At 33.5% G+C, this 72,089-nt stretch overlaps 3 protein-coding genes across 5 annotated transcripts; 2 read left to right on the forward strand and 1 right to left on the reverse strand.

The window, feature by feature from the left end:
• Nucleotides 1-16,211: 16,211 nt before the first annotated feature.
• On the forward strand, nucleotides 16,212-27,166 carry LOC145607839 (LL-diaminopimelate aminotransferase, chloroplastic-like). Of its 3 annotated transcripts, none has more exons than XM_081663432.1 (11): nucleotides 16,212-16,347; nucleotides 16,619-16,779; nucleotides 16,864-16,931; nucleotides 17,051-17,167; nucleotides 17,297-17,359; nucleotides 19,796-19,900; nucleotides 20,543-20,593; nucleotides 22,405-22,725; nucleotides 24,646-24,852; nucleotides 25,884-26,173; nucleotides 26,586-27,166. In XM_081663432.1, exons 2-11 carry the CDS (start codon nucleotides 16,644-16,646, stop codon nucleotides 26,611-26,613), a joined length of 1,386 nt encoding a protein of 461 aa, XP_081519558.1. In that variant the 5' UTR covers nucleotides 16,212-16,347; nucleotides 16,619-16,643; the 3' UTR covers nucleotides 26,614-27,166. The 3 variants fall into 3 exon arrangements, with proteins under 3 accessions (XP_081519558.1, XP_081519559.1, XP_081519560.1); XM_081663433.1 differs by having other exon boundaries at nucleotides 26,603-27,166; XM_081663434.1 differs by having other exon boundaries at nucleotides 26,679-27,165.
• A 14,159-nt stretch (nucleotides 27,167-41,325) lies between these two features.
• LOC145606836 (NEDD8-conjugating enzyme Ubc12-like) lies at nucleotides 41,326-44,668 on the reverse strand. Its single transcript, XM_081662679.1, has 6 exons — nucleotides 44,453-44,668; nucleotides 43,797-43,910; nucleotides 42,926-43,034; nucleotides 42,036-42,114; nucleotides 41,805-41,921; nucleotides 41,326-41,716 (listed from the first exon to the last, which is right to left on the reverse strand). Exons 2-6 carry the CDS (start codon nucleotides 43,903-43,905, stop codon nucleotides 41,576-41,578), a joined length of 555 nt encoding a protein of 184 aa, XP_081518805.1. The 5' UTR covers nucleotides 43,906-43,910; nucleotides 44,453-44,668; the 3' UTR covers nucleotides 41,326-41,575.
• Nucleotides 44,669-61,094: 16,426 nt separating this feature from the next.
• LOC145609625 (uncharacterized) lies at nucleotides 61,095-62,882 on the forward strand. The gene is made up of 4 exons (XM_081665071.1): nucleotides 61,095-61,620; nucleotides 62,068-62,159; nucleotides 62,262-62,403; nucleotides 62,613-62,882. Exons 1-3 carry the CDS (start codon nucleotides 61,374-61,376, stop codon nucleotides 62,316-62,318), a joined length of 396 nt encoding a protein of 131 aa, XP_081521197.1. The 5' UTR covers nucleotides 61,095-61,373; the 3' UTR covers nucleotides 62,319-62,403; nucleotides 62,613-62,882.
• Nucleotides 62,883-72,089: the final 9,207 nt, after the last annotated feature.

Genomic DNA, 72,089 nt, shown 5'->3' on the forward strand with positions numbered 1-72,089 from the left:
CCACCAAATCATTTTGGTCCCAAATGACCATTTGAAATAATAGTTTAGCGCGATGCAAGAATGGGCGCGACTCCACTCTCACAAAGTTAGTCTAGGATCCCATCTAACTTTCATTATAAAATAAAATGTAAATACCAAAAGAAAAGAGGACATGTTGATCAAAAAAGCCTCGCAAAGCCACGGGCTACCACCGTATACCCCAACCCATAATTGTCAATACTCTAGAAGTGCACGCTTTCCAGAGTTTTATTGCTCATCCATGTTTCACTTTACGTGATTACAATTTTAATTAATAGCCGACTCATTCAAGAATACCATACATAACAATCATACATCAATTCACTTTTAATCTTATTTAGGACAATGGTGATCACATCACAAGTTGACCTTTAATTCCATTAAACTTCCGAATTATTCAAAATTGTTGAACATAGTCAACCCACCTAGCCATTTCGGCTTAATAATCCACCTTTACTTAACATACTAACAAGTCATGATTGAGTAATAAATAAATAAATAAATAAATAACCTTGTGGAATAATTAATAAATTCATTCCACTTAAACCATTCAATTCCAACCCTTAAATAATCCAAACATGGTTAATAAACCAATCCAATAAAAATATGTTTGTATCGACATTCCATACAAACAATTAATCCAATATAATTCAACATGTTTGCATCCATAATTCCATACAAACATAATCAATTCACCAAAACATGTCTCATAAACATAAGCACATGAATTAAATCAATGTGTAACCAAACAATTTCCATCCAAGTGTTCTCTAATGATGAAACTAAGTTCATTCCTTTTGGTACCTAAACATGATACTACTTGCAAAGAAGTAGACATGTACGTACCTCGTATAAACAATCCTTTGTGCCACTTATAATCACTTAAAATTCTCCTAGGGAATAATCACTTCCTAGAAAACAACCAACAATTAATATTACTAACACAAGTAATTTCCAACAATATAATATGATGAACAGCCTCTTAAAACTTCAATAAAAACATATATTTATGCTTAATTAACTTTAAATATAATTAATTTTATTAATCAAACTCAAGGATAAAATTTTAAGCATAAAAAAACTACGTTAAAAATCAAAAACTGCCCGAATTTGGTCACAAGAGAGTGGTGCTCACTACCAACGGTAGTGAGTGTTTCTTAAAACATTGTTTCCACATGGAAAACACTACCTTTTTGTCGAAATCGGATGAGTTCAGAACTTGATCGGGATTAAAACGGGATTAATATTAATGAACCGAAATGTAAACATTAAAACACAAATTTACATGTTCAAAATAATCTAAAATTAAGTTAAACTGATTAGTTATATAATCACCAAAATTTCAAAACATCATTACTATAAAAGCCCTAAATCAATTGTTCATAAAAACCCTAAAATCATGATTTTCAATAATTAAAAACCCTAGGTTATAAAATTTACAAAATCTGAAAATTATAACATTTATAAAATCTGAAATTATAAAGTTTAATCATCAAAATACAATTTGATACTAATTAAATTAATTTCAAACAATAAAATCAAAACCCATAATCAATAATTATAATTACACAAATTAATAAAACAAAGGAGAAAGAAAATAAGACTAACCTTTTGTGTGGGAAAATTTTTGGGGATGTATGGGGTATTTATAGGAGAGAGGGTAGTAGGTTAAGTAGGGATATTGGGCCTCATAAAATTAATGGGTCAATTAAGAAAGTAAATTGGGTTTGGTTTGTTTGTTGGACATAAATTATAGAAGGAAGGTTCATAAAAAGTTCTTTGTAATAAAATCGTTTATCAACCCCAAAAATAATTTGAAACTTTTGAAATTAAATCCGAAAAAAATACAAATAAATATTATGAATAAAATTTAATTTCATTAATAATATATTTAAAAATACGGGGGATTACAATAGATGTATCCACCGCCTTGGGCTTACTGGCAGCAGCAGCAGGGACCTTGGGCACTTCCTCCCAGCCCATATCCTTCTGCAGATTTGGGCCTATAGGGAATATTTCAAGCATTATGATATCCTTCAAGCATTGCACACAAGCCTACCGGGAGGGTTGGAGCAAATGGACAGGATTCCGCGAGTTCGTGATGAAATCGAACTCGACTCCATGGTTTGGTGGATTCACAAACTTTACACGTACCCAAATCTGAACTTTGCACATGATAGTGGGATATTCCATTGGGCAGGTGAAGCAGGAACCCCCAGAGGGTTATTTCCACATGTAGAACACATATGGGTTCAGAAAAGTGAGAAAATGACTCGATCAATAAGCAAAATCAAGCCAACAATGCTAGAACTGGTCAAAGCAAGAAGGCAGACCCCTGGCTCGGTATTGGAAGAACTTGGCGCCAGACTACAGGGACTGTCGCCGCAAAAAAGCTCCTGTCGCCAAGCGACAGAACTGTCGCCAGGCGACAGAAACTTTTTATGGGCGACAAGCCCTGTTTTCAAGACGCTAGTTCCTACATGCCTTGGCAAGTTTCTGTGTTCTTCGAATTTTCCAGATTTCGCATCATCTTTTCGATTCTAGTCATGAAAGATATTTCTCAAATTTCCTACGTGTAAAATTCCTATGGATTGACTCATGGGGTGCTCCCATGAGGACCTTTTAATGCATATGACAATAATGTTAATCAAATCGCGCACATGAGATACTTAGAATTTTTCGAGTCTCATCCGCTCATTCTAAATAATTGCCAAAATTAAATAAATTTCAGGAATATAAATAGAAATCCTCCCCAGTGGAGTCGCCAAAAACAGTAGGGAATATTTCAAGCATTATGATAACCCCAAACTTGAACCCCACTGTGATCATACACTTAAGTACGGTGGCGTACCAAACGGAAAGATAAAGAGCAAAAAGAGTCGCCAACAAGTTTTAGGAACTTGTAAACCCAAAAGACAATCCAAAAGGACCATCAACTACTCCATAAGGTCTTGAACCAAACAGGGTCCGGGGATGAGGGTACGAATCCAATCTACAAAAAAAAGGACCCGCCCTATAAAATAGGCCTCTACTTTGTTCTGCTCGTATTCATGTGCGCTTTTCGAATAACATACAAACATTATATTAAACCTAACCTGTTTATCTATGTTGGTTGAATATTAATGCACAAATAAAACTATTATTGGCAATCACTTGAGTTAAAATCACATTAGCCTAAACCAAATTAATAATTATCTTATTAAGCGTGATTCCAAGTACAAATTCCCTTTAAACCTGCATAAAAGGCGTGATCAAGCAATAACAATAAAATATATCAAGCAACATAAGCATAATAATGATAATAGCATGATAAGGCATAATAAAGCTTAAATATAATAGCAAGATCCTAGGCATGATACTAACAAGGTTAATAACAAACCCTAGCATGTCACTAAACAATAAAGATCAAAGCTTTAAACCTAACATGGTACTAACATGATATTAGAAAGCATAAAGGCATCCTAAACATGATACTAGAAAGCATAAAATAACATCCTAACATGATACTAGGAATATTAAACAATAATAAACATGCTTTCTACATTGAAAGAGAGTAATAAGATTACATACTTTGAAGCCTCGTACCTCTTTCTAATAACAAAATACACAAGTTAGTAAACTTCAATGAAAATCAATAAAGAATAATTAAAGAATTAAAAAATTAAATTAAAATCAAGTTAAATAAAGTTTTGACTAGTTTTGGACCAAACCCTCAGAAATTATCAACCTTTCACGTCTAGGGCGAAGGCAACTTCGAACTTGGCTAAGTGTTTCAAGATCTTGTGAATGCGGAATATTGTTTGTAAAAGCTAGTTTTGAAAGAGAGAGAAAGAAAAGAATATAGTAATTCTTGAGAGGGAATAGAGAGAATTGAGAAAGAGTTGATGATTGTCAATGGTTGTGAATGATTTTTGAAAACAGGGATTCGGACGCTATTTATAATGAAAATAATCCGGAAAAACATAGAATTTGATAAGGAATAAAACTACACGCTGTCGCCAGGAATTAACTCTGTCGCGCGGCGACAGACTTGTCGTTTGGCGACAGCCTGTATTAGCGCATTTTTCTTCACGCGGAATCCGATCTTTAATCAACTTGATCTACGGAATCCGTACAGAAGATAAAATATATATTTTTAAGATAACAAAACAATATTTTATTCCAAATAAAAGTCTATTAAAAAATAATTAATTATTAAATCTAATAATATTAGAATTAAAAAGAACTTTCTAGAAACTTCCAGAAAACTATAATTAATCCTAATGATTTTAGGAACAATAATTAATATTGGGCCCTCCTCTAGATCATTGGGCCGTATTAACCAGGCCCAGTTTAGTATTTTGGCCATAACTTCCTCAATATTCATCGGAATTGATCTTATAATATATCGTTGGAAAGGTCTCTTCGAGCCTCATCCATCTACACTATTATTGGACCTTAATTATGGACCAAACTAAACTGGTTTGGCTATTTTCAAATAAATAAAGTCATTTTCAAAAACAGAGAGAAAAGAATTTAATTAAAACTAAACCGCAACACTTGACTTCCAAACCACTTTCACCTAATTCGATAATAACACAACGTGAAAGGCATTCATCACTGGGTTTGGTTTTGGGGAGACACAAATGGGTGTCTACAGGGCCCTTCTCCTTCGGCAGCAAGGCCACAGCAGCAGCAAGGCAATTAAGCCGATGTTCTTGGGCCAAGGCCACCTCAAGCTTATTAAATGCCGGATCCATCCTCCTCGGGTTACATGCCTACCAACATCGATCAGGCGATGCACACTATGAGTTTGACTGACCTGAACTACTACAGGGATACCAGTGCTTCTTCTCACATGACATACTCTCAATGTAATCTGTCATCCTATTTTCCTTTGAGTAATGGTCATAATAATTCAATTATTGTTGGTGATGGTAGCAAAATTCCTATATATGGTTATGGTAACAAATCCTTAAATCGAAACACACTCCAACTCAAAAATGTTCTTCATGTTCCCAAATTAGTCAAAAATCTTATCTTTGTTAGTAAATTCACTATTGACAATAATGTTCCCATTGAGTTTGATCCTTTTGGGTTTTTTGTGAAGGACTTGCGGATGGGGAGCAAGCTAGTGAGATGTAATAGCAGTGGCAATCTTTATTCCTTCTTCACTGATTGTCAAGTCCTTTCAAACTCCACTATGTCAGCTTTTGCAATCATTTCTCCTAGTGTGTGGCATTCCCGTCTAGGTCATCTGGTAAATGCGGTTCTTAGTTCATCACGTAGTAATAATTTCATTCAATGTAATAACGCTAAACATGTATGTCATTCTTACCCATTGGGTAAATTAATAAAATCGCCTTTTTATGATTCTATGTCTCATACTACTATGCCTTTTAATATAATACATAGTGATTTGTGGACCTCTCCAGTTTTAGTTCTCTTGGCCATAAATACTATGTCCTCTTTCTTGATGATTACACGAATTTTTTGTGGACTTTTTGTTTGCACATACAGTCATAATCAATCTGAGAGAGAAATAAATCATTTCAATGTGACAATGTTACCGAATTTAAAAATGCTCCATTTGAAAATTTTAGTCACCAACATGGGAGGGTTTTCCGCCTTTCTTATTTTTCACACTTCTCCTCAAAATGGCAAGGCGGAAAGAGAAATCAAAACGATCAATAATATTGTTCGTACTCTTCTTTGTCATGCATCCATGCCACCATCTTTTTGGCATCATGCTCTCGAAATGGCCACTTACCTTCACAATATCTTGCCAACGAAGCTCCTTGGTTAAAATTCTCCGACACAAGTCTTGTATCAAAAACTGAAAGGAATGGTGCAGTGTCCTTCGGACAAGTGTATTATTCTGATAGTGGGTTCAGAATTATTAGAAAGCTAATATATTCAGTAAGGTCAAGTGATCGGAATGCCTGGGTGGAGGCCGCTTCCGATCAGTTATTAATGCATAATTAATATTACAGCTTAATCTTGACTGAACCCTTCGGGTCACACCCAAGCAAATTAACGATCGACTCGACGAATTAATTCAGAAGAAATTAATGAGTCGCCCAAGTATTAAATATTTAGACATCGGAAATTCGAGCTTAGAGCGTCGAAACCGAGCGTCGGAAGTCGAGTCAAAAATAGTAAATGACGAGACAGCAAAACTAGTAATAAATCAACAATGACCAAAATACTCCTAGCATCGGAACCCCGAGTGCTAGGGGATTAGGCAAGCTAGAAGCCCGCACCATGTGCAAGGCTTGCTAGCAAGCTATGTCCAGCAGCCCGCACATAATGCGTGGCTTGCTCACACGCTACAGCTAGCAGCCCGCACATGTGCGAGGCTTGCTAGCAGCAGCCTTCGGCAGCAGCAGCCCGCACAAGTGTGCATGGGCGTGCTGGCCAAAGTGGCTGGCAGCAAGCAGCCCGCATGTGCGGGGCTTGGCTGGGCCGAGTAGTTAGGGCCATGGTCATTAAGGATGCATGTGAGGGAGGCTTCAAGTGTGAGGGACAAGTGGCACAAGGAGAGGAATGAGTGGGGAGCAAGTATGGTTCCCTCCTCCCCAAGTGGTCTTCACTTCCCTTTACATATAATGATGACACTTGTTGATTGATTACTTGCTTGCTTATTTATTTTATTTTAACTTTAAAATAAATTGTGGAATTTCATGATCCCACATTGATGGGATAGAAATTCTCACTCTCACTCCTCCCTGTAGATACCCACCTTGGGTTTTGGGGAAGAGTGCTTGAGTAGGAGTTCAATAGAGCATTACATTAGCAAAAACTCTTAAACTCATATAATACTCGGGTTTCGGTCGGACCTCGCTAACCCCGAGGTAACGGACCTAAAAGTTGGAGTTCGCTTTTGGGTGGATTTTCGTTTGAGGCTCGCGTACTTTCGGAGCAAAACCTTTCAAGTAAGAGCCTATCCGTTAGGGCGAAGCACGCTTCAAAGGTATATTCCTATATTGCCCTTTATGTTTATTTGTTATGCTTTTGTGATTTTATTAATTGCGAGTGGATCCTTGGCTCGGGTTTGCTTCTGCGGTGAGTCGGACTCACCAAACCCCCACAACGGTATCGGAGCCCCGCTCGTTTATTTTTATTATCATGATTTTCAAGGTTATTTATGGCTTATTTTTCTGGTTTAAGTTGTTAATTAGATTAGAGGCTCGGTTTTTTTATTTTTAATCCTGTTTTTAATGCGAATTTTGGCCTAGAACCCAGATTTTCGCCCAAAAATAGTGAATTTTGGGTGGAAAAGACATTCTGAAAACCCCTTTGGGACTGTGATTTTAGCCAAATTCAAACCAGAAATTCCTTTTTCGAGGGATTTTTCGTTTTGATGAAATTTTTTTAAGTGTTCCTTACCTTGAATTTGATGGCATAACATGGTGATTATGTGCTTGATTTATTTGCATTATTTTTCTACAATGCTAATCTCTTTAAAGTATATTTACTTGGTAGTATTTTGTGCTTAAAAGGTTGATTTATTTTCACCTAATTGCAAACTAATTGCATTGTAGTGTTCTTTAATTATGTTATGTGATTGAAACTTTGAAAGTCACTAAATTCCATGAATTTTATGTTAAACTTTGTTGTTTTAATCATTTTGGTTGATTGGAAACATAAAGTTTCAAACTTTGTTATAGAAATTTGGTTATCTTCATGTTGGAAGATAAATAATAGTAGTTGTATTTTTCTTTTGAACATTAAAATTCATATTTTTCCAACTCCCTCTTACTTTGTCAAAATCTCAAGATTAATTTAAATTGCTTAAATTAATAGTGAGGAATGGCCTTATTTATGTTGTTGCACCAAGCAAAACCAAATTAATTAAAGAATGGTTCTTGGAATTATTTTGGTTGAATGCACTTTGATAACTTTATTTTAAGTTAGACTTGTTTAAATTTTCCATTTTTTTTTGCTCATTGAATTAGTTCTAAAATTAATTTAGAATTAATAATAATGCCACGCAAAATTTGGGATTAAAATCCCGAGGCTATGGCATGCAAATCAAGGCGTAAGCACCCTTGGTTAGCCAGGCTACATAGCAGCCCGGATGTGGCTGCTAAGGGGCTGCCATTATGCTGCGTGCATCCAACTCCGTGGCTGGTGCGCACAGCCGCAAGCAGCAGCACGCTGCCATGGCTGGTTCATGCGTGCGTGTTGTGGTGCGTGCTGTGATGGGTGTTGTGGTGCGGCCGTTGGTGCACGTGCATCGTGTGCTTGGGCTTGGTGCATCCGTCATGCGCGGGGGCTATGTCGTGGTACATGCGGCATGGTGCTCATGGCTAGGAAGCTCGTGTTGCCCCGTGGCTCACTTCCTCGCACGCCCCGTAGAAGAGTCAAAGCGTATGTTGTATTCTAAGCTATGGGTGTGACGGTTGGCATGAGTCACGGCCATGCGCACCACCCCTTAATTAGCACATGTATTTTGGCTATCATATTTTGTAAATTTTGCCGTTTTAGTTATTTTAATTAATGTTGTTTATTTTAATTAAAATTTTTGGAGGCTAGGCCTCGGTTTTGAGCGGCATTGACAAAATTTATTTTGACAAGTTTGGGTTCTACCGGCTTAATTAATTGGATTAATTAAGATGGATGCAGAATTTAGTGGGAGCTTCAATTATTAAATACGCAATTACATAATCGGTTAAACAACTTTGACTAGTTTGAATTAGGCGTGTAAATCGATTAAGCACCTAGATTAGTTACTAGTGCGTGCGTTTGTTTAATGCATTATTAATTGTTTATTGTTGTAAAATGCATAGGCCATTCACATATAGTGAATGGATGAATGGAATGTATATTCTCTCACAGGTTTATGAAATGGCAACTAGTGAGACCCGATTAGGATAGAAAATACGGACTACATGCCGTGATGTATTTTTGTAAATCTAAATACGGTCTACGCACCGTTGAGTATTTTTGTACCTTAATATTTAGATTAGTCCTAATTGTAGATACTAGTAGCTGCATAGTTTGGTTAAGTCTTGAAGACAGAGTTTCTTAGAAGACAAAGCCTTGAAGTTGCAAATGAAGATCTTTTGAAGACTTGAAGAATTCAAGGGGTCATGCTAGTTGTCAGTATGCCTCTTATACTTATGCTTTTATATTTATGCTTGTGCTTACATATGAATGATATGTTAAATTCATGTTTAGGTTTTCTTTATGTTGCGATGATTACTTAAATCAACCAACATAGAAATCCTAGGTCCCTAATAATATTGAGTAAAACTTGCCTTGGAAGCGCCTTGAAACTCAGTGTTTGATGCAATTGCCCCGTATAGGTATAGAATTCACCAAAGGCTTTGATTGAATCCCATAAATTTCTATTGAGTTAGAAATAAATCTAAGACTTACAAGAACACTATTAGATAGTAAAGGAATAATGAATTGTAAGATAGCTACGACAAATCCAAATTCCGAATAATGGTTAGAGGCCATGTAAAACCGAAACAGACTCCGTGTTTGAAAATCATGTTTGAAACTTGATTAATTTGCATGAAAGGTGTAAGACCCATCTATTACAAATAAGTACTGCGAAAGTGCATTGCAGCAATTCGGCAGCTGTCTTACGGTTTAGGCGCCGACGCTTGTGACGAGTACATAAGAATAAGCGAAAGTACTGCGAAGTTGGCATTAGAAAACTTTACCAAAGGTGTCATCAACCAATTCGGTGATCAGTACTTGAGACGCCCAAATGCTCAAGATATGGAAAGGCTGCTACGAATAGGAGAGGAGTGTGGATTTCCAGGCATGATCGGAAGCATTGATTGTATGCACTAGGAGTGGAAAAATTGTCCGACGACATGGAAAGGACAATATCAAGGCAGAAAAGGGGTAGCCACTCTTATTTTAGAGGTTGTTGCTGATCGAGACTTGTGGATTTGGCATTCTTTCTTCGGGATGCCGGGTTCTTACAATGACTTAAATGTGCTACACCAATCTCCTGTATTTGAGGATGTGTTGGAGGGGCGTACACCTCCTATGAGCTTTGTTGTTAATGGTCATCAATACAAGAAGGGATATTATCTTACTGACGGTATTTATCCCAAGTGGACTACTTTTGTGAAGTCTATCACTAGTCCACAGACTCAGAAACATAAATTGTTTGCACAACATTAAGAAGCAGTAAGGAAAGATGTTGAGCGAGCTTTTGGAGTTCTACAATCTCGATTCGCTATAATTAGAAAACCATCTCTTGCTTGGGATGTTCAAATACTTCACAAAATTATGTTATCGTGCATCATATTGCACAATATGATCGTTGAAGATGAACGAGATACATATTTGAACAATACTGACACGTTTCACTTCATTGACAACCGAAGTGGTTCTAACAAGGATGCCTTCGAGTATCGTATTGAGCGTGTAGTAGACATCAATATATATTTGCAACGAAGAACAGAGATTGAAGATCAACAAGCTCACTTGCAATAAAAACACGATTTGGTTGAGCGCATTTGGAAGAAATTTAGGCGTAACGAGAACAATAACAATTATATTTCAATTATGTTGTTAAGTATGTGTTATGTCTAATGCACTATGGTTGTTTTTTTTTTATTTTTGCACAGATTTTCTATTAATAAAAAATTTGTATTTTGTATCTTTTAATTAACAAAGTAATTAATAACGCTAATTATGCTAATCGCAGACAATTAACAACGCTAATTACAATAATTTTAGCTAGTTTTGCGCGCAAATTATGCTAATTGTAATTTCATAATACTAAAACGTAACTAATTATGGTAATAACAATGAATTACCAATTTGTCACAACTTGTTAATTTTTATACCAATTTGTCGCAATTTGTTAACTTTTATACTAATATGTCGTCGGTAGCTAACTTTTATACCAATTTGTCACAACTTGCTAACTTTAATATCAATATGTCGCCGGCAATAACTTTTACACCAATATGTCACAAGGGTGCTAACTTTTATACCAATTTGGATAATTAGCCAGGTCAATTAGCCAAATTGGTATAAAAGTTAGCACCCTTGTGACATATTGGTATAAAAGTTATCACCGGCAATAGATTGGTATAAAAGTTAGCAAGTTGTGATATATTGGTATAAAAGTTAATCACCGGCGACATATTGGTATAAAAGTTACCATGTGATGACATATTGGTATAAAAATTTGCTGGTGATGACATTTAACCCTCTTTCTTGTTAGAATAATAAGTGTATATTGTACAAATAATTATTCTTATTGTTGTAGCTCAAATCTATTGTTTTTCTTTTTTTTTTTTTTTTTTTTTTTGCTTCAAATATTTATTGTAAATTTCTTGGACGCTATTAAAAGCCCAAAAGAAGTTAAAGAATAAAAAAGGAAAAAATAAGAAAATATAGAGAAATATTCAAGATTATGCATAAAAATAAATCATGAATTATTACAAGATTAAGCTCTTTGATTAAATGTTTTCAAGATTGTATCGAGCTTTTTTTTTTTTCAATATTCAATTTTATATAAATATATTTGCCCCCTAACTTCTTAAATATTTATTACAACTTATTACATGCCAATTTTAACTTGTGAGACATTAAATCATAAAAATTTCTCTTTTCATTCATTTTTTTTTTAGATTATTTTTTAACTCACAATTTTTTATTTTCTATTTTTTTTATTTTGTCGTTATCTTAGGTGCATGAGCATGGAGGAGAGAATTATTTGGCATAAAATGAGAATTAACAACAAGTAAAATTAATAATTAAAAAAAAAAACTCCTTTGGCAAGAAAAAAAGGGTGAAATGTCACAACTTGTTAATTTTTATACCAATTTGTCGCACTTTATTAACTTTTATACTAATATGTCATCGGTAGCTAACTTTTATACCAATTTGTCACAACTTGCTAACTTTAATACCAATATGTCGCCAGCGATAACTTTTATACCAATATGTCACAAGGGTGCTAACTTTTATACCAATTTGACTAATTAGCCGGGTCATTCTTGGAAAAAGCTACACATACATTCATTGTATGTGGGAGCCACATACATTGTGACATGGCAGCATGTCATAGGTTCTTTGTTTGGGGCCCAAGATCCACTTATTTTTAAATTTCATTCAAATTTGAATGAAAATTCAAAGGTTTGAATTTCAAATTAATTGTCATTTCCAATGCAATTAATTTATTTTTTTTTTGCAAAAAAAAAATAAAAAAAATATTTCTGCAACATTGATGAACATTGCAGAGAGAAAGGACGAAATAGGCGACGAAGGAAGATGAATAAAAAAACCTTGAAGCTGCTTCATTATACTTGTAGATGCTTAAATTTACATCAACCGCAAATATTATTCGATTTAATTGAACAAAATAATTGTTGTTTACATGAGAATATTGAGAAATTTTGAGTTAATTAGGTTTCGAAATTTTCGATTTGGGGGTTTACAAACTGGATTTATTCTAGTTAATTATGTAAATGTATATATATTATTTGCAAAGTTATTGTGTAATTGACTTATTCTTCCTCCATTAATCATATCCAATTCATAAATGGGTATGTTTGCAGAATATACCCATTTTCAATTGATTAGTGAAATGAGTCTTCTCTTCCTATCGATTTCAAATGGATTTGGATTTTTTGTTGGAATACTATAATTGTTAAAGGCACATAAGTAACCGACTGCATATTGAATATTAGATAATTAAGAGATTTGAAGTCCGACAACAGCAATGGTTGAAAAAGGGCTTAGGTCGTCGACGACGGTGGAAAACCCCCCAAAATATTCGAACAATGTTATTAGATATTTTTTTAGTAACTCAGGAGACTATATTTGGTACGAAAAAAATAAATCTGAAAACGTTATAACAATTCATACTATGATTTTTAGTAACATAGGCTAGTATATTTGGTAAGAACATATCGATTCTGAGTTACGTGATTATTTGAAAGCTTTGTCTCTTCCTTTTATTTTATTTTTTTTGTTGTTACCTTTACAGTGATCTTGTGTAATTATTGTTTTGGTAATTATAACTACCAAAGGTTACAAAAAAAGTATTTATAATTTTAAAGTGGCGTTGATCATGTATAATTGTATTTCTTTAATATAAATTCACATTTAGAGGAAAAAAGGCCACCCTATCAAGTAAAGAATATGGATAATTTAGCAATGATGATTTTTTAGCAATTCAAATAATCATTTATTGTGAAAAATGTCAAACGCCAATTCAAAATAATGAAGTAAATACTATAATAAATTTGTTGACGGATCACTTTCAAACAATTAAAAAGTGTATACTTATCAAAGGAACTTTCTATATTACCGAGTATCAAATTGTAATAAATGTCTTTTTTCTTCTCAAATCCTTAATAGACTAGCATCACGATTTGATAAGGTCCCCTAAAAAAAATAATCATTGGCTTGTATTTCATGGTATATATAAAATACTCGATTGAAATGCCTTCATTAGTATATAGTGCTTATTATTATTATTATTATTATTATTAAGCCCCACCCCCCCCCCCCCTCCCCCCCACCCAACTCACCCCATTTTTGTTCAATAAGTTAGTATATTAATTAGTAACCGTATTTTTGTAATAGAAAAACTTTGAGTTAATACTTTCTTAATTATTAACAGGATATGCCGAATCATGAAATTAGTTATAAACAAAATGGAAAATCTTAGCAATAATAAGTTTTTAGCAATTGAAATAATAATTTAGTGTAAGATTTCATTGTGTCATACACGAGCAAAATAATAAAGAAAATAATATAAATCTTGTTGATGGATCACCTTAAAACAATTAAAAAGCGTTAGTTTACTTGCCAAAGGAACTTCTATGTTACGTAGTATAAAATTATAATAAATGTATTATATCTTCTCATATGCTTACTAGAGTAGCATCAAGATATTAATAATTCCGTTGAAAAATTAATCAATGGATTGTGTTTCATTCTTTATAAAAAAATATAACTAAAAAGTCTTCATTTGTATATGTATGCGACATATCTTATGTATAATAATGAAAGACAATTATCCTCTCCTTCTCTTGGAAATACTGTTTAACTTAAGCCATAATGTTTTTGTTAGTAGTATATGATACATATATTATATTCACAGTACGTTACCTATAAAATATCAAAGATAGTTATTACAATGAGTAGTAAGATCAACTAAAACTTAAAACATTTTTCACATTAGTATCTATTGATACTACAATTTTGTACCTCCTTACTAAAATTATATGTAACTTGATAAAATCAACTACAACTTCACACATGTTTTTAATGGGGTACTCTAAACCTTTGTAATCAAATGTTATGTATTAGTAGTTTGTCAAAAACAAATTTATAAATCAAATCTATCTAAATCTATAAGTATTCAAAAACTCTAACCAGTAAAGGCACATGTTCCCATACCATTACATTTATGTAGCTTATTCTCTAACCCAAGTACCAAAGGTTTTATTGCATTTATTAATCTTTTAAGTCTTTCTGTAAGTCTTTCATTAAACTTATACTTCATCTTCACCTCCCTTCTTCAATTCAACTCTTTCCTTTTCTCGTTTTAGTTTTAGCCTTTCCTGGCCACCTCCTTTTTCCTCGATATAACCATCTAACTCTGGATTTGCTGGGGAAGTCGCATACGAAATACATATGCACTTATTGCATAAAATTTTTGTAAGACTAAACTGAACTGAATTATTTTATGAGAGAATTAAATTAAAAACTGAATTGAACTAAACTGAATTTGAAATATGTTGCGGAGAACATCCCCTTAGTAGTTAGTACTATAAATAAATGGGATTGTATAGTTTATTATTCAAAAGATATATAATTAATTTTTATTTAATTTGTAAAAAATCATTTATATAATTCAATTGACAATTTAAGTTAAAGTGGTATACTATAATATTATATTCTCTACCATAAATTATAAATACAAATTATGTAACCTTCTAATATTATTATTATTATTATTATTATATCTCAAAAACAGACAAAGTCATACAACCTACAAAAAGTTAGTGGGTAGCCGAGATACAATTTGGGCCCCCACACCTCTAGCTATAGCAAATCCAATCCTAATTATTATTATTATTATTATTATTATTATTATTATTATTATTATTATTATTATTATTATTATTATTATTATTATTATTATTATTATTATTATTATTATTATTATTATTATTATTATATAGCTATGTCGATTATAGTTGTTGTTTAAGATTATTTTGTTTTTGACATAGTTATTTAGTAGCAACAACTGTTTGATTAGTTTTAATTTTTGTAATTATAACATAACCTAACAAGTCCATTTGTATTCGGGGTTTTAGGGTATAGTGTGCAAATTGCTAATATAAATAGGTAATTCTTCTACTTATACTTAGTATACGCTAATATAAATAGTTAATTTTTTTTCTTAATAAAGGTCGGTATAGGATTCGTTACTGATTTAATTAGTAATTGATTAGTATCTAACACATTTGAATTTGTACATGATCAGTGGAAAAATATGATTTTACTTAAACAATTGTTCTTGTTACTAAATATATATGTATCTATGTATCAGCCAAGAAAGTCGCAAGGACTGAAAATTAATTACTCGTTCAAGTTCAAAATCCAGTTTGGAAATTCGTGGAAATCTTAATACGAGAAATGAATGACAACATTTCAATATAAAGTATATATTGTCTAAATTGATATCATATACTGGAATTTAATTAGCCGTTCACCGTCAATTGTTTAATTGGAAAAGCGAGATAGATAAGTTCACCGTCAGTTATAAGATTTTCTATGCTCGCGAATAGAAAATCTTATAACTTCATCTGAGCAACCATTGTCGGCGCTGGTTTTTGTAATCTTCACCGGCGTCCTGTTCATCTTCTCCGCATCCTTATCATATTAACCTTGTATAATGATTATGATACCATCAATGATAAAGTAATAGAAATTTCAGAAAAAAAAAAAAAACAAAACAAAACAAAATCATTTGTGCATTAAATGTGGTTAGGTGCTAACTTTTTTTGCCAACCATTTTCCCGCTTTAGTAGCTTCCTAGCGCCATTGAGGGTGAAATTTCCCCCCCTAATATTCCCTCTTCTTTTTTTGGCTCTTGTTTATGTGACAACACCTCATTGGGAATATATGTGGGTTCCACACACAGTGAATGTATGTGTATCACCCTCCGACCATTCTAAACTCATACCTCATACTAATCCGTGAACCAAACGCCCCCTAAATACTCCATCGAAGTTTCCTCAAAAAAAAAAAAAAAAAGTTCTCCATTGAAATGCACCCAACATTGCACTTCACGTTCTCCATCGAGGCCCTCTAATACTTGTATCCCCATTGAAGCAGCTTTCTGAGGTAACATTTTGTAATCATCACATCAATTTCACAATTTAGGGTTATATTTATGTAATCTAATATAATCGTCACTGCAGTAAGTGTAGGATTCGAAAATGTGAACCGTTAGTTCTAAATACTAAGATTATGAAATATCATAACCAGCGCTTATGTTGCTAGAAAATATAATTAAGAGCCTCATTTGATAGTTGAATCACATATTCCTAAAATTATGTGATTTTTCGACCCTTGTTTGATAATTGAATCAAATTTGGTTGCTTATGTATTGCAGAACCCTTTAATGTTAGGATTGAACTATGGAATTAGACCTCGCCTTCCTGTGCTTAACGCGGCCGCCCCTCCTGCCCCGTCTCAGGGACGGGCCTGCTCACATAATTCGTGTTAGAGTTAAAAAACCCGGGGTTGTTACATGTGTTGCAACTCCACATATTGGTATGAATATCTTTGATTCTGTAACTTTGATTGTGTCATGATTATTTCAATTTCTGTATTTTGATTTTGTTTTTTGAATGTCAGCTTACACAAGCAATGTATCTCGAAATCCGAATATAGCTAAGCTACAAGCTGGCTATCTCTTCCCTGAGGTCTCTCTCTTTTAAAAATGTTTATATCTATGTCGTTTCGATTTTATACATTGCTCTAAATTGTACTCATAGTAATGTCCACAAAATGACTACTTGATCATGATCATGTAAAAAAACAGGTTGCCCGAAGAAGAGCTGCGCATTTGGACAAATATCCAGATGCTCAAGTGATAAGCCTTGGAATTGGTGACACTACTGAGCCCATTCCTGATGTCATTACATCGGCTATGGCAAAGGTAAACTGTTTCGTATGTTTGGTTATTGTACTATTGCAACTTTACTTGCCTATCAATCTATGATTTCACTCTTGTATTTAATATCTTTCCTCTTTGTTCACATGGTTTTTGTGTGTATAAAACTTGTAGCGAGCACATGATCTTTCAACACTAGAAGGCTATAGCGGTTATGGAGCTGAACAAGGTGAAAAGGTATTTGTTGACATGTGTTTTTTTTGTTTCCTTCATTACTTTGTTCCCTATGTTAATTTGCAAGCTAAATCATGTTTGAGGCTGTTTCGATGTATGAGTATGTTGGATATTTATATGGATTCTGTAACTCAACTTTCACTACCCTATTGGCTCTTGTTGGAGCTGGCCTTGTGAAGGCTAGGGCCTCTGACACAACTTTACATTTATAGAAATACCGAGAGTAAAGAGAAAGAATCTAAATGGCCCTTAGGACAAAGTGTAAAGATAATACCAAAAGGATCTAAATGACCCTTAGGAGAAAGTGTAAAGATGATAAAGAAAATAGGTTATCTACTTTGTGTGGGAAGTCCTGCTCTTCCCATTTATTGTGGAAATTTCACAAGTATTTTTGTTGGGGCAAGAATAATTTGTGGCATGATGCTCTTATGGAAATTATGTGATGATTATGGTTGGGATAGAATGCGTGCATATACAGTCGGCAACTACAATTTGTGAGATATGATAACTTATTTGGCGATTTAGTGGGTTAGGCTGTTATAGTTATAAGTGCTCCTTGATTTTAGTGATTTTGTAATCTCTCCTCCACAAACAGAAGTGGAGCATTGTGGGTTTTGATAGAAACACGAGTAGATAAATTGTCTTATGGCAGGGCTTAACTCAAAGGTGAACCATTCACCATTGATGAAATTTTTTGATCCTAAAGGATTGTACATTTGAAGTTTTGAACCTTAGGTGTTGGAAAGAGGAAGATAATAGTAAAGAAAGGAAATTCAAAAGAAACTAAACAGCCTCATAGTGAGATAACAGATAGAAGGAATCAAGAGATAGGGAGAGAGGGGAAGAGGGAGAGTCATCTTCCTCTCTCAAAGTCAGCCACCATTGATGCTGATATAGCCATTATCATTTCCTTCTCATTCCATTCAACACTACCAATTTTAAATTTATATGCTTTCCTCTCCCTCGTATATGTATATCATATTGTAGAGATACATCTGACTTGTAATTGGAGGTCTGAAATTTGTCAACATGGTTGCTTGACCAATTTTACTGTATCCAATTAACATAGGTCTTTTCTCCAGGTGTAGACTAAAAGAGCAGGAGGGAGAACAAAGAAGTGAGGGAGTTTGAGAGATAGCATGTAGTGTGAACTTTCAGCTATGTTAGCAGGTGGGGTAGGTGTACTTAGGTGGAATGTTGGGGTTCTTAATTAAACATGGCTTCAACTCTTCCAAATATCTTAAGCAGACATGCTAGAAACATGCCATCTCCACAATGGATATGTAATTTAAAAATCAATACTTAATACTTCAATTTTGACCACGACCTCAATTATTTTCGATCCGCTTGTTTTTAAGGTAAAGCTATAGGAAAGCGAAGGGAATAATATGTGATATATGGTAAAAATGTGTGCATATGTATGACTTAATGTAAGCAAACATGCAAAATTATGTATAAAGTCAAGAGTGTGTTTCATGAATGCCATGTCCTTGAATCCATGTCTAATTCTAAGACAGTCTCAGAGAATTTTTAATCTCGACATGTCTGACATTTGGTATACTTGGAAATAGATCAATATAAGTTCAGATAAACCAAAGCATTAATTGCTTGCATTGATGAGCCTGCTAGGCCACCTATCAGATATGCTTCATCGCTTGCTGGGATGCCTTCCTTGTGTCAAATCTTCAGGGCAGCGCATCATCGGCTTCTTGTTGAGGAACCTGAGTTGCTGACTAGCCCTAGTTGCTTAAGACGTTGGTAGGACTAAACAAATGGTACAAATGCAACTACATCTAGGGAGACTAGGGATAGATCATAGATTCATAGATCTCTCTTCTTGGAGGCCACTTTGGTGTTATGACTTTTCTCTTACTTCACACCCATTTAATTTTCATATCCCTAAAGCTTCAAGGTTATGAGACTTTCATGATTTTTGATGATATTATTGCAAATAATATGTTTTTAAAAGCTAAGTGCAAATGGAGTTGATAAGTTTTGTCTGGTGAAGTGTAAAATGCATTACATGATTTTAATACTCCCTTTGTTTTACATTAGATGCATGACTTTCTATATATACAGATGATTCAATTCAGATGAATTACTTTTCTTTTTTGTTAATAAATTCTCTGTGTCTCTCTCATATCACATGGATCCTTTTTTTTCACTCTCGTCTCCAAAAATTGCCTAAGAGTTTTTAATTTCAAAAGTGATGCATTTAAAAAAGGCGGGAAGTAAATTATGAGTTTTATGACTGTCATGTGTTTTATTGGGTTTCAGTTTCTTTATGTAGAAGTTCAAAGTGAACCATTACATAGTATCGTGCATCTTTTTCATAAACTACATTACTGACCGAATATTTTGATGTTGCTTAATTTTCTCGTTGCCTTTGTTATATTTTTATTGTATGTGCAAAGATGACTAACAATGCTTTTGTTTTAGAAAGTAAGAGCTGCGATTGCTGCAGCATTTTATGGTAGCCTTGGTATTGAAGAAGGTGATATATTTGTCTCAGATGGAGCTAAGTGTGATATAGCGCGCCTACAGGTATACTCTATGTAATCATGAGACTGGTTTTTGATGAGTTATCAGATGTGTCTCTCTATAGTACTTATCAGTGTGTATCAATACACCCATTGTCTCAAATTAATTTATTGTCTCAATCCTTATAATCTAGGATTAATCATTATTATACTCCCTTTATATTAGCTGTTTCCACCTCTTTGTTCCGTTTAAGTGAGGGTTTTTTGCAAATCCAATCACAATATATTACTTATTGTAGGAAATGTCAAATGTGATATTTTATTTTTTATTTTTTATTTTTTTGGGAAATGTATATACTTTGGAAACAAGAAGAACAATAAAATGGGAAAACCACTCATATACAACCAATTTATGTGGCACCAAATCTTTTAAGTTCCTTCAATTTTTATGGGTAATTATTTTGTTGGTTGTTATGAAGTTGGAAAAAATTAATGGTTTTGTCTTTTTACGTATAGGTGACATTTGGACTTGTGGATTAGTTTTTTCATTTTTCAATCCCATTGGTGCTCAAATGTTCTTTCCTTTCGCCTTTTGGTTGTGTGGGTTTGGGAAGATTTTGAAGTTTACTGTGTATAGGCCTGAGTAGCCCAAGTTCTCTCCTACTCTTAAATGACTTATGTACCATTACCTTTTATTCAATGGCAGATGCTTTTTGGATCAGATGTCACAATGGCTGTGCAAGACCCATCATACCCGGTAAGTGGCTTATGATTTGGTGAATGATTTTAAGTTTGTATCATCTCTTTTCATGTTGTTGATGAGAATGGCTTGTAAGTGGCTTTTTACTAGTTACTACAGTCATTTGTACTCGTTATTCGTAAGGGTCTATCATATCCCTCTATTTCATAAAAGGTAATAAGGTTTCCGCAGAGGCGCAGAGGAAGGATTATTGTCTCATCAAGTCTCACCATAAATGGCCAGAATCACAGATGTTATTTTTAAGTTAAAATTTTGAGGTTTCAGGGGAATTATTGTCACAATACAGAAGGGCGTCACCTATCCACTCAACATGGGGAAAACCTGAACTTGACATGCTAAGGATTGACTAAGAGCTTATCCTTGATTTTATACTTGGTGGCGTATGGCCATTCTTAATTAAATTAATTTCCTCAATAGATGATACATCTTTCTGTTTATAGCTATGTGGATTTAAACTTTTGGAGAGAGATTCTTAGAGGGATTTTTGGCCTTTTAAACCATGGAAGTTTGAGGCAATAACAGTCTTGTAATGCCCTTAGACGTGTGTGCCGCATGGGCGTTACATTGGTGTATTCATGTCTGCATAGTCTTTGAAATTTTGCTGTGATGGGGATAGTTCAAATTTAGGCCACTCTGATTTTTCTTTTCTTTAGTTTTAGCTGTTATTTTTTTTAATATAAATAATTGACAATCTTTCTTTTTGAAATTGAAGGAAATTCCCCTATATATATGTGTGTGTATATATATATATATATATATATATATATATATATATATATATATATAATATATATATATATATATTTTATTTTTTTTTGAAATGGAAGTAGCTCATTACTACATTAATGTCTCTTAGTTGAATTATGTATGATATTGTGGCTTCATTTTCAGCTGGCGGGTCTTGGCTTCTAATATGGGTTATGGGCTCTTCAGTCACGACCGTGCATTTTTTTTAATTTATGGATAGTGTTTATGAATTCCAGGTTATAAAAACTAAAACAGAAAGAGGAATGTCCTTTGAAACCGAGAAGAACAAAAATGTTTGAATTTACCATCAATGATAGTCCTCTAATTTAATTTTTGTAAGAATTGAAATACAGAAAAAGGTGGGAAAAGTCACAAGAGAGGATGGCTGCCAATGCCATGTGTGAGAAGCTAGTTTCCTGGCAAATTTCTGGCAATTGTGGAATAGATGGAAGTGGTGTATTGTAAAGGGCTGCTGGCTGCAAATCTGACTGTTTCCAATGTGCCTCTTCTAGGGAAGAAGTGTCGTGTTTGATTGATTGTCGTTCTGTAATACCATAATATCCTCTTATTTCTAATTCCATGATTGTACATGTCATTATTTTGTTGTGCCTTTCTTTTTGTGCAAAGTAATGATATATTTATTTAAAGATGAATGTCAGATATTTATTGTGTACTTTGCATATTGCATCCTTTTGGTGCCCCTCTGCCAGGGGGGGCGGGGGGGTGTTCTTCATTCTGATGATAATAAGTGGATTGGCTCTATCATTTTACCAACTAGTCATTTGCAGACTTAAGAATTAAAGTATTCCTTGAGTTTGATCATCTATTAATGCAATCTCCATCCTTAAGTGTAAAGTGTATATCCAAGTTGGTAAAGGGTGAGGTTTAACCAATAGCGTGTTGGTGTGTCAGGATTAGAAATATATGATTGGATAAATTATTTATTTATTATATCTTTCTAAAACTTTTGTCTAGGGACAGAAGGAATTTATTCCTTGATTCATATTTTTAAATTTTAATTAACTCTTATGTACAATTTTTTTTTTTCCTTTGGTTTGCAGGCATATGTGGATTCAAGTGTTATAATGGGCCAGACAGGACAATACCAGAAGGATTCAGAGAAGTATGGTAAAATTGAGTACATGAGGTGTAATCCTGAGAATGGCTTCTTTCCAGATTTGTCTGCTGTTGGAAAGACGGAGATTATTTTCTTTTGTTCACCAAACAATCCTACTGGTGCTTCTGCGACAAGAGAGCAACTTACCAAATTGGTGCAATTTGCCAAGAAGAATGGGTCAATCATTGTCTATGATTCTGCATATGCAATGTATATTTCAGATGACAGCCCACGTTCAATTTACGAAATTCCTGGAGCCAAGGAGGTAGGCATTAACCAGATGTGAAATAAAAGCACCTGTTATAGTGTTATTTAAAAGTTGGTTGCTCTTTTGTTCTCGAAATTAGTATAGGCTTATCATTACTAGTTGATACCAATCTATGCTGCACGAAATGGGAAGCATAGATAAAAATTAACATATTATTTACATGTTTTTATAGTGCTTCCCCTTCACTGAACAACCTTTTATTCAGTATAATGGAGAGCATAATTTATTTATTTATTTATTTATTTATAATATAGGAAAAGTTCAAAATTTTGTAAGCTCAAAGATTGACTTGTGTTTTAAACTTTTGACTCCCTTCACTTTTGGCTATGTCTTGTGCTCTCTGCATTTCCCTGTCATTAGTTTGATTAGGCTTCTTGAATCTTTCTCCTCCTGCCTCCTTTTCTTTCTAACTATATGATGAATTTCTTATGACTTTTTTTTTTCCAAAATCCAAAACTAAAATACTACAATTTCTAAAGAAAAAAACATGAAGTGTAAAAACTTATTGTTTGTAAATATATATATATATATATATATATATATGTATGGTGATTGTTGATTTGTGTTTTCTTTTTAATAGTACTTCATATATAATACATAGGCCAAATTTTATTTTTATTGCTTAGGGCCTCCATAATGATAATGATGGGGACGGCCCTGGTTGAGAGAAATTATTTGTTTTACTTGATTACACCAAAGTGCGGAAATTATATAGAACAATCATTGAATCTTAAGTTATCTTTAAGTCTAAATCTTTTGATGTCTTCGACAGTGAACCAGCTATTACAATGTGAAAAGTCCCATGTACCTGCATTGACTACCCTCCATTTCCTTGCCCATAATCACAATTATCGTAGTTCTAGATCTGATGCAACATTTCAGTTGTTAGAATTGCTAATTAGCCTCTTAATTATAAGTTTCTTGTTCATCTTAACGGAAACAAGTAAAAGGTGTTGATTTGATTACCAATTGAAATTGTTGATGATTTTGTGAAATTTCAGACTTAGGGTAATCTGATTAGTTCAGGTTTTGGGGTGGCTTTCTATTAATCATCTCTGAAAATTAAAATTATCCTCATATTCTAGTGGTTGTTATCCTCTGGCCTTGTCACAAATATTGTACTCTTATTCTATTTCTCTTAGAGAGGATGCAACATGGGAAATTGGGAGAACTGCTTATAAATTTCTTAAATACTTCCTCCATTTCACTAAGATTGCAACACTTTGAATTATGCATTATTCACATACTCAGCTTTAACTCTATATGATTTATGATTAAGGGAAAATTTAGTCATGTGTGTTTTTGTTAGATTTGCCGCTATTTGTACTTTCACATTATCAAATTATTATAATGTTTTTACTTATTATAAATTAAAAAGATAGTAGTGATTGAAATAATATATATTGGCAAACGTGAAATGAGAAGTGGTTGCTATCTTAGTAAAACAGAGGAAGTATAAGTTTTCATGTAAATTTTTGTGTTTGGAAATAGGATAAAGGTGGTCAGATTACAAAAATTGGACTAGGAAAATTTGAACCTAAGATTATGTTCTAATTAGCATGGTTTCTGTTTATTTCTCTTCATTCCCTTCTTCCTAAATTTGTTCTTGAGTCACATAGGATTTTTTTTGAAGGCCTTATAAGATATCTTGTTTCTATGCTTCAATGAAAATGAAGAAGTTAATTCAGGATCTTTCTTCTCATTGTTGCCAAAATAATCCCTTGATGGGTAGAACATCTCTCTTTACACTTCTCCTACATTTAATATGTTTTTGGTAAACGATTTTCATCAGACCAATAGGCTTCTAGCATCTGCATGGTTTTTATGCTCGATTATTACAATCACTGTAGATATCTTAATTTGGACTTGCAAAAATCTTAAATAATTGTTAATATATTTTGCTCATGGCAAGTGTAGGTTGCTATTGAGACAGCATCGTTTTCCAAGTATGCGGGATTCACTGGTGTTCGTCTTGGCTGGACTGTTGTGCCAAAAGAACTTTTATTTTCAGATGGATTTCCCGTGGCAAAGGACTTCAATCGCATTGTCAGTACTTGCTTTAATGGTGCTTCCAACATATCCCAAGCCGGTGGTCTAGCTTGCCTTTCTCCAGAAGGTCTTCAGGTCAGTTTCTTTGCTTTCAATTTACAGTGTACACTGTACAGATTATAGGACTGTTGCTTCAATCTATTTTTTGTAGTAAGATATTCCTACATGTTCTTTAAAACAATCTGGCTAGTTGGCTCATCTTGAGATTTTTCCTGTTTACTAATAGTGCTATGGATAGAATCCCTTTCACTCAATCTTTTCCCTTCACGACAACAATACTCAATGGATAAAATAGTTTATTTCTGCTCCCTCCATCTTTATATAATTGGCCACTTTTCTATTTTTGATCGTCCCAGAAAAACAATCCACTTCCAAAATTTAGTTTAATACTCCCTCCGATCCTATGTCCTTTCCATTTTGACTGTGCATGCTTTGCCAATGCATTACTTTGACCACAAATATCTATAGTTGCACACTAGTTAAAAAAAAAAAAAATAAAATAACAATTGAATACTAATAAATTACTCACTGAGACGAATCAAATAAAATCCAACATTACTATTTTATGTTTAATAGTCTGAGAGTTTTGAGAAACAGAGTAGTTGAACATGTTATAGTTGTGACATAGTGCTTGAACCTAATGAATATGACTGTTCTCTTCATCTTATAAGAATAAAATCAGTAAAAATAAGCTAAGCTCAATATGAATAGGCTTAGTTCATCTAGAGAACAAGATTAATCTTTTTGTAGTTTGTCCTTCACTATTTCTGTTTATATAGCATATAAGATCAATAAATAAAGTCTATAGTGTTCAAACCTGAGGTCGCAGGCTAATTAGCTAAGCTTCTCTTCTCACCATGCTTGTATATTTTTAAGTCTTTGTTTGTAAATGAAGTATATGTAAACCCTTTTACTGCGGAGATCTCCAAACTGTGATAAGTATGTTAGTCTAGAGATATTGCAAGAAGTTCATCCATCCACACACTGCTTGTATATGTGCCTTACACAGCTCAGCTTTCATTGGATGTATTCTTTCAAATTCGCTGGTATTTTTGTAGTTTGTCCTTCATGAAAAAGCCGAGAATTCAAGTTTGAACGTTTTGCAGGCAATGAAGCAAGTCATTGGTTTCTATAAAGAAAATACTAACATAATAGTGGATACATTCAAGTCCCTTGGTTTTAACGTATATGGGGGGACAAATGCGCCATATGTGTGGGTGCACTTTCCTGGTCGAAGTTCTTGGGATGTTTTCAGTGAAATTCTTGAAAAGACTCATGTTGTAACCACGCCTGGTAGTGGATTTGGACCTGGAGGTGAAGGTTTTGTCCGTGTTAGTGCCTTTGGTCACCGGGAAAATATTCTGGAAGCCTGCAGAAGATTCAAACAGTTGTACAAGTGAGTACAATCCGGCCAAAATCTGCGGTTCTTTAAGTGAATGAGCTCTAGGTTTTCTTACTTGCTCTATGCTTGAACCATATTTTTTGCTTATAGGGCTGTTAGTTTGAACAATGTTGGTCATCATATCTTCTATTTAATAACTTAAAAATGTTCTCTTTTTTCCTTGCTGTTTTTTTTCGTTTTCCCATGTTTTTTTGGTTTATTTTGATGAATTTTTGCACATTTCATGATTTAGTAGAAACTAAGGTTGGGGTCAGATCTGCTTGAGTCTAAACAATTTGTAAATTACCTTATTGAATGGTCTCACAAATTAATCATCCTCACACTGAACCCTCTAAAGCTTTGAAATAGAGTTTCTTTGATATAACGTACTCAAGCCTCCGAATCAAGAAAATTCAAATAGAAACAGATGCATTGTCTTTGCAGATCATGCTTGAAACCATGAGCAAAGTTCACCACGAGTTAGCAGCTGTAATTTATGAAGTTGCAAGTGTTATTGCAGAGTTTGATGTGGCTGAACTAACTCACATAGCAAGGGAGAACAACCATATTGCCCACTCTTTGGCTACTTACAGAATGACCATGGCTGTTGGCCACAAAGCGCACTTCCTGGCCTTGATTTCGTCAAACAATTCTATGAGAAGGAAATAATCCCAAACACCTCTCCAACTACAGGTGAGTACAGCTCCAGTTTTTGCTCCATCTGAAGCAGGCCCTTCCACGAAGTAATTCACTGCTGTTTGTTGCTGGAGGGTTCTTCTATGGTCCTTTATACTATAAGCTTTATTCTAAGTCTACTTCCTCTTCTGCAAATCCTTAGGAAAGGTAGTGGTACCATTTTCCTCAATTCAAATAGTATCATGGTGCCTTTTTTGATGCACATCTCTGATATGATGTGTATCCATGTAATTATCAGTAATCGTTCTAACTTTGCTTGCTTATTTCTCGTCATATTTTCAACTTGTATAGGGATGAGGAATTTGATGTTCATTTGATGTATATAGCCTTAATGTAATTAGGTAATGTAATTAAGTAAATTGTCTCTTTCTTGCATAATAATAAAATGTACGCTTTTGAGGGATTATTTTCGTTGTAATCCGAAAGAGCAAGGGAGGAAGAAGACACTGGTTGGTTTGGATTAGAGTGTTTCAAGTTATATCAAGTCAATTAGTTGAATTAATTATTCTGGTCATCTTAGGCTTATACTTGGCAAAGGGTTAGAGCAACTGCAGCGTTACATGGAATGTACCTCTTGCAATTATGCACAAATATAGAGCTATAAGCTTGCTACTGTGGAAGAAATAGTATGTAACTACATAGCTGATTGGAGCTATATGTTGCTTCACGGATGCAAGTGCTAGGAAGCCTAAGAAAACTCTTTTTTCTATTTAAAACAGGTCTTGATTTTTAGTTTTCATATATTTTTAGTTTTATTATTTTTAATAATACATACATCAGTTATTTAATTACTATATTGCATTGAAAAATGCACAATAAAAATGAATGTGTTATAAAATATGTTATTATGGACGGTCATTATAGCTTGTAAATATCTCTTTTATGACTACCTTAAGTATGGTAGTAATAGCATCCTTGTAACCCTCCTTTGTCATTAGTCCACATTAATCCTCTCATGAATGGACTCTTCATTGTCCATATAAGTTACATTGTTCACATCTTGTATATATATAGATGTTCATGAAATGGATGAATATAGACATAACACTAATATTTCTCTACATCTCTCTCTCTCTTATTCTCCCTTTCCCTTTATTTTATAATAGAATGAGACTAAAAACGAATAACCTTAGAGTAACAAAAAAATTATTTTATAACTTATGATCATAACAAGAACAATAATAATTATAATAATTAATAACATCTTTTTTATTTTTTTATTATTTTTTTTTTTTGAGGGATTAAAAAATTAATTGTTTATAAATTTGTAGGAAGGGGGATTTTGAATTTTAAAAAAAAAAATCATTAATTGTTTACAAAGGGTTTTTTTTTTTTTTTGAAAGAAGTCCTAAAGGACATTAAATTTCATTAATAATAGCTATACATTATCTACAATTGACAATTAACGATAATGAAAACGAATTTAACAAAATCAAACAAGAATTAATCGGGGAAGGGCTAAGAATCCAAATACATAAATATAACAATTCGGCACATTCTCGGTTCGTTGTCTCATACAACTTTTTGAGTGGATCTAGAGCTGTCAAAATCGGACCCGACCCGAAAAACCGACCTGAACCGGCAATGATCTGTATCCGATCCGTACCCGAAGAATAGGTGACATAGAACCTGACCCGAACAAACCTGACATTAACTGATAACTTAGTAGACCTGACACTTTATGACCTGAACCCGAACCTGTAATCAACTTGATTATAACCGAAAACCGATTTGACTCGACTTGATTATGATCTGAACCCGATTAGTATCCGACTTGTTTAGAACCTGAAATTGATTATAACCTGTCATAACTTGTTATCGACCTGAATGGATATTGACCGACAACCGATTTGACCCGACTTGTTAATGATCTGAACCCGAAATAAAACTCAACTTAATTAAGTTTTTAATAGTAAACACCTAACATAGCTTTCTACTTACCTGAATTATAGTAATCTGTTTAGTGACCTGTAACCAGATTTTATCCAGGTCGTTAACTAACTTATATTGACCCGCGTATTGATATTATTTTGATTCAAAACTGACATAGATTTAAATTTTGATTAAAAGTTAATTTGAACATGTTATTAAATTTATCATAAATAGAAATAGCGGAATTTTACACTTTTATTTTAAACTACTTGCTTCTATTTTGTATAATACTTTTGAAAATGAAATTGTACTTGTACTAGTACTAAAAATATAATTATGTTTACATACAATAATTACACTAGCTAGTAGCCTAATATTACATGTCTTTGCTACGAAGCGTGGACTTATGGTTGATAAATATCTATACAACATAATAACATATGTTACAAATTTTCAAACAAGTACTTTCTTTGTGTTTTTTTTTTTTTTTTGGAAAAACTATAATAGGCATTAACACACGGTGGATCCAAAGTAAATATAAACAAAGGGCCAAAAATCTAATATAGAATTAAACTTGTAAGTTGTAACACACCAAGGTGGTTTAATGATTTCTCACTGATATACACCATTTCTCAAAAGTTATTCGTAATTTAACAAATACATGCAATAGTTATAGTATCATAGGTCTTAATAAGATAAAAGTTATACATGTATGGTTAAATAAATTTTGCACAATGCTCAAAGTTAAAATATTATTATAGGTCAATGGACATTCATTTATTTTGTTTGTTTATGATGGAAGTCATAACAATAAATATAATAAATAAAAAAGAAATGAAGAAGAAGTATTAAGATGTCTATATGGATATCAACCCAACAGTGGTGACAAAATATGGAATAATAACCCAAAAGACAACCTCTAATCAGAGCCTTAGAGGTACAACAGCAACCAAAACATAGCAATCCAAATAACGTCAAATGTTAAGCACAACATCTTCAACCAGCCATCACTACTCCATCGAATCCTATTTATGAAAAAATAAAAAGAATAATAAGGTGTAGAAAAAAAATTATTAACAAAAATTAGTCAAAATAAATAAAAATTTGTACTTACCATAATTAGGAAGAAAAATCAAGTTTCGACACTAACTTCATTACCTTCAGCCTCTTCTTCACCATCATAACCTTCTAACCAATTTTTAGAAGTAATCAAAACCTCAACATGTGGTGCTGAAAGACAATTTCTCCACTTATTCAAGATTCGACCACCCATACTAAAAGATGATTCGGAAGCAACTGAAGTTATGGGAATGGCTAAAATATCTCTTGCCATTCGGGCGAGGATCGGAAAGGAAACTGATTGTTCTTTCCAATAATTGAGTATATCAAAATTCTCATTTGGAACTCGAGGCCTTAGCGGCAAATTCATGTATGAATCAATTTCAGATGCTTTACCGCCGATTCTATGCTTAGCAACATTTTCATCAAAATGTTGTAAAAATTGAAGATTAAAACTAATTTTTAAAGGAATGTAGTAACGTAAATTGATATTAAATAACGAAAAAAATACCTCATAAATGTTGCTGATCTTAAATGGTGCACGAAATGCAAGAGGCAAAAGGGATGTTGATGTACTTTGTAAGGATGATGACGATGACGAACATGGTGTAGCAAATTTAGCATAGCAATTATACAATGCAACAAATTCCAAATAAACTGCTTGTGCCTTACTTCCAGACCCATCAATACCATCGTCAACATATAATATACCATACAAGGTCTTCACAAAATCAAACTTGTGACGAGGGTCCAACATTACAGCAAAAGACAAAATCATGGAATAATCCAACCAATACTTTTCAAATTTCTTATGCATCTTCATTGCCATTTCCCTTATCTTAAGATTGTCATGAATATGTGCATCAGTTAAAAGCTTCTCAATACTAACAATATTGGCAAAATAATGGTTAGCAGTAGGGTAATCTGAACCAGAAAAGAGTTTAGTAATCTCAAAAAACGGCTCAAGAAAGTCGCATACAGATTGTATGGACTGCCAATCACTTGTTGAAAGATCAAACTCAGAATTATGCTCTCTGGTAGCAAACAAGCTCAAAGGGGTTTTAGCTGCCAATGCTCTTTGAAGCATTAAATAGGTAGAATTCCATCTGGTAGGCGTATCCGTTCTTAACTTCGACTTAAAAAAAGAATTAGATGCTGTAACACATTGTTGAAATTTAATTTTCCTTCCCTCGGAGTATGAAATATACTTCACAAGCTCACGAAGTTTGATAACAGATTTATCAATAACACTCAAACCTTCTTTCACAATTAAATTCAAAATGTGTGCCGAACATCTAATATGAAAGTACTTACCATCCATTGGCAAAGCAGAAAGAGCACCTAAATCATTCCGAAGCTTATCAACCATAACTATCATACTACTGGCATTATCAACTGTGATTGTAAAAATATTCTTGTCAATACCCCATTCTCTAAGAAACGATTGCACAAGCTCATAAATGTCATAGCCATTGTGAGGTGGAGGAAAATGGCGAAAATTTAGAACTTTTGATTGCAATTTCCAAGTATTATCCACGAAATGGGCAGTAAGAGTAAAATATGCATTTATAGTACATGCTTGCCACAAATCACAAGTCAAGCAAACTCTAGAGGTCAATGCTCCTAATATGTCAGTTAATTGTTTCTTTAAGCTACCATACTCTGACACGCAAATTTTAGTCATGGTATTTCTGCAAATTGTCCTCACATCAGGGTTTAGATAAGAAAGCAATTTTCTATGTCTTTCATGCTCAACCATACTCAATGCATATCCATGACCTAGTATAGCTTCAGCAAATAATTTGCAAAAGATTTTATGATCATAAACTCGTTTGGCAGGAACACCATTACTATTTTCTTCCAAATACTTTTTATAAGCATCACATCCTTGGTAGTGCCTTTTAGCATTAGAGGTACCCGCACGACTGACATACTTATATTTTTGTATTTTGCAATACTTACATTGAACGAACAAACCTTGAGACGTGTCAATGAAGTCGTAATGATTCCAAACTGGTGAAGTACGTTTGCCCTCTTTATTCGAGGTTGCTTTCTTTCTTTTCAGAGAAGGTTGGGAATCTTCTACATGATTATTAATATGAGATGTTTCATCTTCATCATCAAGGGCTGCAAAAACATATATTCACATTAATAAGAAACAAAATAGTTACTATATGATTTGAAATACAATTAATCACCATTTCATTACCTCTCTCATATGCATTATCCAAAATTTGCTCTTCATAGTCCATTATAGTAAAAAAAAAATTAGAAAGAAATAAAAGAAAGTCCAACCTGCAAACAATATTAGAATACTAACTATTAGACGATTTCCCACATTGCATACCAAAAAATAGTGAGCCTAATGTAGTTTCACTAAGATCAAATATTAGATGTATAATGTATTATCATCCTCCAAGCTCCAGTAAGGTTACCCACATGTGATAGTACTGTTGCTTAGAGCCAAAATCATTTTAGTCTATATCTTTCATGAAGATACTTTGTAATAAGCAAAAGAGACAAAATGCTTTGCATAATTAATTGCATCATCACAAAGACTACCAATCATATTATTCTAGGCTATGATTTTTAGACTAGAGTCACTAGACTCACTAGAGTGACGCTGCTCATGAATAAGATATTACCCAAGTTGATCTACATACAAGTATAAGATATTCTTTGGCAATTCATGAATATCATGATTCCACGAATATAAATGAACACAAATTACATAGATTATAGATAATTGTCCACTTTTATATGCATGTTTAAGGAAAAATCAGATAATTAAATTGAGAAATCAATGGGAAGGGGAAATAAAATTAGATTTCAAAATATAAGTAAATAAAAATAAATACCTAAGCCGATGATTCAATACACCCAAATCTGATGAATGCAAAATTCATATGGACAATTGGATTTACTGGAATATGACATGTTTATAGGAATAAGGGAAATACTAATGAATTAAAGTGACAATTCATCTACCAGTATAGAATTTAGAGAAGAAACAATGAAACCCTTACCAAAAGTCGGAGGAACCACGAGTTGGAGGCTTGGAGCTGCTGGATAATGGAGATAAGGGGCGTAATTTAAGGAAAATTGAGAAATTAGTTTTAGGTTTTACTTGAGAATTGGAGAATTACTTTTTGGCGGCGCTTTTAGTGTTTTAGGAGTAATCCTGGCGCCAAGCCCATTTTCCTCAAGTCTCACCAAATAATTAAGGGTTAGACTAAATTATTTGATGCTTAATTTATTACACTATTCTCTCTTTATAAAGCTTAAATATTATTACACATAAAAATATGTAATTATAAATGTAAAACATACATTTTCAATTTTTTTAAAGAGAAAATTAGTTACAATTTTTGACATATATTAACAATAGACTTTGACTTATATTACTCCCTTCGTGTTTTTTTATGTGACACAGTTTGACCAACATAGAATTTTAGGAGATTTTATTGACTTTAATAAAATAAGATGTTAGTGGGGTAGGTTGGAGGAGTGAGAAATGATAAAGTAAATGAATGTGAGAGGAAGTGATGACCATGAAAGGAGTGAGAAATGATAAAGTAAGAGATAATGGGGTGATATATTATTAAAATGTAAGGAATTTCTAAAAGATCGAGGAAGTGTGTCACTTAAAAAACACGGCCGGAAATGGAAAGTGTGTCACTTAAGAAAACACGGAGGGAGTAAGTAACAACAAAATTTTGTCATGCATTATGTTATTGAATTAGTTAAAATGTATATTTTCATAATATCAAACATCAATATTTTATGACTTATACAAATACTAAATTGAAGACATTATTGCATTTGCTAAATTGTATACAAATACAATGTTTAGTCAAAATGATGTAATAAATTAACATGAAATAGTCAATTTACATATAAATTTTGTACTTAAAATTAAAATGAATAGCAAACATTACAATATGTTGTTTTCTCATAATAAGAATTGTTTGAATCGAACATTAAATCAATTGAATTATAATATGATTCGATTCAAACTTAATCGTTTCGAAATCATTTTCATCCTAAATTTGAAAAGAATAACTTAGTAAGACATAATTGTGGTTTAGTCTATCCAAAAGTAACATATTTGTGATTTAGTCTATCAAAATTCGATTTGACCCAATCCAGCTCAAGGTGTTCTCATTTTGTTAATGTGTTCCACCCAACCAAACTTCGACTTAATCCGACTCATATTTGACACGAACCTAGAGGTATTAAAACCAAACCCGACCAACCCGATCTGAAACCTACCCGAAAACTATCATTTTCAGATTTTGACTCGTTTGGACCTAACAATTTTACATGACTCAAGTTTGAAATTAGACCCGGCCTAACCCGACCCGACCTGATTTGACCTCACCTTTATAAGCCGAGCCTAAGAATGACCTGACTTGTTTGTGATTTAATTTATCAAAACTGGACTTCACCCAACATGAATAAAGTTTGACCCAAGTCCAAGAATGACCCGACCTGAAGTTCATCCGACCGAAATTAACCTGCTTCAAACTTGTTAGTAACCCGACTTGACACTAATCGAACCCAACACATTACCCGACCCAAAATTGACTCGAATCGAACCCGAACTGTAACTGAAAAGATATAAAGCCTGTTATAACTCGAACTGAACTTGACCCAACCCGATCCGAACCCGACTTGTAAGTCAGAAAAAACCAACGTGATCCGACTTGAACTTGACCTGAAACCTAACATGACCCGACCTGAACCCGACTTGAATACCCGATTTGACACCTCTAAGTGGATCCGTCGCCGCTTCGCAATTTTGTGAGAAAGTAAATTCTTGTGTTGACTCCGTAACCCGAATCCGAGCCATAATCAATAGTAGCCCCGCACAACCAGAGACCAAATTAAGCGCAAATAAAACCTTGTCTTTCGAAGGAGTTCGAAAAACCTTGTCTTTCGAAGGAGATCGAAAAAACCTTGTCTTTCGAAGGAGATAAACCCTTTCTTTCGAGGGAGACATTATTGTAACCTAAGAAGCAAAAAAACTTAAAAGAAAATAAAAATTGGGGCTTTCCACCGGTGAAATCCGATGGAAGCCCCTTCAAAATTGACAATGGAGGCTAAAGTTTAGGAGAGAGAAGAGAGAGGAGGTTAGGGTTTTTAGAGTTTTAAACTGTTTACAAAGTTTATGGTATGTCAATTTAATAAATTTAGGAAAAAAATGTTAGGAATAATCTCACCTTTGTGCCATCCGCTAAAAATAATCCCACCTTTGGATTATTTTTAAATAATCTCACCTTTACCCCCCCGACCTGCTCCCGATGGTCCCAAGTGACTGGTTACCTGTTACAAAGGTACTTTTTTTTTGGGTTTAAAGTACACGCGTCACCAGCGGCGGAGCCAGATATTTCAAATTGGTGGGAGGGGGGGTGGATAAACATTATATACTTTGACAAAAAAGTTCGAGAAAAAAACACCAATACTTCAACACACAGAAAGTTCATCAATAGTTAACGTGTATAGCTAAAAAAATCCAAAATACGGAGTACTTAGTAAAAATGCAATATCATATACCAAATTTTCCTCCAAAATAATTACTTATGAGTTCAGTATTTTTGAAATATTCAAACATTAGATCATGTAGGTTATTAAATGCAATAGTCATAATTTATAATTTCCTATGACAAATGTAATTTAGGGGGTTTTGTTCATGCAAAACCATAACTAAAATTATTATTTAAATATATATAAACTTAGTATATATGTTAATAAAAAAAAAATGGATGGAATACTTCTTAAACATTTTTTAAAAAGTGGATGGAATCTACTACACTAAGGTTCCATGACAATCGTAATTTAGGGGTTTTGTTCATGCAATATTTCAATTACAATTAAAAATATAGAAAAATTAGCTTAAAATAATACCAACTATCTACGGTGTGTGCAAAATAATACGAACTCAACTATTTGCTATTAGCGGTACCACCTTTTATACTATATGTGCAAAATAGTACGCAAGTCACCAAAAACGTATTTTGAGTAATATACCATCTATATTTATTACTATTATATTAATAATTTTGTTTTTTTTTTTTTCAAAATACATATTGTATTAATAATTTCCATTACAATCAAATTAATAATGCATGCCCCACCCCTTTGTTAGGTTTTTTTTAACTGTCAATATGTATTTCAATAATGTATTTCAAAATACATGTAGTGATTATTTCTACTACCAGTCTACTATACAATAGTAAATAGGGTATTTTTGATTTAATTCGTTTCAAAATTTTTTTTAAAAATCCAAAAAATTCCCTACATTATTTTGGTTGGTGAATGTGGGAAAATTTTGGATATTTTGCAACTAATTATATCAACATAATAATAAGGCATTTATATACCTTATTTACTATTGTGTAATGTAGAAATTACTATATCTATTATGAAAAAAAAAAATTAAATACATATTTTTTTTAAAAAAAAAAAAAAAAAAAAATCTTAACAAAAGGGTGGGCATTATTAATTTGGATTGTAAAGAAAATTATTAACATAATACTATGTATGTATTTTAAAAATAAAATAGAAAATTATTATAAAAAATAAATAATTAATTACAAAGATAGACGGAATATTCATCGAAATACATTTTCGGAGATTGGGGTACTATTTTGCACATATAGTATAAAAGGTGGTACCGCTAATAGCAAATAGTTGAGTTCGTATTATTTTGCACACACCGTCGATAGTTGGTATTATTTTAAGCCAATTTTCCTTAAATATATTTACTTAGTACTTGTCAACAAATAAAATGGAAAGATTCTTTATTTAAAAAAGGAAAAATCGAAACTAATAATCCCACCTTTGCCACTTCTGCTCAAAACAATCCCACCTATGAATAATCTAGAAACAATCCCACCTTATACCCCCATCTGCTCAAAACAAGCCTTTTTACCTATAACCTTTTTAACAGGTTAATTTTTAATTTTGTTTCATTTTTTTAAAGTGAGTCTTGTTCCCTCTCAAATCCTTCAACTCCTTTAATGGAACCCAACATAATCGCCACCACCGGTCCTCCATAACCACCACCAGATATCACCCCAAACTCCCAACCTACCCCCACCTAGCCCCCACTAAACCCCCTGAAACAGACCACCTTGTAACCTCCTAAATTCGAAACCCACTAACCTGGCCCACCTGTAAATCGACCCTTATTCTTTGTCACCTAACCGATCTACCATACTGACCTCTCACCTCCACCATCCCGCCACCTCACCGAAAAACCTTAACCGCCTCTCAATTCCACCAAGCCACCTCCATAAATCCTTCAATTCGCGCAATATTCAATCAAAATCCCAAAATAAATTTCCCGATTCCCACAATTATCATTTTAGGGGCTGCAATTATACACCAAGCTAGGTGAGGGAAGCAAACTTAGTTGGGAAATAAGAGGAAATGGAAGATATCCGGCTGGGAGGGTGAAGGCGACATTGGCAGTGAGCCTATGAAGGTGGGACTGGAGCAGATTTCGGGCACGGGGGAGGGAGCAATGTTGCATTGACACTCGCGGCTGGGGAAAGGATGCAAATTCATGTAGGGGATAAGAGGAAAGGGGGAGATTCTGGCAAGGGGGTGAAGGTGACGGTGGTCGGTGGGGGTAGGGGTGGGGGTGGGGCAGATTCAAATGGAGATCGTGATAGGGAAGGAGAAGGGAAAGGGTTTTTTTTAAAAAATTAATTTTCTGATAATTGTTTTATTGTTTTTAAATTATTTAAAAGTAGACCAATCAAAAGGTGACATGTGTCAAGTTACCTCTTGAAACAGGTTACCAATTACACAAACCGGTAAAAGGCTTGGTTTGAGCAGATGGGGCTATAAGGTGGGATTATTTCTAGATTATTCATAGGTGGGATTGTTTTGAGCAGAAATGGCAAAGGTGGGATTATTAGTTTCCATTTTTCCTTTAAAAAATTAAAAAAAAAAAAAAAAAAAAAAAACACGAAAATGCAGCAACAAGGTTCGATCTCAGGTTACTTGTAAACAATTGCACTCTACTCAACACCACACCATCCCATTTGTCTGTTACAATATCTCACACAATAACATATTTAACTGACTTTTTTGCGGAAGTGGGAAGACAGTTGTCCCCCCTTGCACCCTTCTAGCTCTGCCACTGCGTGTCACCATACAATTTGTCTAAAAGTTTAATTTTAAAAAAAATGAATTTAAAAAAAACAAAGAGCAGCCAGCCACCTCCTCCGATCAACCAGACCACCAGCCCTAGCCACCGCAATACTCCACCAGACCATCAAATCGATACTCGCGTGACGGGGAAGGAGAGCGGTAGCCTGAGCGGTCGAAATCGGGGCAAGGGAGAGTGACAGAAGGCCGAAATCGTGGTTTCATGATGAAGGGAGGAGGTTCAGCGACGCCTGGTTTCATGACAGAGGGAGGAGGTTCAGCCACGCCAGGTTTCGTCACGGAGGGAGGAGCTAAGGCTCAAGGGTTGTTGAGGAAAGGGGGTTCAAGTGCGCCTGGTTTCGTCAGGGAGGCATGGGGTTCGACGGTGGTTTAAACTTAAAAGGGAGGCGATCCTGGTTTCGTGAGGGTTTAAGGGTGGTTCAAGGGGGAGGTTTCGTGAGGGGGGGGGGGGGTTCGAAGGTGGTTCAGGGGAGGGGGTTCGGCGGTGGTTCAGGGGAGGGATGGCAGGGGAGGTCGCACGTGCTGGGATCGGTCATCGGTGGCAGGGGAGGTGGTTTGGCTGTTGGGTGGTTTCTAAAATTAAGTACTAACTGTTTTTTTTTTATAATCTTTTTTTAAATTCTTTTTATTTAGTTATTAGACTAATCAGGTGTCAACACGTGTAAAATAACTTGCAATAACAAGTTGATTGATCGGTTGGGACCGTTAAAAAAGATCGGGGGATAAAGGTGGGATTATTTTTAGCGGATGGCCCAAAGGTGGGATTATTTCGACCAGTTTTTCCTAAATTTATTATTTTCAAAAAATTGAAAAAGTTAAAATAACTTTCAATAAATGGGGGGGGGGGGGGGGCGGCGGGGACTACATGCTTGTTAAGCTTTGATCCGTTGACCAAATGCGTTGCACGGAGTTTTAAGCAAAATTAAAATGTTATTGGGACAATGCTTTGACTATAGTACATTAGTAATACAAATAATATACATCATTTTTTTTTTTGACTTTTTTTTTTAGTAAATAACAGTCTTTAACTTAAACACCACAAAATTTAAAACTTTTATTATGATACCAAAAAAATAAAAAATAAAATAAAATAAATAATAATAATAATAATAATAAAAAATAAAAAATCATATTTCACCACCATTTTACCGATGCCATCCAAAATATCATTGGTGGGCCTTACAACGTACATGTGTCACTAATCTAGTAGATAAAAAAAAATAAATAAATAATAAAAATTTTTTAAAAAAAACCATAAACCGTAACCCAGCCACCACCGACAGCCCTACAACCCACCGCCAGCACCATTAGTGCCGCCAAACCCAAGCTGCCGCCGGAACCCTCTCCTTCATTGTCAAGCTTTGATCCGTGGACCAAATGTGTTGCATGGAGTTTTAAGCAAAATTAAAATGTGATTGGGACAATGCTTTGACTATAGTACATTAGTAATACAAATGATATATATCATTTTTTTTTTTACTTTTTTTTTTGAGTAAATAACTGTTTTTTACTTAAACACCACAAAATTTAAAACTTGTTGAGAAACATACAAACATGCATGATTGAAGTAAACATGTAGTAATTTTGAGGTCATTGTAGATTTTACTAAATACAATTATTTGTATGTAGTACAATAATGTATATTATTATATTCATATATTTTGGCTATATAAGTGCAAGTTCATGTATTGTGAACTAAGTTGGAAATAAGAAAGAGTTTTTCTATCATACTACTACTTGTTTCCTATCTTCATCCCTTCACTGATAAATATCTTACCATCAATAAAAATATTTTAACAAAACTTTTATTATGATACCACCCAAAAAAAAAAAAAAAAAAAAAAAAAAAAAAAAAAAAAAAAATCATATTTCACCACCACTTTACTGATGCCATCCAAAATATCATTGGTGGGCCTTACAACGTACATGTGCCACTAATCTAGTAGATAAAAAAAAAACAAAATTTGAAAAAAAAAAAAAACCATAAACCATAACCCAACCACCACTGACAGCCCTACGACCCACCGCCAGCACCCTTAGTGCCGCCAAGCTGCTGCCGGAAACCTCCCCTTCATTGTCAAAACCACCATCCTACCAGCCGTCACCCCCTCCCTTTCCCCAATGGCTATTCAACTCCCAACCCACAACTCCCTAAACCCTAACCTACCAGAAACACACGCAACTCTCATTCCACCACCTAAAGTGCCACTAGTGGTTAAAATCGGTCAGTTAGGGCCTGAGTGGTCTTATTCAGCCCTAAATCAGTCGATTTCGACCGCTAGATGCTCTTTTATTTTGGGGAGTCAGAAAATCGATGGGTGGCTGTTGGTGAAGGAGGGGTTCCGATGAGAAGTGGTGCGGGTTTGGGTTGTTCTGGGTGTGTTGGAGGTAGTGTAGGTTTTTGTGGTTGTGGGAGTATCAGAGGGAAGGTTTCGATGTAAGAGGGGGTGCCAGTGGTGGGGATGGGGTGGCTAGGGTTATTTTTTTAGGGGTTTTTATCTATTTTCTTATTTTTAACTACTAATATGGTGACACATGGCAGTGTAAACTCACTTAACGGATTCTATCCAAGAATCTGTTAAATGGAGGTGAAATCCATTTTTTGGGATTTATGTGGTGCTATAATAAAAGTTATAGGGCTTGTTTGGTAAATGACTTTTCATTGGATTTTTGATTGGCTTTTTCATTTGATCAAACATCCAAAATTTGTGTTTGGTAAATGGCTTTTTCAGCCAGTTGAAAAGCTGGCTTTTAAGCCAAAATGAAAAAGCTACTTGGAGTAGCTTTTGGCTACCTAAGTTACTAATAACATCTAACAGTCAATTTTACCAAACATGTTTTTAGACTAATAAAAAGTCAAACAACCAACAAAGAAGCCAATACAAACAGCCAGTCAAACCGCCAATCAAACCAGCCGATAAACCAGCAACCAATTGCCAAACAAGGCCATAGTTTTTTGTGGTATTAAAATCAATTTTTGTGCTTTTTTGTGATGCTATAAGTCAAAAATCCAAATACATATACTAATATTTTAAAACAACTTGATACTGCCTACTAACCACAATATTGGTATTTAAAAATATATTAATTATTTTTGTTTGGGATGGTGACAATATCGGCATGACAAGAACAAAGTCCAGGTCATCAACTCTTTACCAATTCCGTTATCGGCCTACTACCAATCACAAACAACAAAACACTGAAAACCAAATATTATCCAATACATTTGTAGGTTCACCTGTGCCTGGATTTAGGCAAATTTGACTTGTTTATACTAGTATTTATTTAGGGTTATTTTGCCTGTTAATTTTACTTTGAAAACTCCTGAAAAAAAATGATTATCAAAAACAGCAAAAGCGTAAAAAGAGTAAAAGATACAGTACAAATTTTGACAAATATTTCCAAATTGTTAGCACAATTAAACTAGTGTTAATTTTGGCACAAGAGGAAACCATAAATTTTAAAGTCATTTGACTAAATTCTCATTGCAACATAAAGTATATACCAATCATCAAATACACCCTTGGCGAAATTGGTACAGGTTTAAAGATATAGTTCCCAGGAAGTCAAACAGCACCCTTCACATCCAAGTTAACAGCATCATAACCATCAAGAAACACACCTAGGAAAGAAAGTTTGACCCACATAACCCCCAGCCATAGCTCTTCTCACATTAGATTCAAACATTTTCGGATTATCCCTCAACACAGCAGCGGCATCATGATTTAAAGGGTCTTCATAGTTTGGTTGCTGCACACACAAACAAAATGCCACTATAATGCAATGCATGTAGCAATAAAAGAAAAAACAATATCCAGATAAAGGGAAATGTTAGTACCGTGAAGAGATGATACAACCCATAGATGACAGTGTTTACATTCAAAACAGGTTTCCAGTCTTCTCTTAGAATGTTAAGGCAGACATTGCCTTCTAAATCGATGTTGGGATGGTATACCTGCCAGATGCATACAAAAAGTTAGGGAAAAAAAAATTCAGAAGTGCACATAACTTATAACTTGTCATTTTATGTAGCATAAGATGGTTTTCCATTGAGAATTACTCTATTTACCTTTGTCTTGCACTTAACCTTTGGAGGTTCATGAGGATATACAGATGGAACTTGAAAGGTAAATACAAAGGTGCCGCCTCTGCAATCAAATGTTCCCTTAGTATATCAATACACTATGCAATTATTCCTCCATCTCTTAAAGTTCTATCTATTTTAATGGTGTGACTCACCAAAAAAAAAGAGTCAAGGAGAACTTTTTGAGATGGAGGGAGTTGATAAAATGAAAGAAACAAGTAATGCAAATAAAGCATAGCCAACTGAATTATTAATGAAGTTCAATGATCCAAATAGAAATATACTAATCTAATTCCAGTAATTTCCCTTCGCACTAGTATAATTACTTCTTCGTAACACAATACATGCATTGTTTGGACCTTGGACTGTTGGACACTATTCATTTATTATCTTTGACTATGCTTTTTCTGATACAGTTAATTATATGTGTAATATGTTGTGTGAATAATTTCAATTTATACCATCAAAAGTTTTTTTTTTATATATAATTATTTCATATTATAAATAGTTTTTAGGCAAAGGCAAAAGTCAAAATGATGTGTTCACTGTAAAATGGAGGAAACATAGAGATATAGATTTTGACAAAAACTCCACCCTATCCATACCTCCATAATTGCAAGAAAAAAGAGAACAAAGGAATAAAGCAAAATTGATGGCTAGGAGATTATAATAATAATTAAAAAATACAAAAAATTAAAAATAAAAAGGGAAAGAAACAAAGTCAAGAAACAATGACATAAGTACAAAGACAAGCAAGAACTACGCACTAGTTAGCAATAGCCTATGAATTATGACTGGTATTAATAGAAGATATCAATTATCAGACTCGTGATGCAATCTAGGTGTTGGTATGATTTAGTAGAAGAGACACTTACAAATAGTACCCCTCGTCAGGCCGAATAGTAACTTCAAAATTCATCAGGTCATCCTTCCCATTGGGAAATGATATGGTACACGATTTGGGCAGGTTTAGTTCACTGATATCTAGAAAAAGCCAATAGTTTAGAGCCACAATATGTAAACAGAAGAGGTAACAGTAATGTGAAGCATAATAATATGTTTGATCATACATTTCATAAACACCTTCAATCTCCGAAATGTAGATTTAGTAATTACAAGGAGTCCAGGACCAAATGCAACAGATGGATGATAATAGATTGCCGCATGTAACTATTCTAATTAAGTATAATGTGTTTATTTTATTATGCAGAAAGATCAATTTATAACTGGCAAAAAATTAGGAAAAAAAGCATGAAGCTTGCAAACACTTTTCAGTGCAAATCATGACATAAACAATCAACAATAAATCTGGTCAGAACAGAGCAACTGATGAGCAAGAATCTCACCCAATCCACACAAAAAGAGAGTAAAATCTCCATCCCAATCTCTTACATATAACTAAAGACATGTTCATATATGCATGAGTCTAGGGTAATCGAACAATAGAGTGAGGAACCCCATATAATTCATGCGCAGATAATGAAAATGAAAAAGAATGATACAAAGTCATATAAATTTTTTTCCCCTTCTTGGATCAGCAAATCTCATTCTTTAGTGTGCTCGTCGCCTAAAATAATATTTTTTTTTCATTACTTGTATATGACAAATATGGAGCAACATACAAAAAAGGTTGTGAGCCAAAACTTCTAGTGATGAATTGAACACAACTTACACAAGGACAAGACTACAGCAACATTTATATAACAATATGAGTCCCAATAACAACAGGTTTTTAAAAACGAATACCTTTATGGAGACGTAGTTCTCCAGCTGACTGTTTTTTGACATGGGTCTTTCCATTAAGATTTTCAGCATTTTCCTTTTGTTTTGCTTTCACTCTGAATAAGTTAATCATCTTCTCTGAACAACAAAAGGAAAAGGGTGAATAACAACCTCAATTGACCAGATACCAGAATTCATTATACAAGTACAATTTTGAAGTCTCATTGACATAGTCATAACAAATAAAAGGTACATACAATTGTCATTGGAAACCCTTTAAATCCAAGCAAACATACATCATACTTACTCATCAACTGATTAATGAATTAAAATAAATAAATAATTAAATAAAATAAAAGCAACCAAATTCAACAAATTTGAATTGGGACCGAATTAAGAAACCCAAACGCCAAGATCTTATTGCAGCATCTACAATTTGAGGTTTGTATATGAGATTCGCGTGTTTATATAATCAACTATGTTAAAATTTCAACAACAAATACAATAGCATGAACCCTAACTGATCTTTTTTCCAAAATTCGTCAAATCACCTGATTAAGGGCGTAATTAGAAAACCCCAAAAATTAAATTTACAGAACACTGCACCTGAACTAATTTTATGCAAATTTCGTGAAAACACGACCGTAATTAGAGAAATATGTACAATTTTTAAAAATTACCTGAACGAACAATCCCCAAATCTGCCGGAAAATTCCAATGTCGTCACAAAATTAGCACACTAGCTTAGTTTGTGAAGGAATATTTAGTTTTATAACATTGAATTATAGTCGAGGAGAGAATTGGTGTGATAATTACTCCTTTGATCTAGGGTTCTTTGTGAGGAAACCCAGAATTAGAAAATAAAAGGAGAGAGAATTTTAGAATCTAGAATCCAATCCAAAATCTAATACGGGGTATATATACTTAGGACATGTTCTTTCGATCTTCTAAACATAAAATATTTTTATTTAACAAATTCGAGTTCAATTTGGATTCTTAAAGGCTAAGATGGTCAATTGGATACTAAACCCTTAGAATATTTACATGATGTAAATTGAAAAAAAATAAAATAATTCTCCCTCCGTCCTAAAAATTGACTTTAGGATATGCACATAATAAGAACCCTAGACCAAAAAAGTAATTTCTTTAGATTTTTTTTTATGTGGTTGAAATCGTTTCCAAGAAACAGCGGGTCATGGAAGAGTCTTATACTATACGAATATTTAGTAATGTGCTTGTATTCTAGGACAGATGAAAATGGCAATTGTGTCTCTAATTTTGGGATGGAGGGAGTAATAAGTAGAGAGTAGGCTCTATTAATGCCTTAACGATGATTTTAAAAAATGCAAACTAGTTAACGGCTACATGACAACAATGTCACCGTATAGTTATTAATTGTGCTACAGGGTTAAAAAGAGGGGCACAACTTGGAAAAAGCAATAGTAGAGGGTTACTATATAGAGTTTTCAAACTATATTTATTTCTCATAAGTCATCAACTTTAGTCAAAGTTAATTAGGTAAGTAGTGCAAAAAGTCAAAAACGTTTTACTTCAAAAGAGTATATTAAGTTGATAATTGGAAACTATACATTGATACAATTTTTACAAATATCTACATGAAACATGGTTATATTTAATCTTATATATAATGCACAAATCGAGGTTGATGTGGTCCATATGAATATTTGAAAAGGAAAATTTCACACCAATAATCTAACCTTTCACTCATTCTCCCAAAATAATCCAATCTTTTCGATTAACCTTGAATAATCCTATGTTTACAATTATTTTCTTCTAGTAACCCTAGTAGGTCACCTTACCCTTTATAGTCGGTTACCATCCATGTGGCACTTCTTACTCGGTCAATTTTTTTTAATTAAAAAAATATATATATTTAATTGAAAATTTTTTTAAAAAAAAACAAACAAACAAGCAAAAATTCTTTCTCCTTTCCCCTTCCTGTCTGTTTCTCTCTCCTCTCCCTTCCTCCATTATCACCACCTAAACCACTCACCACCATCCACAGACTATAATACCACCATCTACAATCACCTAAACAACACCAACATCACCACTCAACACAACATCCAACCACTACCAACCCACAATTCAACCGCAAACAACGCCCACAACATCAACTACCACCCTCCATATCAACAATGTACGACCACAACCAATTCAACCCCAAATTAAATTGAGAAAGAGAGAGAAGAGAAGGATAATGGTGCGGGTTGGGGTTTTGGTTTCTGGGCAGGTGGGCTTGGGGTTTCGGGTTTTGGGTGGGACATGGTTTAATGGTTTCAGCTAGGTGATCAGGTTGGTGTTTCGAGTATGGGTAGGAGTGGAGGAAAGGTTTCGGGTCTGGGTTTGGTTGTGGTGGGGTAATGGTGCGAGGGTTGTGGTGGCTGAAAAGGGGGTAGCACGTGGTGGGTTGTTTGATGGAGAGAGGAGAGGGTAATGGAGCGGGCTAGTTGACACCTTGACGGGGTAGGTTGATTGTGATGTGAGGTGGTGGCGGGAAGATTCAGGAAGGTGAGGGAGCCATTGTTAAAGGCTGAAAGCTTGAAATGGAGGTGAAGAGGGGAGGTTGAAGAAGGGAGGGAAAAAATTAAGGAAAAAAAAAAGTTGTCTGAAGTTCAGGCAACCAGTCAAATAGGATCGGTAGAAGAAAATATATACTTCCTCCGTTTTTTTTTAGATGCAACACACCCTTTAGCGTGGTAATTAAGAAAGGTGGGATTTACATGATATAATAAACTTTAAAATAGGATGAGTGGTTGTTAGGAGTGTAATTTAGTAGGCCATGTGCTTTAAATAAGGGAAATAGTATAGTTTTTCCCTAAAGTAACTTTCCTTTTATAGGGTGTTGCAAGTATTGTGACATTTCCTTTTTAGGGAAGTGTTGCAAGTAAAAGAAAACGGAGGAAGTAGTAAACTTAGGATTATTCAAGGTTAATTGAAAGGTTGGATTATTCTAGGAAAACAGGGCAAAGGTTGGATTATACTTGTGAAATTTTCCTAGTGAAAAAGTCAAAGTGTGACATTTATTTTTAAACGAAGGGAGTACCTTGTAAGCTAAAAGATTTATCCCTCTTATATATACATATATATATATATATATATATATATATATATATATATATATATATACATATATATATATATAAAGGGAGTTTTTTCCCGAGTTTTTAAAGAGTCATGTAGGATCTATTTTTCTTAGTGCACCATGTAGGATTATAAATTTTAGTAGTAGCCAATTAAATAAGAGATTATTAAAATATTTTATATTCAAATAATTTAAATGCCACGTAAGCAAAATTGGCGAATGAGATTTTAAAATTAATTAAATATAAATTATTATCTTTCAATATTAGGAATTTAATCTAAATATATAACCAATTTTAGCACATAAATTTTTTAAAAAAATATTTTTAAAAATTCAAACAAACCGTGCATTGCACGGGTTTCACCTAGTTTTATATATTTACTCCCTCCGTATTATTATTACATGCTCCACTTTCCTTTAACGATCATATTTTATTAATTGTTTCATTTTCTTTTTTGGAAATCTTTAACAATATTACACTAATTTCCTTTCAATAGTAGTCCACTCATATCATATTTTGATATTTTTCATATTTTCTCTCCTCCCAACTTATACTTACTTTTGCTTTTTTAGTTTTTTTATTCTTCAACCAACCCCACTTTCATCATATTTTATTACTTTCTACTATTCCTTTTAAAACTCTGCACATGGAAAAATGGACCTAGTAATAAAATCTGAAGGGGGTCTTTTTTGTGGTAAGGAGAAGGGCATTGTCTGTACCTCAACCCTCACGTTTTTTGGGTTCGATATTTACAAGTCATACACTTTGGGAGTTGGGGGGGGGGGAAGGTAAGTAATCCATACCCTCAAAGTGTCTATAGTGGGAATTAACCCCTCCCCCCCCCCCCCCCCCCCCAACCTAAATGTTAGAAGGTGCAATATTTCTCACGACACCAAGTTTGGCTTGAAATCTTATTATTTTCTTTTGATCTTAGTATGGAAGCACATTTTGACTTGTAAGTAGATCGAATCAGGGTCGTCTCCACCAATTCGATGGCCTTGTTCTAACTATAAAAATCGGGCCTTTAATTTTTAAAGGATTATTTTTACAAGGTTTTGGATGAGTTTTTAAAGGGAATTTTAAAAAGGTAAAGTCAAAGATTTAAGATGAATTTTTTTGTTTTAGTTTGGAAATGGTGTTCTTTTAGTTTTACGGGGAAGAAGGTGATAAGGTACTTCAGGTTTTTTTTTTTTTTTTTTTGTATTTTTTTTTAATAATAATAGAGAACGCTTTTTTAAAAATTATGGGCACCTGGATTTTGGGGGCCTTGTTCTGTGGGTGTGGAAAAACATATTCAAAGTCGGGCCTGGATTGAAACCCATGTCCTATCTTATGGCTTCCAAAAATATGTCCAACAATTATAAATATATATGCTTCAAGCTCTTGAATACAGTTAGAGGAATAGGCAATATCTACAATATTAATAGCTCATAAGACAACTGCAATTCGAGTAACAACTTGTAATTTTTTTTCTAATATATATATTTCCTCCATTCACTTTTAGATACAATTTTTGAAACTTTGTAATATTCACGTTTTTTCCTTTGACCACTTTTGTATATGTATTTGTATGTTGGGCAATATGATTTAAATTCATCTTAACATAGTTTTATATATTCAAAACATAGTTTTATATTCACGTTTTTTCCTTTGACCACATTTGTAATAGTTTTACTACCTCCGGTCCAAGTTAGTTGCAACTTTGGAATATTTTATATCTCACAAATAATACCCCAAAGTTGCAACTACCTTTGACCGGAGGTAGTATTTGTTTACACCGTTTGACATTTACACTATTCATACAACACGCTTTGATTTGTTTTTGTGGTTTATAGGTACGATAAAACATATTTATGTGGGATCTTGTTTGAATCGTTTCAAAGTATATTTTAATAATATCCACTTTTTATAATTTTACAATGTTAATAATTGAAGTTATTAAGCGTTAAAAACATGTGTTGGCAAGTGTGATAATAGAAAGGTGTCAACTATAAAAAAAAAACAAAAGAAGTATGATTCAAATAAGATCCCACATGACTATATATATTTTATCGTATCTATAAATCACAAAAACGAGTCAAAGTGTAGTTTGTGAATAGTGTAAAAGTTGAATGGTGTCAACTAAAAAAAACGGAGGAAGTATATCATAAGGCTAACACATCTATATCTACATCTATACTTAATCTATATACTAATATATTAAAAGGCGTTTATAAGAACGTTCACATGTCACACAGACTCCCCTCATTACGGCATGTCACCAACTCAACTAATCATTAAGACATGTCATGCACAAGGTGTTACTAAGAACGTCCACGTGTCACGTAAACTAATCATTACGCCACGTCATGCATTTATAATAAAAAAATGCTCTCCACAAGATTTGAACACGCAACCTCTAAATCTAAAACTAAGTGTTTTACCACCAAACTAAGTTATTTTTTATGTATTCTTTTGAATACAAATTATTAATATGTAACAAATGACAATTTAATATGAACAATAAATTTAATTACAAAAAAATTGAGTACATTAATGATCAATCCTATGTAATAACCCAGGGCATGGACTCAAAAACTAGTTAGTATTTAAAAACGCAAACCACAATCATTCATATGCCAAATGTCCTCACAACTTACTCATATGCCACTTGTCCTTACAACTCACTAGCTCATATGCCACATGTCCTTATAACTCACTCAATTAAATTAAGTGTATTACATAATGTTATAGTCTTTATGCATTCCGTAACTTGCACAAATGAAGTGTTTCATTTGCACCATGATAAAGTAAAGTTGAATTAATTAGTACACATTACATAAACATATGAAGATTAATACTACCTCCGGTCCATTTTACTTGCAACTATTTCCTTTTTGGGCTGGTCCACATTACTTGCAACTTTCTCATTTATTTCCTTTTTAGTAAAGTTTTTTAGGCAAATTTACCATTTTACCCTTACTTTTATAATAATATAACTTTATTAAACTACTAACCTTATCAGATTACAAAACAAAACTGATTAATTAGATTAATCATTCCCACCAAAATTATACCCCAACCCTTTAAATTCAACAACTCCCTAACTACCTCAATTGAATGCTCCTCATTCAATTCATCTGATGAATTGGTTGGAGTTCATTTATTCTGGAGAATTCTCCAGAATAAATCCCTCCCACATAAACCCTAGTTCTTATTTTCTCACTCCTCACTCGCTGAATCCCATCCTCTCTCTCTCTCTCTCTCTCTCTCTCTCTTCTTTGGTTTGGTTTTTCCGAGTTCCTCTCTTCATCCTTTCTATGTTTCAACTTGTGAACTCCGTCAATGGCTTCTCCTACTGACAAAAACCTAGATCTAACTTGCCATGAAACCCTAGAATCCAGTGATTCTAGCCGCCGATCTGGCAGCGTCACCTACAAGCCCCAACGTGGTACGGGTAACATGAAACCCGTTCGCCGTGCTTCTTTGATTGCGAGGAATCGGATTTGGGGGGCAAAACTCGCTGAGTATGTCAGCGATGAGGAGGAGACATCGAAGGTGGTGGTCTCTAAGGCTGTGGCCCATGATGAACCACCATCTGAGGTGGTTCCTACAGCTGAGGGTTTCGTGGTTGCTGTCGGTGTTTCTGCTGGGGTTTCTGGTTATCCAGTGACTGAGATAGAGGTTTCTGCTACCGGATCGCTACTGGGGAGTCTACCCCAATAGATCTGGATGGTTCTGAGGTGGTTAAGCCACCAGAGTCCCAATACCGTGAAGAGGGGCCTTCCTCTGGCGCTAAACGCATCAAATCTGGACCACCGGAAGGCATGACGAGGGAAGAAGTGATTGAGGCTTACCTGCAGATCTACTACCCTCAGTTCAACCCTACTCGTAATTGAATGCGAAGCGTATACTTTATAAACCCTATTTTTTTTTGTGCTACTCTGTTTATGCATCTACTGTGAAATTATTTGTTGCAAACTTGTTTGGTTGGTTGTTGCTGCAGTTGTTTAGCTTACCTAATGATACTTTACATGATTGTTAGATTATTTGTGACTAGTTAATTTTGTGTGGCTGTCTGTTTTGGGATGCTGGTATTTGGTCTTGAACTTGATGTTTGTTTGTGTTAAAAATGGTTTGTTTGGACATGTAGGTTGTTTGCTGGTAATATACTGGTTTGGTTTGCATTTGTTGGTTATGTAGTGTTGGAGAAGTTATGTGATTGAGCTGGAGAATTTAGAAATTTGCCTATATATTTGTTGCATTGGTTGATTTTACAGTTGTTTATTCTACCATGGATGTAGAATCTGAGTCCCCTGATATTTTTGTCTACCTTGACCTAGTTGGAATGGAAGCCCTGGAGGTGTTGAATTTTGTCCCTTGTATTCTGCCATACATGCATTGAGTCCCTTTTTTGTTAATGCATATCCCTTTTTGTTTTCCATATGATGATGGGACTCATCTGATAGCTACTTGGGTGGTCTAGATGCTCCATAAACCTTGTCACGGAGGTTTTTGTTGAGGTACCAACACTCACTAAAGCTTTGACTGAAAATACACTCATTCTGATGGAAATAACAGGTTTTAAAAAATAAACACGGATACACTTTTGATTTTAAATGTTTATCTAATCAAAAGATATGAACTTGACTGATTACATGACTGCCAAATAAATGATCCATTTTTATCTACCAAAAGTACACATAACCTACACAAAATCTAATTCAAAAAGTTGTTTGAAAAGGAAAAGGTTATGTGTGGCAGTCAAATTTAATTTATATAATACTACCCTAACCCTTCCAAAGTGATGCACATGTATCAGTCTGCATCTACTTTCATTTTCCCTTGATCATCTTCTGTAATTGGGACTGTGTCCTAAAAATGGACTACCTGAGCAATGAGATCCCTGTCAACCTGAAGTAGTTGTGGTAGTAGACCTTGGATGTCTAAACTTCTCTTCTTCATGTATGGGGGAGAGAAGTTATTATCACCTTGCTTTTCCAGTATCTTAATCATGCATGATTGAAGTGTGATCCAAGTGTACTTGTTCAATGTAGGATTAAATTGTTGAAAAACTCTAGCAACTTCCTTGATTAAGTCATCTAGATTCCTTGAAAATGATTGATATTGTAATGATTGAATCACACTAAACAAGCCTAAATCTAAAACATTTGTTTCTAGTGATTGAGCTGGTTGGAAAATGAATTGAATGTTGAACCCATGTGCATGACAAGCTGCTTGAAATTCTTCATCCTTTGGCACCTGATGAGGCCTAGCATTATCCCATTGTATGATGATGTACTTTGGTAGCTGTTGTGACCATTTCTCATAGATTGTGGGGGATCACTTTTGTTAGCATCATCTCCCTTATGCACTCTTTTGTGACACTTTGGATTGCATTTGTCTCTAGAGTCCCTACATCTCTGTTCTTGCTTTTCTTTTTGGCCATTTCATACCTAACAAAAGGAAAAATACCATATTTCCCATCATGTATCATGTTTTTTTCATCATCAAACAATGGCTTCCCTATCATTCCTATAAACATTGCTTTGATCTTGAACCTCCTTGATTGTTGTTCCCTGTATGGATCCTCTTCTGTTGGCAGTAGGTAGAAGGTTCTTGTTTCCGGATTAATGTAGAACCATTTCCCATCTTAATGGATCCATTGTTGCAAATCAGTGAATGTTGGGTCCCCTACAGTTGGTACAGGATCTATCAGACTTAAAACCCATTTTAGTCTTGACACTTTGTGCTTCTCTGTCAATGCTGGGTGATTTGTGCTTGTGTGAGTTCTCAGCCTGCCTTGCTGCCTAAGCCTATGCAATGCTGTTTTTGGTATTTTCAGTGTAGCAGCATATCCCCTTTCAGTTTTTGTTTTGTACAATGGTATAGAAGTCAGGAACTCATATGTGTATTCTTTTGCTTTGCGTCATGTCCTGCCTAATTTTTTTTGTATTGACATCAACAACAATAACTTGTGCTAGAGAATGTTCCTTGAAACCATCTTGTTGTTGTAGATTTGTGCACTAAATGTTTTCTTGCCAAATTGGCTAAAAAGCCTCTTGGCAGTGAGTCTCCCTCCATGTGCAACATAATCTCATCAACAATTGCTCTTTTCTATTCTACTATCATCTCTCTGTTTTCTCTGACATAGTGATGTAGCTCTTCTTGGTTTGCATCTTCATCTGCATCATATCCAGCTGCATCATTATCTTCATGTTGTTGGTCTTGAACCTGATCTGAATCTGAGTCCCATTAATAATCTTCTTGGATGAATTGTTCTTCGTTCAATTCATCTTCCATGAGCTGCTGCTGTTGAATAAACTCATCCATAAGTTTGTCTATGAACTCTTCCATGAGTCCCTTCCCTTTTTTTTATTTTTCAGGATTGATCGTTGGTGATGAAGTGGCGGCTGATGGTTTTTTGACGGTCTTCAACGGAGCTTATTTTTGTAAATAATGAAGCTGCATCTACTAACACAACTTTAGGAATTAGGATTTAACTAAACTAAATTTAGGTGGTTGTAATTTGATAGGGCTGCCTGTATTTTGGATTTACTAAACTAATTTGTGATGTAATCGTACTTGAATTTATCCTCCTCCCTCCCTAATTCTCCTGAAACTGATCTTTTGAAAATGGGGAATTGGAAGGGAAGCCCTGCTTTTATATAGGGAATTTTGTTTGAATTGAATTGCTAAATTTGAATTTTGGGGAATTTGATTATAATTTTGAATTTTGGGGAAAATTTGGGAGGGAAACAAGGTGGCCAAAAAATTTCCCACTTCTTTCTTTCACTGCACTGCCAAGAAATAAGGGTGGGAATTTCCCACTCATTTCACAAAAGTACAATAGGTCACAAAAGTCAAAAAGGGGACTACAACAATTCCCTCCAATTTTACTCTCCTAATTACATACCCTTACTTTTTCTAATTCACCCCTAACAGTTTTGCCACGGCCTCCGCAATCACCCTCAAAGTTGCTAGTAAAGTGGACCAGAGGTAGTATAAAAATAGTCTTTTTATCTCTTATACTTAAAATACGGAGTATAACTTAAACTAATTTGCCACAATATCTATTAACTATTACTAAAACAAAAAATTACTGACATAATCCTCTCCTCAAACTGTATACATGTCGCTCTCTCTTAAAAAAAAAATCTTGCCTACTGCACATATGATGTTATATATTTTTTTGTTATTTATTTATTTTATTTATTTTTTTTTGTGGTTATTTTCAATTATTTTCATTTCTATCTTTTGACTGTGTCAGTAAATAAATAAATAATTTTTTATTGATTGGAATAAATAAATCGATATTGAGCTAAAACATTTTAGGTAACTACGACTTTTTTGTTTTTGTTTTTGTTTTTGTTTTTTGTTTTTTGTTTTTTTTTTTTTAAGGTTTTACTGTTATTTGTGTGTGGGTCTAACTAAGATTGTGCAAGCAACCTAGCTATAAAGTCATGTACTAATAATAGACTAATAATAAGGTTATTTAATTTGTTACAAAAATGTACTAATTTATAAATTAGTTCATTTTTGTATAACAAACATCCATATTATATTATTATTAGACTATTAGTACATGACTTTATAGCTAGGTTACTTGCATAATCCTTAGTTATAAATATGCATATGGTTTGACTAGATCATTATGGCTTTCATTTTTATATTTTGTTACTCAGTAATTTATAATGATAGATATATTTTTGTGATCTAATTTATAAGTATGTACGGGAATTAAATAATAGATTCAATTTATTTCATCTCTAATATTTTTTTTAATTCGTGCATCGCACAGGTCTATCTAGTATAATACTAAAACAAATATCAAGAATGACAGGTGTCAGTTTCTGGTGTAATATTTTCCCTTCAAAATTATTCTCCATTCTTTCTTACAAAAATCTTTTTAGATTTTTTTTATTCCGAAAATCTAGCGGAGCCCGATTATGATTAATGCTTAAATTAATTCTTTAAATTCTCTTTGGGTTTAAAGGATTTTGAATAAATTAATAAGGTTTGGAGTTCGTCACATAAGTAGTTGAATGGATGATTAGAAAGATGAATGATATATTTGGGGAATACTCCTCAAATCTGACTGTGTACCATTGATTAATTAATATATGTAATAGCCCGTTGTGTGGCTGGCTACATTGTATGGCCACTTATAGAAGAACAAAGTAACCCCTATAACACTGACGAAGTAACCCCTGTAACACTGACCGATTAACTTCTATAGCACTGACGAAATAATCCAAGTAACCCCTATTACATTAGCGAAGTAACCCTTATTACACTAACGAAGTAACCTCTAAAAGGATTCGCCACACGGTGTGGCTTGCCACATTTGAAACTTTGTGTTAATTTGTATAGGATTACAAGACTAGTCCTAATCATGTTGTATGATAAGTATACAAAATAAATCCTAAATCTGCAACAAATATTATCTTATTATATCTAATAAGCAGTAGTGTCTTTAATGTCCTTAATTTGCATGACTCCACAAAAATAAACTTACTGTGATTAGGGAAGCCATTGATAACTCGAAAAAGACCTTTTGGTACAATCTAGGGATTACTTTTCCTCTTTTTAATTGAATTTATATTTTATCGATTGAACGACTATTGCATCGATTATTGTTCATTTCTGGTGATGCTACTTGATCTTATATGTTTTATAATTTGATTATCTTATTATTCAGATTGAATTTTGTTATTTAGTTAATTAGCTAGTTTTTAATTCTCAATATTTTGTATGGTTACTTACTTAGTAATTGCTTGAATTTGATTTGTCTGTCTACATAATTAGTGATCTACTTGACAATCCTGCAAAAAAGAAGGGCAATAGTACCTTAGGGGTATGTCATTAAAAACTAATCACTTTTGAGTTCGAGGCCTTACTAGTGTACCAGTATGTAATTAATTTATTAATGATAACTTAGACAACAAGAATTTTAAAATCAACAATAAATGATTAAACAAACAGGCTAACGATTAAATTAAACCCGAGGAGGAAAGAATAATTCTATGATTAATCCCAATCAGAAATTACAAACAACTTCAATAGGACCAAAGCATACTGATGCATGCTTTCACAAACTAAATCTAGGGTACGCCTAAAGTGCTAGGAATTGAGAACTAAGAAATCGAAATTAAATTGGAAATGCAAGTATTTGATATAATCATATAATGTGTGATGATGCCGAATTTTGCTGGTTGGTTGTGCACTTGTGCTTTTATAGAGTTTTTTGGGGACAATTTTCTTTCTTTTTTTTTTTTTAAACGATTTGGGGACAGTTTTTCTGATTTTGAGTTTGTATTTTTTCTTGTGACTGTTTTTTTTTTTTTATTTAAATTTTTTTTTTTTGAGACAATTTCTTGTGACTGGTTATATCTTCTTTGGCGCTTTTTCCCTCTTTTTGTTTAATCTAAGGATCTTTTACCAAAATGGCTACCTTGACAAAAATATTTACCAAAACGGCTAATTATAAAATTTAATTCCTAAACTAGCTAAATTTATTAATTTGAAAGGATTATTTATTTTTATATATTCCTTTGAACCGGTTCGGTTTACTTTAAGTTTTTTTTTATTTAAAAAGAAATAGGTTTTTTTTTTAAAAAAATTTGGGTTTATTTAAATTCTAATGCCATAATTTAAAATATCCCATTAATTTGAACAATAACAATCAACATAATTTATATGCAGCAATTCTCAATATTTAAAAAAGTTACACAAAATTAACAACCACTCAAAATATTCATATTAGTCGACATTAATAACAAAGAGTATAATAGACATGAAAAAGATGGACAATACCTTAAAATCCCTTATCGTCGTATATATTTGCGATAGTCCTGATAGAATAATACTACTTGAAATTCCAAATTTTTGTGATTAATATGATCAAGATGAAAAATTAGGGCTTTTAATTAATTAATTTATTTTTTATATCAAAATTAGGGTTTTGCGAGTCTGCAACTGTTTACGTTCTTCGTAGTTTTGTATATTGCTTAAGTTTTCCAACTTAAAAAAAATCTATAAGGAAATAAAAATAAAACAAAAAATAAACAAAATTAAAAAAAAAAAGGTGAACCAAACCGGTTCAAAGGAAATAAGAAATAGATAAATCCCTTCCAAGTTAATAAATTTAGGGATCTTTCAAAAAAAAATAAGTTAACAAATTAGGTAGTTAGGGAATTAAATTTTATAATTGTAATACCCGAATATTTTATGATTTTGTATAATATAGTTTATTAAAAAATTGTTTATTTTTATTTATTATATAATTTTGCTAATCTCATATTTTTATTTTAGAGTTCGAAAAGGTTTAAAACCCTATTTTAATTTTAATCAGACTCCTATTTAATCTATATTAACTATTTTAAACCTTAACTATTATATACGTTATGTTGGTTCATTATTTTTTTTTTCATCCCTTTTGCCGTGTTGTTCCTCTGCGTGGGAACAAGCAGATCTTGTGCCCTTATTATTAAGCTTTCTCATTAATTCATTATTTCATGAAATTAGCATTCCCTTTAATCTGTTTGTCGATCTCATATTATTCTTCAATTATGAGATCACTATATTATCATCAACCCTTTTATTATTCATTCTTGATACAATTTCACAAGAGCACACCATTACCTTTTCCCTTATCAATTGGTCGTGAGTTTCGAGTGGCGTGCAAGATGATTGATTTAATTAATTTTCTAACCATTCCTTCACTGCACAATTGCACAATCTGCTTGCGGTTATCAACTGTGTATTGTCTCATTGTTTTAATATTCGTTGAAAGGTAATATTATTATTATTAATTGCGATCTCAATTAATTTTGTGATTTGTTTGGTTACAAATTGTTATTATTAATTGTACTTCGTATTGTTATGTTTAAATCTTATGATTTGTGAATTATATATGATCATGATTTATATGTATATGATAAGTATGTGGTATTATACGATTTAATTGTCGCATTGATTGATTGTGTTATTCTAGGTTTTTAATGTTGTTTCTATAGGAAGTATTGTTTTATCGAGGTTTTAAGGTTGTTAATGCAGAGTATTATTTTGGGTTGAGATTTGATTATTTTCGGGTGCTAGTATTATTGCCCTAAGAGTTGAGATTTGAGATAGTTATGAATGAATTGTTATATTATTTGGGAACATGTGCCATTGTTGAGAAATTATGAATTAATTTGTGAATGATTATTTGATCAAGTATGAGATCAAAAGGTTAAGAATGATTATTTTGTTTTTGGTTTGAGGCTCGGCGTTATATACCTTAGTCCTTGGTATGTTGGTAAGATGATGATAATCATGAGTTAAGAATGAGGTACAATCTTTATTTTTTTATTTTTTTTATGGTCCCTTACAGTGGGAATTGGCCCATATGTGGTCTGGTTCAAGGTGTTTTCTGGTTATTGAGAGTATTCAAGTTTTTAAACTTGTTGGTTTGTTATTTGAATTACTCATGTCCAAGGCTAGGTATAAAACAAAGAGCGTGGCACACTTATTGGTTAGACGAGTTGATTGAGCAGAGTATCATCTTATTATTTTTGAGGTGGGATTTTATCAAGGTTAGTTATGTGGAGTGTCGTATTTAGTTTGAAATTTTGGTGAATGTAGTTTCGAACTACATAGTCAGTGAGCTAATTATATTATTAAATTTTATATTACTTCATTGTATATTTGATAATTGGTGATGATTACTCAGCTTTTTGCTGACGTGTGTGTTTGTTTGTTGTGCTATTTGTGTTTGCGGCAATGTCTTTTTCTTATGGTGGCCCTGCAACGATCTATTTTGGAATTTGTCCTTAATGGTGAGCAGTCAAGATTGTTTAAGCAGGTTGATCAAGTACGTGATCGTAGCTAAAGGAGGTCAAGTGATCGATTAGTTTGCTATAACGAGTTTGTAAAGTTGTATAAATTAGCTCTCCTAGATTTATTGGGTTGTAATTATTGGGATTTTGTAAGCCTTAACACTCAACAGGTTGTGAGTGTGGCGGTAATACCTCCGATTTAGGTGTATGCTTCCGCAATTTTATTTAAAGGTCGTTAATTTTCCTTTAATTCTTGTTTATTATTAATTAGTAAATCGGGGGTGTTACAATAATTAGCCGTTTTGGTAAATACTTTAATTAAACTAGCCGTTTTGGTAAAAGATCCTTAATCTAACAAGTTAAGAGACACACGCGATGCGTGCATGTGCAATATAAAGAAAACTCTATCAAGCTCGATTTTATTTTTTTTTTTCAGAATGTTATCCACCTTATTTTAATAAAATAAATTGTGTGTTTAAAAATTATTATTAAAAAAAATAGGTAATAAACCATATGTTATCAAAAAAATATATGTATATGAGTTCATGAAGCTTAATAATAGAGTATGAATTATCTAAAAAAAAAGGATGGGTGGTAGTTTTTTTTAAAGGTGGTAGGTTTTTTTTAATAAAAAAAAGAAAAGAAAAAGAAAATGAGAAGGGTAATTTGGGAAAGTGAAATTTATCGCCCAAAACCCCTTCTCACTTTATATATTACTATAGATTGGGTTTCTTATATACAAGTAGGGATGAGCAAACCGGGTACCCGGTCAAAATTTTAGGACCCGGATTTGGAATTGGTTGGAACCGGGTCCTAAAATTCAGAACCGGAATTGGAATTGGTTTGACCGGGTCCTAAAATTTAGGAATTGGAATTGGAACCACCGGGTACCCACTTATGTATGTAATTGTTAAAATATAATACAAATTATAATTTTTATTATAGTTAGTATCATTATTAGCGTTTAGTACTTATATTTATATATACATTAAGCTATTTGTATTCATGTTAGGTATTAATAATACTTTTTTATTTTTCAAATTAGATACATTTAACATATTTTTATTATTTAAAATTTATTTAGTTTAGGATATATTGGGTAACCGGGTACCCAACCGGTTCCAAAAAGTTGAGAATTGGAATTGGAATTGGTTATAACCGGGTCCTTAATTTATTACCCGAAATTGAAACCACCGGGCCAATCTCGGTTCCGGACCCGCCGGTTCCTAACCGGTTCCAATTCCGGGTACCCGGAATTTTTGCTCACCCCTATATACAAGTATTAAATTCATTGACTTTACTCTTCCGGGCCTCTTTGACTTGTTTTTATGTAATTGCGCCATTGGGGTTGGACGTTGGTCCATTCTCTCAATCCATTGATCCTTCAAAATTGGGTCCAGACCTTTAAAAGTCAACCAAAGTGAAAATTGTTTCTTTTCTCAAAAAAAAAAAAAAAAAAAAAAAAAAAAAAAAAAAAAAAAAAAAAAAAAAGAGAAAATTGTTTCTAACATCGAAAAATTAGGGGGTGTTTGGTACGAAAATTTGTTATGTAGGAAACGTAAAATAAATAAGTGTTTCCATTTCTATTAGTTTAATATAAGCTACAAGTAACAAATACCGTTTTTTCAAAGGGTAACAAAATCCCCAAATTGTAAACCTTATCCAACTAGTGGAAACAAAATGTGTTTTCTTCTCAATCATAAACTCCTCAATTTACGTAGTATTTCCATTCCATAAAGATACTAAACATATATCAAAGGTAACGTGTATTATTACCCTTTCCTTAACTTATATAAATCCTTTCCATTCCATTTACGGAATTTATACCAAACGCCCCCTAAAGTGTTACCTCCATTAATTTTTAGTTGCCGACAAAGGAATTTTAATGTCTCACAAAGGAGTATCCTTTTATTGCAACTAAAAAATAACGGAGATTAGTATGTAAATTTCTAAAACAGATGAATTACTGGAATGCACTATAATTTTAAGTGAACCCCTCACGGCCTCACATGCCCGTAGCTGGAAGTTCACATGACGTAGGGTACATAGCTTCTTGGCCGGTTGCCATTTTTCAAATATGTACTCATATTATTATTATATGTCACAACTCACTACTTTGATCAGTCATCATTTTTGCTAGTATCCACCACAAGCAGACCAATCCAGCCTTCCAGGTGCTACATATTGACAGAAAGGACCAATTAATATTCTTTCATCCACTAAAAAATAAGAGGTTATCCAATCAAACTACAAAAAAATGGCATGTTAGCACGATATATTAGGAATTTAGGAGTACTCGTAATTATTGACTAGAAAAATAATAACAATAATAATTATAATTATTTAGCTGGCCATGTGTGAAGCTTAAACCTATATATATAAACTCCCTTTAACCCGTGTGTTACTCTCCATCATTCCAAACAACTAATGCCATAAAATTACATCCTTAAATCTAGCTAACAACCAAATTTTATGTACATGTACGTGTACCATCAATTAAAGATCTAGTGTTTACAACAATATATTTCATTTTTATGATTTATATCAACTTCGTCGATAATTAATCTTTCTTTTGTTTCCTCGCAACCACCCTTAATTCCCCCCTCCCTCTAGTGGGGGGTAAGGGTGATCCGTAGGTGCAAAAGTGAGAACGTTCATATTGATATTGGTATTGATATTCGTATACCTTTCGTGCAATGGAAACGATGATGCAATGGGAAAATGGTATGATGATAAAGAACAAGCCGACATCGATATCATCCTCATATTCATATATGGAGTCTGAAGTCATAATGTCTAAGTTTTGTCAAGGGATATCGAGGGTCCTCTCCAAATGGAATGGCTTGCAAATGGCCATCCAAAATGAATGGGGTGGCCATGATTCTAACCAAAAGTCCCAACAACTTGTTTTTGATATCTTCTCTTGGTTTTGTCAGTCTAAAGGTATTTATTTAATTTTTGTCTATTATTTCTTCAATTTATTTTATTTTTATGTGTCTCATTTATGTTTTCCCATAATTTTCAATTGACGTAATTTATCATCATCAATATGCTTAACAATGAATTTCACGGAGTAATTAGTTATCAAGTTAATATTTAAAAAATACACGCCGAGATAAATCTAATAATACGTAAAAGTTTACATAAATTTATGTATTTCGTAATTTTTTAATATTGTTATTAATTTTATTTTGCTTGTCAAATTGAGAATAAAACAACTAGAGAATAAAACAACTAGAGATACAAAAGGAATTGAAGGGAGTATTTAATTAATGATATAATTTACTCATTTTTCAAATATATATATATATATATATATATATATTGAAATTTTAATGCATTTTCCCCTGTTTTTCTCCTTTTAATAGGTATCATTTGTTACAATTTCAGGTTCATTAAGTGTAGAAGAATTAGAAAATTTTCTACATGAAACTATGTTATTTACTTTCAACACAGACATTGAAGATGGAAGCATTGAAGAGGTATATTAATTTTATGAGATTTCCTTAACATAAAAAAAAAAAATATATATATATATTCTTATAAGAAATAGGTCAAATTAAAATTAAAATGGTTGATTACAGGTTGCAGAGCAATTGATGAACATGCATGAAGGATGCTTGAATGGGTGCTATACATAAATTGCAACTTTCAAGCCAAGTCATCATATCTACTAATTACTTCAACTTGAAGATCAACTAGTATAGTAGGGTGCTCAAAGCTAAGGTAAACAATTAATTAACCTTTTTAATTATGCATTTTCAAGTAGTTTATAAAATGATCTTTTCCGTTCATTCAAATAAAATTATTCTTGAATTCTACTACTACGTACATCATAACAACTTCTCTCAAAATGAATATGAATAATAACATTTTTCACAAGTACATAATGATTGTTTTAGACCCTTTATTTAAATTTCTTAATGCGTTCACAGATTGCAGGCCATAATGATGATGACTTGATGAGGACCTATTCGTTGAAAACTTGGAAAAAGGGCAAGAAACAATTAAGGAGTACTCCCTCCAATCTTTTTGGTTTCTTAGAGTCGTATTATTTTTGATAGGTGCATCAAGATCGGTATCCATGTATTGTGTAGGGTAGCCTACACAAATTATAGAGTTTGTAAAATTGTAATATTGTCATGTATGATGTCATGGTACTCGAAATTCAATCGAGTGCTAGACTGATCTCAAGTTTTAGCAATTTGCACTAATGATTTTAGTTCATTAAATTCAATGTTTTCTCGTTTGGACTTTTATTTTTTACTCCATCCGTCCCTAAATTTCATTCCTCTTTGAAAATTTACACAGGAATTAAGGAGGGAAGAATAAGACAAATAACAATAATTAGATAATGCAATGGCAAGTACAAAGATAGATTAGATTTTCCTCATGACAAGTCATCAATCCTTTGCAAAAAAAAAAAAAAAAAAAAAAAGGATCAATCACATACTCCTAATCAAATAAATTTAACCAATCATATTCATTGTAATTTGGCACAATTATGAGTGAGATTAGGTAAGGGTGAGTGAGAAAGCATTAAATATAAAACAAAAAAAGAGAGTTGATTTACTAAAAAAACTTACCAAAAATAAAAAGGAGAATGTAATTTTAGAATACCAAAAATAGAAAGGAGGAACGTAATTTAGGGACGGATGGAGGTTCTCTTTTCTTTTTCGAAGTCATCAACTAATCATCTAACCAATTTCAATTATATTATTGCATGCCTAACTTATTGTTGATCGATCATTTCATACAATCAATCCGGCAATCCACCAAGTTTTATTAAATAAAAGTGTTTTAGAAGAATCTTAGATTAAATGGTGTGTATTTAACTTCTAAGAGTTTTAAATTTTAATTGATTACTTAAATATACATTAATTTTATACCTATGTTTTACAAGTTTATATAAGTGATAGTTTAATATATTTGATCTTATGAAATCCATTAGAGTATTAGACAAGTCAATTACTAGAAAAATAACTTTTATCTATAGTAATCACCTCACTAGGTGTTGCACATAATTTTAGGAAAATTATAGGGTGAGACTAGACCTGAAATCCTGACCCATGACCAGAAATCAACCCGAGTCTGAATCTTACCAGACCTGACCCAAAGTGGAGTTGAACTGAATTTGACCCGATACTCGAAGTTGACCCGACCCTAAATTGACCCTATACCTGAAGTGGCCCGACCTGAAGGTGGCCTAATACTCAACCCAAAGTGATTTGATACCCGAATTGACCCAAATTTAGTTTAGCCCAAATTTACCTGATACCCAAAATAACCCAAATCTATACTAATCTATACTTAATATATTAACAGGTGTTACTAAAAACGTCTCTACGCCACGTAGGCCCCCTCACTACGCCACCTCACTCACTTAACTCCATATTGTGCCACGTCATCCACTCAATTCCTCAATATGCAACATCATTCGCACTACCAACAAGGTAACAACACTTCACGTTGCCTCAACTTTTTTAAAAAGAAATACATGGATGAGAAGATTCGAACACCTGACCTTTTTGAAGAAATGTTATTGTTTAACCATCTAGGCAGATAGTCAATTATGCAATGATGTTACACACTAAACAATATTATACTATAAAAGTATTGAAAATACATATTACTTACACACTATAAAATGCTTTTAAAAATTAACAGTTGCACAAATACAAAAATAGTATTCGGGGCAATGCCCGGGCTACTCACTAGTTATAATTACCTTATAAACGAAAGTATTAGGGAGAAAATGAAAAAAGATGATTATGTGTGTTAATGTCTGGAACACATAAATGAGCCTTCTATTTATAGGCAAAAATGAAAAATGAAGTCCTGAACACTAAAAATGAACAATAAAGATTGAAGCGTTTTACAGAAATTTCGAAAATAAAAGTACCGTGTCACAATACACGTAACGGAGTTTGGTTGTTCATTTAATTATTCTACGCGGGGAATGATCCGGAAATAAATGTACCGCGTCACGGTGTGTGGTCCGTACTACCATTGTACGATACTTTATAATGTCGTACGGTACAATGTATCGTGTAACGGTACAATGTACCGTGTCACGGACTCGCGGTAGTTGTATCGTGGCGCGGCACATTTGACTGATTTTAGAAGGTTTAAAATATTTATAACTTTTGATCCGTAACTTGAAATTGGGTTTATGATATATCGTTGGAAAGTTTTTTCAAGGATTATCCTTCAAAATAATATTTGGATTAAAGTTAGGATTTTATTTAAAATAACACCACATATTTTGAAAAAAGTGGATTATAACACCACCTTTTTTTTCAAATTTTTATTATAACACCACATAAAAACCCAAAAATTGGATTTGACCACCATCTAACGGTATCTTTGAATGGAATCCATTAGTGGGACCCACTAAGTACACGTGTCATTCATTGATTGGTTTTTTTTTTTAAAAAAAAACCTAATCCCTAACCCAACCCCACCACCGGCAGCCCTGAAACCCTAATCCCTAACCCCGCTCCCGCCTCCGCCACCCCTTTAGCCCAGTAGTCAGCACACCCTGCCCTCACCAAAACCAGCCCCCCTCCCCGATAACCACCCCAGTTCCGCCTAGCTTCATAGATCCAAAAGCACCAACCACGAAATTTGCACCAAGCAACTCCCGCAACCACCTCTGCCACTACACACAACCAATTCACACCCCTCCAAACCACCGAAAATATCGATTCGCATTAATCTAGTGGACTGTGGTTGGTATATGCGGTGGTTCGAAGGGGCTGAGGTTCGAAAATTTGGTTGAGATTTGCGGTGGTTAGCGTCGATTGCAACCTCGATTCTGGGGGGAAGGGGTGGTTTTTGGGGAGGGGGAAAAGGGGTAGGGATAGTTGGGCTGTTTCGCAGGTTTTAGCGGGGGAATGGGGTGCTCGCGACTGGGCAGTTGGTGCCGGTGGTGGAGCTTGGCTGGGCTAAGGTTTTGCATTTTTTTTAATTTTTCTATTTTTTTTGAAAATTTTCTAAACCAATAAATTTATGACACATGTCTATTGTGGTCCCACTAATGGATTCCATCCAAGAATCCGTTAAGTGGTGGTGAAATCCAATTTTTGGGTTTTTATGTGGTTGTAGGCGTCGTTTGAAGTGCGCCTACGTTAAATCATGTATGAATATGCTTGGCACTCATAGGAAGTGGGAATTGACATACGATTAGGGACAACTATTAGGGACAAGGAAAGTAGGGAGCCGCCAACAAGTTTTTAAGGAACTTGTAAACCATTCACGGATCATTAAAGACAACCATGAAAAGGGACAACGATAGGCAGCAACGATTGACCCGTGAAGGTTACACCCCATGAGATTACTAACTCCATATGGTTCGGAACCATGAAAGGAGGATCGGGGATGATGGTACGATGTGAGTCATGGAGTCACATTCGCCCGTATTGGCCTCTACTCGATTCTAATAGTGAAAAGTATTCATGTAATCTCAAAGCCATACAAACAAAGATTCAATTTGCCCCAAACTATTATTATGCTAAATTGGTTGAATATTAATGCACACATAATTCTAAAATATTGTGATCACTTGATTTTAATAATAAGATTAAAGGAACCTAAACCGATTGTCCAAATTATCTTATTAGTCGTGATTTTCAATTGGAATATTTGCCAAGAATAATATGACCTTTCACCGGTCTTCTAATAATGGAACTACCTTTTGATTATCTCAAAATAACACGACCTTTGACATGTATCTTCTCAAAATGGAACAAAAAACCGGTAACCTCTTTAGAAGGTTAAGACCGGACACGTGTCTTTTAATGATTGGTTAGGATTTAAATTATTTTTTTTTTAATAATTTTCATTTTACAAAAATTGATTTTTAATTATTTTTTGTAAAAAAGTCTTAAAAAAAAAAATTTCTCTCTCCTCCCTTCTCTTTTTTCGACTACCTGAACCTCACCACCACCTCTCAGCTCCGTCCCCTTCACATAACCATCAAGTCGACAAGTCGCCGCCCACACCCTCCCCTTTTACCGTTAACGCCTTCCTTCCTCTCCCCACCTCCCATGTCATTCTCCAACTAGACCCCTAATTGACAGTCGCGAGAACCCTTTAAAATTAACCCATCCGAAACCCTCTTCTCCACCCAAACCAAGGAAGGGGTGCGTTTCGGGGAGGAGGACGTGTTTCGAGGTGGGCGAAATGGATAAGTGGCACTTTGGGAGTGACTTGTGGGTATAAGGAGGTGGTTGCAGGGTAGGTTTCGGGTGGCTAAGAGGTGGGTTTGGGGGACAAAGGTGAGTTTGGGGGTTGCTAATTGGGTTTCGGGGCTAGGAGGGAGGTGGGGCAGGGAGGATAGCCAAATACAGGGACGGAAAGGGAACAAGAGGTCGGATGATGGTGGTTTCCGGTGGGGGAGGTGATCTAGTAAAGGAGGGTCTGTATTGGGATTTTTTTAAAGGTTTTTATTTTAATGTTTTATTTTTTATTTTAAGGTTTTTTTTTTTTTTTTTTTTTTTTTTTTTTTTTTTTTTTTTTATATAAAAACATTGTTAAAAAAAAATTGCCAATGACATTATTAAATAGGTTACCAACAGGTCACGTTCCTTTTATAGAAAATTTGTGTCAAAGGTCGTATTATTCTGAGATAATCAAAAGGTCGTTCTATTTTTGGAAGATCGTTGAAAGGTCGTATTATTCTTGACAAATTTGCCTTTTCAATCATATATTCCCTTTAACATGCAATATGGTGATCATAATAACAATATAATATACATTAAATTGGAAGCAATTCAACAATAAATCCAACAATATAAAATCGTTAGAAAAATAATAGAAATAAAAGGAACATGATTCCTTACTTTGATTTTGCTTGCTTGCAACTATAAAAACAATAAACGCGTTAGTAACTTCAAGGAAAATTAATAAAACAATAATTAAAATGAAATTAAATAAAGTTGATTTGGGGCCAAGCCCTCAAACAGTTCTACCTTTCACGCCTTGGTTTAAGGACAGAACCTCGGGTCAATTATGGACTCCTTGGAGTGCTTAGGGGAATTATATTGGAAGAATAAGGAGGCTAGAAATTAGGCTAAAGAGGGAGAAGATAATGATTTTTGGTGTAGGGAGAGAGAGAATGATTTGATGATCAAGCTTGTTAATGATTGAAAAAGGGGTGATATGACCTCTATTTATAGGGAAAAAAGAGGATCGAAGAATCAAGAAAAGATCGAGTTCGAATCGGAATAATTCTCTTGCGATAGACAACAGTTTTTGCGGTTTTTATTTTTATCATATCTTTTGATCTAGAAATCAGAATAAGATAAATAATATATCGTTGAAAATATTTTGAATTCTACTTTCTAACCCAATTAGAATTAGATTAAAATATTTTGTAGAATAAAAGATATGACCAAAATTGTGAGACGGTGTCAGTTTTGGATAGAGTCTCGTATTTCATTCATATCTTTTTTGTTATAACTCGGAATTAATATTATAATATATCATTGGAAAGATAATTTCAACGGATATCCAACCATATAAGATTTAGATAAAAAAATATGACGCACAAAAATAATATCTGACTATCTTTGAACGTCTTTCAATTCGAATAGAATTTGGACTTTCAAAAAGGAAGGTTTTATTTAATTTTAAACTCTTTTATCTTATCTTTTCAAAAAAGATAATTAAGATATTTTAGAAACTTATAGAAGCTTCTAATTAATCCTAATTGGATTAGGAGTGGGATTAAAGCCTTTGGACCCTCCACATGATCATTGGGTCGTAGGTAAGGTGGGCTTATGTTCGATTTGGACTCGGTTTAGTATTTTGGCTATAACTTATTCGTTATAACTTGAATTTGGGCTTATAATATACCGTTGGAAAGCTCTTTTCAAACCACATACAAATGTTTAATAGGACCCATATTATGGACCAAAATAAACTAGTCTAAACGTTTTATAAAAAAGACACGAAATGAATGTTTTTAATGGACATGAAATGAATTATTTTGGGTTTAAAGGCACGAAAAGAGGAAAATAAGTTATGGTTTGGGAAAATGGGCTATGAATTGGATTGGTTTATGAAATGTATTGAATGAAGCATGGATTTAAGCACCCTAAAGATTACATACTCAAACCGACCAATAACGGCGGTGAAAGGTTGTTCATCATCGGGTTTGGTTTTGGGGGGACATTTTTAGGTGTCTACAGTGGTGTTATAATAAAAATTTGAAAAAAGGTGGTGTTATAATCCATTTTTTTTTTCAAAATATGTATGTGGTGTTATTTTTAAAAAAAAAATCCTTAAAGTTATGGGGTGAAAAAATTAGTTTTGCTCAGTTTTGGGTTGTGGTCACAAAAACAGAAAAATGGGTTGTGATTTGTGTATGTATTTTTATTGTTTGTGGATTTAGGCTAAGAATTGGGTTGGTTTAGGACAATGTGTTAGCTAAGGCTATGATTTAAAGCACTCCGCATATTCAAAACATAACCTGATCAATAACGGTGATGAAAGGTTGTTAATCATCGGATTTGGATTTAGGGAGACATTTAGGGGTCTACACAATAGGGACTAAGAGAAAATTGTAGGAGATGAGAAAAAGAAAAGAAAAAATAAAAAAAAAACAAAAGTCGTTATTGGCCTCACTTGGACAGAAAATGGACGGTAACCATTTTATTGTGGTGACTGGTGAGCTCATAGCATATGGAATATATAAGTGAAAAATTACAAAAATATAAATAAATTATTGTATACTGTAGTAAAGGCTTGTTTAGTTGAGCTTGTTTAGTTGACCTTTTTTTTCTTATATAATTTGATCTCAACTAATCTAGTCTGATCTGATAAACTGGCCTAATATGATATAATCTGGTCTAATTGTCTAATTCAACCAAATTTCGACCTTATGTAAGAAAATCTATTAATAAAATTTATATCAAGTTTGATCTTATTAGATTCGTACGTAATTAATAATATGTATTTTTATTAACATTTTATTTTTATAATTTTTAATATTACAAAATTAAAGATATTTAGCGATAAAAAATCACACATAAAACGATAAAACATGCATAATAGATCATAACTTATCTTTTCTTATCTGATCTAATCTAAACTTATTTTTTTCGATCTGATATGAAATAAGTAGGGGTGTGAATTCGGGTAAACAATTCAGTTTTGGGTTGAGTTTATCAGTTTTGGGTTATAACGGGTCTACTAATAACGGGTTGAAATGATTAATTAGTGGGTCGGTTTATGTCGGTTTTGAAAATTTTCAGGTTAGTTCGGGTTTTTTTTTTTTTTAATTACGGGTTCTAGTCGGGTTGGGTCCTAATCACATCAGGTAGTAATCGGTTCGAGTCATAATCAGTTTGGGTTGGGTTTCGACTCAAAACGGATCAGATGAAATTAGGTCGGGTTATAATTGATTCAGGTCATAATAGGTTTGGATTGAACTGGGTCGGTTTGAAACGGGTTTACCAAAAATTAAGCGGGTTTTAGGTCAAATCATCTCTTAAAATCGAGTAGGATCATTATCGAGTTAGGTTAATCAGATAATGGGTAGGATCGGGTCAGGTTATAACCGAGGTAAGTCTTAAAAAGTTGGATTATTGAGTAATTAGTTGAAACAGATCATATCATAAACATATTGGGTTACGGGTTGTAAACGGCTCATTCATATTGGGTTACAAGTTGTAAGCGGTTCGGTCTCAATGGATTATGGGTTGTAAATGGTTGAGTCTTTGAGGGTTACGGGTTGAAAACGGTTCTTTCATAACCTGTTTCGGGTTAAAATCGGTTCGGTCACAGCGGATTACAGGTTGGAATGGTTCAAGTTTATTAGATATTTATCAATTTTTGGTTTAAAATGGGTCAGGTTACTATCGGGTTCGGATGTTATAGGCTCGGTTTGTTTTCGGTTTCGGGTTGTAACAATTTGGCTTGATAACAAGTCGGGTCATTAATGGTTTGTACAAATTCGATTCAGTTCACTTTTGGGTTAGAAAAATTGGGTGAGGTCGATTTTCAATTTTCAATAAAGGATTTTTAATGATTCGGTTTCTCTTCGGATCAGTTCCAAACAGTCGAGTGTAACTATTCGTATTAGAAACTGACAGAATTACAAGTAAGTAAATATAAGGTGAACTATAGTACTTAACATGTCCTAAGTATTAAAGTTTGATAAAGAAATAGTGGTAAAAAAAGGAAAATTTATAAGTAATAATACAACCTTTAGCTGGTTCTTTTTAATAATACAACCTTTGAATTATACTTAAAATATTACAACCTTTGGATTATACTTAAAATATTACAACCTTTGGGGTGTTCATTTTCATTAGGAAAAAAACTTGTAACTTGTTGAATAAGTTACCCATGACACATGTAATTGGTCTAAATATATTATGATTTATTTTGATAGTTATTTAACCTTTAATTAAGTTTTTAATATTCTTATTTATAACAAATAAAATATTAAAAAAAACAACCAACCCCACCCTGACAGCCGATCGCCGGCGATTAGCCTCCCCCAATGCTGACCGACCCCAAAATTTACACCCATTCCCACACCTTATAAGCTGAATCCCCCACCATAAACCCGTATAACCCTGAACATCCGTTTCCTAGGGTTATAAGTTTTCTTGGTTGAACGGACTGTTGGTGGTTTTGGGTGGGGGCATATGGTTTATGGGCCCAAATAACAGGGGAGGGGGTGGTTTCAGAGCTGAGGTAGGTGGTGGAGAAGAGGTGGAATCGGTACCGTTGTTTGTGAAGGTGGAGGTTGGTTGCTTTTTTTGCGGGTTAAGATTTCGTTTAGATGTGTGGCGCGGGTAAGGTGATGGAGGTCGGGGTAACAGGGGGTGGGATGGCCGACGGTGGGTGAGATGGACGCCAATTGGCCGGAATTTGGGCTCGAGGAGAGGGGAACTGCGTAGGGGGGGGGGAAGGAATGGTGGGAGGATGGTAGGGAAGGTGGTGGCAGGGGAGGATTTTACATATTTTAAAAATTAAAAATGAATTTTAAAAACTCAAATTTAATTAACTAAACCAATAAAATAATATCACGTGTCACTGTAACTTGTTAAAAAAAACTTAAAACATGTTATCAACTGGTTTTTGCATGTTACAAAAGAACATTTTCCAAAAATTGTAATATTAATGTATAATCCAAAAGTTGTAAAAAAGAACTGAACAAATAAAGATTATATTATTATTAATTTATTTATCCTACTTTTAGTAATCATTTTAGTGTAGTAATTGGTTGTACGTGTTGATATCTCATGAATTTTTGCAGTGTATTGAATGAAATCTGAATCATTGAAAAATGAATAAGGACAATGCCACAATGGTGGTAAATAGTGATATTACCTAACGAATGGAAAACGGACATGTTCTGCTACAGTACTATGAGATTCACTTATATTGAAATCATG

Source organism: Chenopodium album, chromosome 23 (assembly GCF_948465745.1).
Source record: "Chenopodium album chromosome 23, dcCheAlbu1.1, whole genome shotgun sequence".
In the NCBI taxonomy this organism is placed as follows: domain Eukaryota; kingdom Viridiplantae; phylum Streptophyta; class Magnoliopsida; order Caryophyllales; family Amaranthaceae; genus Chenopodium; species Chenopodium album.

Bases quoted from the DNA above. Each gene is read 5' to 3' on its own strand.
- LOC145607839 (XM_081663432.1), top strand. From the start codon at position 16,644: ATGGAATTAGACCTCGCCTTCCTGTGCTTAACGCGGCCGCCCCTCCTG. The intron at 16,932-17,050 runs GTCTCTCTCTTT...GTAAAAAAACAG, and splicing joins CTGGCTATCTCTTCCCTGAG to GTTGCCCGAAGAAGAGCTGC. The intron at 24,853-25,883 runs GTCAGTTTCTTT...AACGTTTTGCAG, and splicing joins TTTCTCCAGAAGGTCTTCAG to GCAATGAAGCAAGTCATTGG.
- LOC145606836 (XM_081662679.1), bottom strand. From the start codon at position 43,905: ATGATTAACTTATTCAGAGTGAAAGCAAAACAAAAGGAAAATGCTGAA. The intron at 43,035-43,796 runs GTATTCGTTTTT...GGCTTTTTCTAG, and splicing joins AGAACTACGTCTCCATAAAG to ATATCAGTGAACTAAACCTG. The intron at 41,717-41,804 runs GTACTAACATTT...TTGTGTGTGCAG, and splicing joins GGTTGTATCATCTCTTCACG to CAACCAAACTATGAAGACCC.
- LOC145609625 (XM_081665071.1), top strand. From the start codon at position 61,374: ATGGAAACGATGATGCAATGGGAAAATGGTATGATGATAAAGAACAAG. The intron at 61,621-62,067 runs GTATTTATTTAA...TTACAATTTCAG, and splicing joins TTGGTTTTGTCAGTCTAAAG to GTTCATTAAGTGTAGAAGAA. The intron at 62,160-62,261 runs GTATATTAATTT...GGTTGATTACAG, and splicing joins AAGATGGAAGCATTGAAGAG to GTTGCAGAGCAATTGATGAA.